Consider the following 72089-nt stretch of genomic DNA (forward strand, 5'->3'; position numbering starts at 1 on the left):
ATCTATCATTGTTAGAGGGAGTGAGGTGGGGATTAATTGAAGGAAAAGAGGGGTATTATCGACATTTATGCTTAATGTCTAAAAATGAGTATTATCAACCCATAAAGTAATTTTTACTATAAATTTTAGAAAATCAAATTGTAGTTATACTTCCTAAATACAAAGAATTTTGTTTTTGACCAATTTTTAATATATTTTTGTCCTTTGAATATATATTTAAAAAATAAAAATAAATTAAAGATGTGTTAAATAAAATGTTAGTGGTATTAATAGGGTGAGAAGAAATTATTACCAAGGGTACATTTATTTTTGTCAAAGTATGAAAATTGACATTCGTAAAATTTAATAGTTATATTTAAATTTTCTTGTAAAGCTCTTTTTTTAAAAAAATTATCTTGAAAAGCAATAAAATAAAATAATAATAAAAAAACTCTTCCTCTTTTAATAATCCGTATGATGTTTTTTAATTCAGTTACTAAAAATGATATTTGGTGAAAGTAGATATTTCGTTCTTCACTAAAATCAACAACTGGTAAATACACTTCCTCCTAAAAACATTCTTATGATATGTTATGAATGACGAAAAACTAATTGAATAGGTATCAGTACTCATCACGTGATAGATCCACAGGAGCTAGTCACGATACTAACAATATTTACAACTTCATAACGTCAGTTACTTATGATATGAGAGTTATTACTGAATGACCACAAGATGATAAAACATACATCCTTTGACAATAGACATCGCACTAGACAATTAGCGGACTTTCAACTATTCCATAAGTCCGACCTATGTTGTCGTCAAAGTATAAGAATAGATGGAAGATGTTTCGTTATTCTATGTCATTTACTTAGGATGACTGCTAGATTTTTCGAAATGGAAGTTATAGATGTTGAGGAGATGGTTGCAATGTTTCTACATATATTAGAACATGATTTGGAGAATTAAATAATTCGGAGAATCAAATAATTCAAAGAGAATTTGTACGGTTTGGTGAGACAATTTCTAGAAATTTCAACATCGTCTTGTTAGCGATTTTACGCTTCCATGACGAGTTGTCGAAAAAATAGCCAATACCAAACCCATGTATGAATCCATGATGGAAATAGTTTAAGGTAAGTACCAATTGTTTGGATGTTAGTTGTCATGTCTACATATGCGTATGAATAATTACAATTTTATTATACTGCATAATCATCTAAGTGCGTTAGATGACACATACATCAAGGTAAATGTCAGTGCAACTGATCGCCCAAGGTATAAGACATGGAAGAGCGAAGTTGCGGCAAATGTACTACGTGTTTACGATACGAAAGACGAGATTTTATATTTTTTTTAGCTGGGTGGGAAAGATCAGTAGCTGATTCTAGAATCTTTCAAGATGCAATATCAAGACCCAACGAACTAAAGGTTCTGAAGGGTGGATAACTAAGCATATTTTCTTTACATACTGTTTATATTCGTAAGATGAGATTTGAAATAGTTAAGTTCTTAATAGAGTATTACTATCTATGTGATGTTAGGTACTCAAACGCTAAGGGTTTCTTGCCCCCATATAGAGGAGAAAGATATCACCTTTCGGTGTGGTGTGGAGCAGGTAATGCACCAAAGACAACATGAGAGTTATTCAACATGAAACATTCTTTTGCACGGAATATCATCGAAACATCCTAAGAGAAAAGTCATACTACCAATACAAATCCAATGTCAAGTATAATGACTTGTTGTTTTCTACACAATCTTATGAATAGAGAGATCACTAACATTGAAATCCCTCGACGATTTGGATGAGGGTGATTCAACCTACGCTATAATTGGAGATGACGACATTAATTACATTGAGACCTCAAACAAATGGAGCCAATGGAGGGATGAATTAGCTTATTAAATGTTCAGTGAATGAGAGTTATGTAATTAGTAGTGTTCTTATGGTTATTTAACTATTGTAAACACATAGTATTTGATGGAAAAATGAGATACGCGCAGCGGAATTACGGATCTATTTTACCCTAATTGCATCTAAACTATTTAGAAATTAACATGTTTTATTCCCCTAAATAAATGAAATTAGGATTTATGGAAAACATACCTCCATAGCTTCCCGTTTCTCGTAATTTCCTCATGAACTCAAATCCAGACCACTACTAGTGTTGACCTGCTATTCTCCGGACTTAGAATCAAGTTGTGGGACCCGTTTAATAAAGGAAAAATGAAAGAGATGAAATTAGAGGAGGAATTTTAGGTTGAGAAATTTGGAAAAGGTAAATTTTTTTAATAATTTTGTAAGTCAAAATTACAAAAAATAGCCAAAAATCTTTTTCAATTTGAAATGAACCTTATTTATAATCTAATTTGAAATTGCATGGAATTAGTTGCCAAAATCTCAATACCTAACATTCCACTAACCATTAATGGAACTTAGTGGGCTAGGTGTCTACATCTTATGTAGTCACATGTCCCACTAAGTGTTGGTGAAATTATCCAATAAAATGGTGAAATTATCCAATAAAATTATCCAATATGGACATTTGTCCATTTAAATAAAGGTCAAACTTTAACCTTTTCGAGTCAAAAGTCAACAATTTGACTTTTAACCATTTTGTCCGTCTTAATTAATTACGACCTCATGAGCATGAATCCGCATTCATTTTTCTGAAATTTAAATCACATTTAAATAAAAAGTCGATTAAAGTTTGACTTTTCAAAAGTCAAAAGTCAACATTTGGCTTTTTACAACTTTGACCATTTCCATCAATTTCGAGATTTCGAATATGAATCTACATTCATATTTTTAATATTTAAATCACATTTAAACATAAAGCTATATCTCAAACTGATAACTGATGGCTATATCATATATGTTCATCTATTTCTCTCTCCTTACCTAATTCAAACAATATTAATTATTTTAACATATTGTTCTAAGTTAATTTTATATGAGCTACCAGAGTAACCTAATGGTCCTATAGATCATGGGCTCCAGAGATCCAAGATTAGCTAGCTAAACTCTTTTAAACTGAGCTAATCACAATTTTTTAAATTACGGGTCATTCCACTAAAGTTCTGTAGTTGCACTCCCCTCACTATAGATATATTTGTGTCCATCTGATATAACCATGATCATTAAGTTAATTCTTCATAGGTTGTTCGTAATCTCGGCTGGGTCAAAATACCGTTTTACCCTTGATACTACATCTTGTTTCTTAAGTCCCACTAATCCACTATTGATCAATTGGTTTATGGTCCAATCTATAAACTGAGTCCCTCTCGGACCAATGAGAGGGTGAGACCCCTTGTTCAAGACTTAGATTCAGTCTTTAAGAGAATAATTTATCTATAATTTTAAAGCGGGTAGGAGTGAATTTCGTATTGCACCCTATGTCCTTAACCATCCACCCAATCTTACCCCTAAAATGAAAGGCTTGTTAGTCCAACACTAATGAGCGACCTTCACCTATGTAGATCTAAGGATAATTTTGTTTGAACAAAAGTTCATAGTTGGCTCAGGATTAAGACTAAGTTACCTAGGTCATCAATAATCGAAATAGTCAGTTTTATACAGTCAACGGTGGTATAACTTAAAATTGGCTATTTCATGGTTATAGTCTTATGTATACTCTGATGCCCCCACTTTCATGTTTCATGAACGATTTAGGATCACATCGTTTGTACTAACTACAAAGCTGGTCGCATCCATAGTGTTTCCAAAATAATGCACCCAACCTTATTCATATATTGTAGACTGTTTGGGCTATATACTCAAACTTGATCCACGTTTATGTCTCTACATAAAGTTTAAGTCTACACTAGATAGCCTCGAGACCTTAGTTTATTGGGTTCAAGATTTTAATATTCAATTTCCACTAATAAGTCCTTAATAACCAATTTATTGAATATAATATAATCTTAAATTACAAACTACGAGTTTTATGACATAAATTTCAACAGTATTTTCTCATTCGTTTTAAATTGCTAATATTTTGTAAATGTTTGCAATAGTAACGCAATTCATGTATGTTCATGTTATTATGTTCATTGAATGATAATAAATTTGACTGTGTACAATTTACTATGTTAGTATCGACACCTCTTGTTTCATTGTATTACACTACAAAAAATCAATGGGGGTTCCTGACACACAAAACAGCGTCAAAAGATGAAATGTTGGAACAAACAGCTATTCTCGATATCGTATTCCATACGTCGGGACACAGTAAAAATATTGTTTTAATATTATCTTTTCCCGATGTTCTCCATGACACATCGAAAAAAAGAAGCTAGTCCTAGCAGTTCTCAACTGGCGTCGAAAATAGAAATATAGTTCTCGACGGGTTGCACGCTACGTCGGGATAAACTCAATAAACATTTATTATGTGTCAAAGCAAGATCCCCAACGCTCCATGCATGACATCGAAAATAGAAATATAGTTCCCGATGGGTTGCATAGGACGTCGGGATAAACTCAAACATTTATTATGTGTTATAACAAGATCTCTAATGCTTCATGCATGGTGTCGGGAATGGTTTAACTATTTTCGATGTCGTTAGCGATTCGTTGGGGCTGTTTCTAACTATTCTCGACGAATCGCTAACGGCTTCGAGAGTTCCCCTATATATTTCGTTTCAGTTTTCTAAAAGACAAAACTGAAATTTTGAAGAGAAAGAGAGGAGAAAAAGAATGATAAGAGGAAAAGATGTTTGTTGCGCCCATCATGCCTTGCCCTCCACGCCATTTGCCTCATCGCCGTCATCTCCCTCGCCACCTTGTCGTCTCATCGCCGTTCTTCCATTTTTTATAAGTTTCAAACAATTTAGATTTTAGTTTCAAACAAATGATAAATCTTTGTAAATAGTCTCTATATTTTATGATTAAGTTTGATCAAATTTCTTTTTATATTCAACAGAACAATGTCGAGTTTAAGATTAGAGATATTGATGCTTTTGAATGATTGTTCTATTATATGTATATTGTATCTTATATTCAACCAATGTATGCTTTTGAATGGTTGTTCTCTTGTGGTGTCGGTTGTATATCGATGGTTATTCTGTTGTATGTATATTGATGGTTGTTATGTTATTTTCTACAAATGTATGTATATTGTATCTTACATTCAACCAATGTATGCTTTTGAATGGTTGTTCAATTGTATTGTCGACTGTATATCGATGGTTGTTCTGTTGTATGTATATTGATGCTTTTGAATATATATTGATGGTTGTTCTGTGATTCTTACAAATGTATATTATGTTCTATGTATATTGTATCTATTTTCGATATCAAACTTGTTGTGTATTTCAGCATTATGTCTAATGGAGGAACTCAAATAGAGGAAAAGAAGCTTAATATTATTTTAGCTAGTATGATCACAGAGACATGAGCAACTTGTGTAAAGAGGGTAGTTGGACATTATTACCAGCCACGTCCGGAGAAATACAAGCTTGCTTGAAATAGAAAGAACCCTAACTCTAGTGGTTCAAAAAATTGATTGGGAAGAGAGGAGCAGAAAATTACAAGATCGAGAACCGAACAGATAAGCATAGAAAGTTTCCCACTTGCAGAAACATGATTGGGTACTAACATCCAAGGATCATCGACTATAGATTTTCTGGTGAAATTTCTAAAAAAAAACTTACCAAGCTATCGCAGAAATGAGAGGACCATCGTGTAGTGGCTTTAGATGGAACAAAGAATATCATTGTATCATCGTAAAACGGGAGTTGTTTGATAGTTGGGTGAAGATATGTATTTTATGTATAACGTTATACATTTATAATCCTAATAATCGACTAATCTATTGAAATGTTTCCATATTATGATGATCAGTCCTATGTGTTCGGCAAAGATCAGGCTACAAGAGCACATTTAGAGACCTTTGTTGATGTGAGGTTTAATGTGCCAAACAATTTCGATGGTGTTCCCCTTGGTGATTCACATGATCCGAAGATCCTGATGATATATATCCAGACAGTGGATATGTTACCAGATGAAATGTTGGGAACACGGGTAGGTCGATCAAGTGAAGGAAAAAAATGTTTCAAGTGGAAGCAAGAGGAAATGAGGTGGCCAATTGTTTGAAACGGTAGAGGTCATTAGGAATGCAATAGAATCTACAAATGTCCAGTTGAAGGCAATTGCAGATTAGCCAAAAGAAAAGCATGCAATAGAGGTCAAACTACATAAGGAAGACTTGAAACAACTGCAAGATATCCTTGAATTAAGTAGCTGAGAGAGGGTGAAGCTTATGCAGATCATATTTCGCAGTGTGGATGACAGAGGGATTTTTGTCGATACTCATGGAGCTGAAATTGGAGTACTGCACCGTTCTGTTGGAAGATAACATTTGACTAGTTATCAATTTTTTTCTTTCTTTTTTGTCTAGGTGTTTGTGTTTTGACTTCACATTATTTTGAACTTTCATCTACCATTGTATTCCTCCCACTTATTTACGGATCTTATCTAACTTAATTTATTTAAATTTGGCTAAGAGCGTATTCAACAATTTTTTGTCTTGTTTTCTTACCTAAATGAATCTATAGTTGATTTGTAGGGATGTATGTGTAACATAATTTCAAACAAAATCACCTAAAGAAATGAGTGAAATTACTTTATGGAGATTAAAGCTAAATTTATTAAATGAACATCATAATTAACAAAATTTAATAAAATCAATTTCGAAAAAAAATGTGTGTTCCATGTACCATATATATGTATGGCAAAAAAAAAAAGAATAGTGAAAAACCTGGATTATAATAATTTGCACTCGAAACATATACTATAATAACTTAGATTATAATAATCTGCACCCAAACACAAATTATAATAACAAATACTATAGTAATCTGCACCCCAAACACATACTATAATACTCTGCACTCCAAATATAAACTATAATAACCTAAATACTATTATAACCTATTCCTTATTCCAAACGCCCTCGTAATATTGAGAGCTTTGAAAAATGAAGTTTAGGGTTTCATTTTTTTATCATGTATTTTTTTTAAAACCATTTTACAAATAATGTGCATGCGTTTCTAGTTAAGTGAACAAAATTATATTTGTAAGTGAATTATCTTTGAAATGTGATTCAACTATAATGACCATATTAATGGTCCTCTTACGTAGTTGGCACAAAAAATATGTACGAAAGGCCATATTCTTCAACTCATTATACGATATAAAGAAAATTATATATGCTATAAGTCAACAAAGGACCAAGTTCACATACACAAAAAATTATGTAAAAATTCATCAAAATCCTCTATCATATAGATATGTTCTACAACTTCATTTTGCTCCGAAACTCCTCCTTCATACTTATCTTTTTGTCACAACCCAAACTTCTTTTTGGATTAACTTGGAATCTTTTTTTCCAAGGGTCCTTTTCAATTAAACATGTTTGGTAAAAATTGTTCAAAATAAAATACTCATTTGTTCAAAAATTCTTTCTCTGAGGTATTTTTTTTATATACAAGTTTATTTGATTTATTACATACTAAAAGTGTTTTTATTGATGTCAATTTATTATAAAAAGTGGCTATAAAATACTATGAATATATAATTTAAAATAATGGTCGTTGGAGTTGGTGGAACTGATTGCGGTAAAAAAATGTTAAAGTTGGCCATGAACGAAAGGAGTGAGCATGGTCGATTTGAATTGGTTTTCCAACCAAACAGACTATGACCACGAGGGAGTACAAATCGATGACTGGTCACTCAATTTAAGCCTTTGAAAATTTTAAAAAATATTGTTGGTTTAAATTTTTTCCAAAACTAACAATAACCAAATCTCTCTTTATCTTTGATTGATTTGCCTTTGGTTCGTTCAGTTGGTTTAATTTCTTAGTCTATCGTGCTCACCTCATCGACAATAGTTGTCGAATGTGAGAGTTGGTTGTAGACAGAAGTCATTGGAGTTAACTGCTAGAGGTGACGGTAGAAGTGACAATGAAGACAAGAATGTTAATGAGAACTAATTGTTGGTGGGCATAAGAGATAACATATCGTTGCCAGGATGACATACAAAGTTTGAGCCCCAAAATGCTATGAAGTCTATAGTCTCAACTCATATTAAGTCACCACACCGAAGCACCCAGTGAATCGAATCCATTCATTTCAAAGCTCGTGTTTAGCATCTCTAATGTTAGTAAAAGCAAGATCTTTAACAAAAAGAAAAACTTTGGTTCAAAGAATTTTTTTTATTTGAATAAATTTCAGCTTTTTTTTTTTTTTGTTGAAAAAGGGTGAATCTTGAATAGGTTAGAAATAAAATTGAAAAATTATAAATGATTAAGATCAATATGTTTAATTTGATTTTAAAATACGAAAAGAAAGCATCTCGGAAAAGAAAAAAGAAACATACAAAAGCAAAAAACTCGAGGAATCGAAATACTGTAAAAAAAAAAAAAAGAATTGTAAAAATAAAAAAAGAAAAGAAAAGAAAAGAAAAGAAAAAGGAAATGATCCGGTAAAACAATTACGTAAGTTAGTCGAATGGATGAAAGCCACGTATACAATGAGGGAGGTAATAGCGCAGAATTTGTACTTTCTCACTACATCCTAATAATTCTCTCCTATTAAAATATCTTCTAGAAACGAACCGCCTTCACTGCCTGCAAATAACGCGAATCTCTCTCTCATCCCAATCGAAAGCGAAATCGAATTGCGAACAAAATTAAAATCATTTCACAAGAAAAAGGGATCCGAAAACAACAAGAATCATACTAATTTCAGACCCCAATTCTGGTTTCCTCTCATCCTTTCCTCATCTATATTCTTCTTGCAAACAAAGAATTGGACTAGAATTTCAGGATTAGGGTTAGGGTTAGGGTTTGTTTTTCTACACACCGAGGTGAGTCTGGATCAGAAAAGCGTAGGTATGTCAGTTTTGGTATTTGGGTAGAGTGGAATTTGGGGATTTGACCATGGGACGCGCCATTGGTGGGTTACTTTTTGGTTATTGTTGGTGATGACTAGAGACCGATGTCACCTGGGAAAGAAGATGATGGGTAGGGGTGCGGATGGAGGTTGTGGTACTGAGGAGAGGCCTTGTCCAGTGGGAAGAGTGCCGAACAGGATAACGTTGACCCAAACTCAAACACACCAGGAGAACCAGAAGCTGTCTACTGTGGACATTGATTATTATGCGCAGGCTCAAAAGGCTCTATGTGAGCGTTCGCCATTTGATGTTGCAGAAGAGAGTTCAGCTCCTTTTGTGCCTACTTTGCCCAGTAGGTTGGGTAGCTTCTTGAGTAGACATACGGGTGGGAAGAAACGGCAGAGGAAATCCAATTCTGGGGCAGACAAGAAGTCTTCTAGGCAAGGTGAAAGGTCGCGTGGTTCCAACATTTGGGTTGAGACAGAGGAATATTTTAGAGATTTGACGCTGTCTGATGTAGACACTTTACGTACAGCGTCTTCCTTTAGCGGTTTAGTGGCTAGGAAATGTTTTTCAATTCCGTCTTTAGGAGATGCTCCAGAAGCAAATGTAGATGGCACTGAGAATGTTATTGGTGAGAATACTGATGGGGCCATTGTTAAAGACGAGGTGGAGGGTGTTCCTTTGTGCTCGGATGTGGGCATGGTTCAAACTAGTGGTTCGCCTCTCGAAGACAGGGATTTGTTGAATTTGGGTTCTTCTTCCGGCTTAGAATGGCTCTTAGGTTGTAGGAATAAGGTGTCTTTAACTTCAGAGCGGCCTTCGAAGAAACGGAAGCTTCTAGGTGGTGATGCAGGATTGGAAAAAGTTCTGATTGTTTCTCCTTGTGATGGAAATCCATTTTTGTGCCACTTTTGCTCTAAGGGCGATACAGACAAAGGGTTAAATCCATTAGTTACTTGCAGTTTTTGTCATGTGGTAGTTCATTATAAGTGCTATGGCATAAGAGAGAAAGTCAATGGATCATGGTCGTGTTCTTGGTGTAAGCAGAAGGATGAAACCAATGATTCCACGAAGCCTTGTTTGCTCTGTCCCAAGCAGGGTGGTGCTGCGAAACCTGTACACAAGAACGTCGACGGTGGATTTTCTGTTGAATTTGCTCATTTATTTTGTAGCCTGTGGATGCCAGAGGTATATATAGAGAACTTGACGCAGATGGAGCCCGTTATGAATCTTGGAGATATAAAAGAAACCCGAAAAAAGTTGGTATGTAACATATGCAAAGTCAAGTATGGAGCCTGTCTTCGGTGCAGCCATGGTATGTTTATTGCCTCATTATTCTATGTCATTCTCCTTTTCTGTTTGGATGATGGATAAGAAGCACGTTCTACGTGGCTACTATGGTCGTTAGATTTTGGCTCTTGTTTTTCTTGTTTTATATTGCTGTAGTACTGGGTATATTATTTTTAAGCTATCTGGGAGAAAAGCATGTTACAAAGTATGTAGAAGTTGGTAGGAATCTGAAATCGGTGAAAAATTATTTTCTACTACTCTTGTGGTTTGATTTTATATTTCTGGTTGCCCTCTCCCTCTCTATCTCTTTCTCAAGTATGCTTTCTGACTCTTTCGGAGGTTAGTTGCTGAATTATAAGAAACGACCCCTCGATTGGTTCATATTTTTATCGTCTCTTTCTCTATTGGTCCTTTCCCCTACAGATTCCACATGACGACAGTAGCACACACCCTTGTCAACTATAAGAAACGACCACCTCTCCCATGGAAGACGGATGGAGGAGGAACTCCCCCATCCTAAAAAAGGTGTATTTAGAAAGATAATAGAGACTTCAATGGGCGTGAATCAAGAACATAAAAGTATGGACGATGCTCAATTAGAGAAATTGGAACAATTAAATCCCATAGCTTCCATTAATTTTTCCTCTGTCAAATAATTTCTATTCAATTTTCAAGAAAATAGTCATTGACAGGCTTGAGATTTTGTCTATCCTTTTCCTTTTTCTAATATACATGAGTGTCTTGGCCAACTCGAGTGCACATCAACTATTCTCTTGAGACAATCGTTTGATCTTACTACATAGAGGTTCAAATTCCTCATTCCACATTTGTAGTAAAAAAGTTAGGTTCGACCTTTTTGATATACATGAGTTTGGCCGACTTGAGTGTATGTTGACTATTCTTTTGAGACAACTGCTTGGCCTACTATATTTTGTTTCCTAAGCAACTCATAGGATGAATTCTAGGTTAGGTGGCTATACTGGCTCAAACCCATTCCATGTTCTCCTCTTATTATTTACCAAGGCATGTTTGACCCCTTGGGCCCAACCGTGGTTGATTTTTTATCATGTTTCTGAAGGTCAAGCTAGTAGAAGGCAGAAGTTCTGAAATCTTTTAGAACCACACGTTGCTTAACGAAGTTTGTGTAGTCTTTGAGAATAGTGGTAGCTTAATATTTAATACATTTACTAGGTTAGAGGTTCAAATTTCTTATCCCCACATTTGTTGTAAACGATAAGTTTGGACCGTTTAGATTCAATCATTAAGAGTATTTTCTAAAATCCTGGGCTCTGTTAAATAGCTATGATTTTGTTGAAAGCTTTTTAAGTATTCTATTTACCAGCTAGCCGGAGGTACTGTAGCTGGATGGAAAGGTTTGAAGAAAAAATTATCGCTAGACACTGCTACACTTAATATCACAGCGGCCAATCTTTTAATGTGGAGATGATCTGATTGTAAAGTTTTTCAATGCACAAGCAAAGGTGGTGGAGATAATAACTGGAGCTGCCATAAGGGCAGATGTGCGACCTAATTTTGAGTTAAACTTTCTTGAATGAGAACACCAGTGATCTTTGGGCTACAGGTTTATTACTTGCAGAAGTTTCAATTAACTTGGATTGTTCTCTGTCATTGATATCCTATGTCATATATGTAGTGTTTAAACTGAACTGAAAGAAATATACTACAATTGGAGGTTTTGGAGATTCCAGTCTTCTTTCTTTTATGTTTGGTTCTCTCTGTATCTAATTTATGAGAAACTGATGTACTATATTAAAGAGCATAAAAAATGGGCGATAAATATCCCCACAAGACCCAAATTTCAGAAGGGGGCCCATTTGTTCTGTACAAGGTTATAGTTACAAAGTTACTAGAATAATAGACAAAGAGCAGTAGATGGAAGCAAAGAGATAGAGTCTCAAAACTCTTTAGGTTAGAGGAATCTCTTTGAAGACCCACAGCTCCAAAGAAGCCATCACCATGTTTGGCCTCAAAACTCTGGCATGGCCTTTTAGCGGGACTGCATTTAAGCTAGCTACCTCAATTTTTTTGAACAAGAAACAACTTCTCTTTGTTGTAATGAAAAGGAATAAAAGTTTTGTTTAGATAAGAAACATTGAATTGGAAGAATGAAATAAAGGGGAGGCCCCCAAACACCAAAAGGTGATTACAAGAGAGATTTCCCATTGGAAACTAAATAAGAAAGACTCGAATGTTTAAATGGTTGCTTAAATTTGCACCAATACAATGTAGTAGAAAGTACCAAATCCCAAAGTGATCAAAATTGGAAGAAGGATATCTAAAAAGACGTTTTGCTCTTGCCCCACAAAGTTGAGGAAAAAGCCCATAAAAAAGCCAGCCAAAGAGTCTTCTTGGTACCATGGAAAGGATGACCAACGAGCAACGAAGCCGGATTATCAAACATATTATGAGAGAAAACCGCTGACCAACCAAAAGCATGGATCAAAATATGCCAAAAGTGCAAAGCAAAAGGAGATGAGCAGTAGATTCGGAATGATCATGACACTTAAGACACCAGAAAGGAGAAATAGTCATATATGACATTGACTTTGCAAACGATCAACGATATTAAAAGCATCAAGGCTTAGTTCCCATGAGAAAATTTTTCTTTGGAAAATGATCTATCCAAATAGCAGAGTAAAAATCCTTGACATAGGGAAAATTAAAGGAATAAAAGTTCTCCCAAAAGGAGAGAAGAAAACCTATGAACAACCAATATTGTTAAATAGATATGAAGTTTCTAACAATTGCAACATGCCTTCAAAAACTGAAAAAATAAAAAACTACTACAAAAAACACCATAGACTCAAGATTCGACCACTGATCGACAAAGATCCAACAAAGAGGAAACTGAAAACTCTTCAAGTTTGCACAGACTAGAAATTTGATAAAGGGAACTTCAAATTTGATAGTCTTTTTGCGTCCAGCTAAGGAGAGTTAGGCAAGCGCCCTGTTTTTGCCTGGTTTAGATTTGTCTTTAGTCTTATGTTCATGATAGGCTACTGATGTAAAGGTCTTATGTTTTGGACCACTTTTACTAGCTCTATGTCATTTCACTTCTCTATTTTTCGGATATGATGAGGACGCTAAGGGGTGTCAACCTAGTTGAAATGTCTAGGTAGGTCTAATGATCTCTAGTTCTTTAATTGGTCATTGTATAACCCTCTTGTACTTTGAGCCCTGCCTCATTTTTATAATAAATGAGATTCGTTTCCTTTTCAAAAAAAAAAAAAAAGATAAAGAGAAAAACCAATGGATCAAACAGATAGAACAATCTGTCGCACCTGGCTCTCTCGAAATCACTGTGAAGGAAAATGTGCCCTTGATTCTTTGAACCTATCTGCACATTGCATACGAATTTGGGGAAATACAATCTTTGAAAGTTGCACTTCCTAAGGTCTTTCGTACGTTGGCACATTCATTTCATTTGAAAAGGACCATATTCGCATTTAGAAGTGGAACTCGTCAATATCATGGAATTTCATCGGTGGTTCTTTGAGAGCAGACATTGTCAAATATTAAGGGGTCGTTTGGGGGAAGGGTTGGGTTATGGAGGGTTAGTGTTATGATAAAACTAGTGTTATGATAAACTTAGTTTTATGATAGTATGTGTTTGAAGGAATGGTTATGTAAGTAGTGCTATTATAATGTTATGATAAGATATGTCTGGGGGAAGGGTTATGATAAAATATATTTGGGGGAAGGGTAAGTAGGTAGTGTTATGAAATTTATTTTTTTGTACATTTTTTAAAAATTCGTATTCTAAATCCAATACACAAGTTTCGTATATTTAATTAACCAAATTGTCCTATTTTTGTAAAATAATTTTCAGTAATTTCTTGAAATGTGACGTCCATTTTCAACATTTTTTTACGCGATCGTTATGTGCGAATAAATTATTAATTTTTTTTCAAAATTGTATTCTAGATCCAATACACAAATTTCGTATATTTAATTTTCCAAAATGTCCTATTTTCATAAAATAATTTCCAATGATTTCTTTAAATACGACGTCCATTTTCAACACTTTTTACGTAATTGTTACGTGGTAATAAATTATTAATTTTTTTAAAAATTCATATTCTAACTCCAATACACAAATTTTGTATATTTAATTTACGAAATCGTCCTAGTTTTTGTAATTGTTACGTACAAACCAATTAAAGAATATATTTTTTAAAAATTCATATTCTAAATACAGTACACGAATTTCGTATATTTAATTTAACAAATCGTCCTAGTTTTCATAAAACAATTTGCCTTTATTTCTTTAAATACGTCTTGAAATTTTCAATTTTTTTAAGTAATTGTTACGGTTGAATAAATTACTGTTTTTCCTTTTAAAATAAAAATTATAATGAAATAATAAAATTAAAAAATAAAAAAAGTTAAATATGAGGACTAAATGTGTAAACTAATCACAATTAATATTTAACTAAAATTAATTTCGTATATAAAATAAATTTAAAAACAATATTCTTTTTAAGATCATTAAATTTATTAAAAACAAATGACATTTGGTAAATAAAAGAAATAATAAAACTAGGGGGAGTTGAAGAGGTAGGGTTATGGAAAGTTCAATAGGGTTTAAGAAGAAGGAGAGAGAGGGAAGAGGGGTTATGATAACCCCTAAAACAAGGATGAGCCCAAAAGAAGTGCGAGAGTTGTTTGATAAATTCCCCAATATCATGAAAGAACCAACAAAATTGCCTCCCTTGTGTGACATTCAACATATCATTGAGCTGGTGCCGGGGCTACACTACCTAATTTGCCACATTACAGGATGAGTCCAAAAGAATATGCTATTTTGCAACAAACAATTGAAGAGTTGCTGAAAAAGGGACATAATCAACCTAGTTTAAGCCCATGTGCAGTTCCTGCCCTATTGACACGAAAGAAGGATGGAAGCTGGAGAATGTGTTGATAGTAGAGCAATTAATAGAATTACAGTGAAGTACAGGTTCCCTATTTCAAGAATCAATGATCTTCTTGACCAACTTGGAGGAGCACTGATTTTTTCCAAAATTGACTTGAGGAGTGGATATCACCAAATCAGAATAAGGTCGGGAGATGAACGGAAGACCGCTTTCAAAACAAATGAAGGCCTCTTTGAATGGCTTGTGATGCCATTTGGACTTTCTAATGCTCCTAGCACCTTTATGAGGCTCATGAACCAAGTACTTCACCCTTTCCTTAATAGATTTGTCATTGTTTATTTTGATGACATTTTGGTTTTCAGCAGAACACTAGATGAACATCATGAGCATCTACAACAATTGTTCGATTTGGCCAAGAATGAATTATATATCAACCTCAAGAAATGCATCTTTTGCGTGGAAGAAATAGCATTCTTGGGATTCGTCACTAGGAAGAATCATACCCTAATGGATGAAAAGAAAGTTGAAGCTATAAAAAACTGGCCTATACCTACTTCAGTAAAAGAAGTTCAAGCATTTGTTGGTTTAGCATCATTCTACAGGAAATTTATTCACGACTTCAGCACCATTGCTGCACCTATTACTGATTGCTTGAAAAAAGGAACCTTCCTATGGGGAAATAAACAACAAGACAGCTTTGAACTATTGAAGGAAAAGTCGAGTAACAATCCAGTTTTGAAGCTCCTGGATTTTTTCCAACCATTTGAGGTTGTTGTAGATGCTTGTGAAACCGGTATTGGAGCTGTCTTATCTCAATCAGGCCATCCTATTGAATATTTCAATGAGAAACTCAGTCCAGCTAGGTAGACATGGAGTACCTATGAACAAGAGATGTATGTCCTCATTCGTGCATTAAAACAGTGGGAGTATTACCTACTGTCTAAAGAGTTTCTCCTAATAACAGACCATTTCTCCCTGAAATATCTCCAAGTCCAAAAATCTATCAACAAAATGCATGCTAGATGGATCGCCTTTTTACAGAGATTCGACTTTGTTATCAAGCACAAAGCTGGAAAAGAAAACAGAGTGGCTGATGCACTAAGTAGAAAACATTCCCTACTTTCCACACTATTAACAGAAGTAATGACATTCAAGCATCTACCAGACTTATAAGAAGATGATGTTGACTTCAATAAATCATGGTATAAATGCATTCATCATTTCGAAGCAGGAGAATTTTATATTGTTGACGGACTTTTATTTAAAGGAGAAAAATTATGCATACCTTACACTTCTCTGAGAGAAGTTTTATTAAAAGAGGCACACTCGGGAGGACTTGCTGGTCACTTTGGGCCAGATAAAACCTTTCAAATACTCTCCTCTAGATATCATTGGCCACAACTACGAAAGGATACAAATAATTTCGTAAAGAGATGCATTATCTGTCAAACAGCTAAAGGCACAAGTACTAATGCTGGATTATACAGCCCTCTACCAATTCCTAGAACTATACCGGAGGATCTTTCAGTAGATTTTGTTTTAGGATTACCTAAAACACAAAGACAACATGATGCTGTAATGGTAGTTGTAGACAGATTCAGCAAAATGACCCATCTCCTATCCTGCAAGAAGACTAATGATGCTGTCTATATTGCTAATCTCTTCTTTAGAGAGATAGTCCGACTCTATGGAATACCTAAATTTATTGTGTATGACAGGGACGTGAAATTCCTAAGCTATTTTTGGTGAGTTCTATGGAAGAAACTAGACACCACTCTTAAATTTAGCACTACAGCTCACCCCAAACAGATGGCCAAACAAAAATCACCAATAAAACTTTGGGAAATCTAATTCGTTGCCTAAGTGGCTCAAAGCCCAAACAACAATGGGACCTAGCACTACCTCAAGCTAAATTCGCCTTCAACAATATGAAAAATAGATCAACCGGGAGATGCCCCTTTGAGATTGTCTATACTAGAAGCCCAAGACTTACATTTGACTTAGCTAATCTACCATCAAATGTTGATATCAGCAATGAAGCAGAAAATATGATTGACAGAATACAAAATCTGCACAAAGAGGTACACGATCATCTAAAAAATCCACTTTATCTTATAAACAAGATAAAGACTAGACAGGAAGTGAGGTGAAATTCAAAGAGGGAGATCTTGCGATGATTCATTTGAAGAAAAATTGGTTCCCAACAGGAACTTACAACAAATTAAAAGACAGACAGTTAAGGTCTTGCAAAATATTAGCTAAATATGGGGATAATGCCTATAGAATTGAGCTACCAGACGACCTACCCATCAACCCTGTTTTTAACATAGCAGATTTGAAGCCCTACTATGCTCCAGACCGATTTCAATTAGCTGAGTAATACAACTCAGGGACGAGTTGGTTTTGAGAGGGGTGGATTTGATGTAAGCCTAAACCGTAAGATTGTGACAGCCAAATAACTGTAAAACTGTTGCAACCAAAAAGCTGTTAACAGTTACATAACTAATTGTAACCTCCAAAACCTATTATAAATAGAACATCTCCACCAATGGGTGATAGAGATAAAATTTCAGAAAAGATATTGGTTATTACACCAAGTTCTAAACACTATTACGATCTTGCTATGGTTTAAAAAAAAGCTTATTCATTTCCAATCATATGACTTAACATAAAGTGAAACTGTAAGCATTTGACGAGCCCACCATTTTTTTATTGGTAAGTAGTAATTCCTCCAAAAATGTCCTTTATTTCCTTCAGATCCCTCTCTGGTATAGGATTGTCCAAGAGTACCTATGGGCTGTTTCAACGGTTTTCTGGAAAATTTGGGGGGGATAGAAATTCAAGAATTTTCCAAGACGTCAAATCTTCCAAGGAAGTCTAGAGTAAGCTACTTTCAGTGCACTCTTTAGGTGAAAATCTACTGGCCATTAAAAGTCGGTAGCCTCTTGAAAACTATACATCTACTTATGAGAACATAATTTATTCTTTGATATATATGCCAATCCTCACTGTGATTTGTTCTTATGGTTTACAGTCCTGTACTTCCTTTGCATGGTGGTGAGAACAGGAGCTTTTTCTGTCTTGTATGTTTTAATTTGCATGATTTTGTTGGTTTGATATGGTTCTTCTTTGGTTTGTTATGATGTTTAATTTTATCTATTTTCTTCATTTGGTGGGAGATGATTTTTAGTACTGGAAGATCTTCCCTCTACTTGTTTTGATTGTTCTGTTTTCATTCCCTCCAACCCAACCCCTTCGAATTCTCCCCTACCCTTTGTTAAAGGTTATCTTGCTGGGTGATTGCTCTCAGGAACCTGCAGAACCTCCTTTCATCCAATTTGTGCAAGGGAGGCTAGACATAGAATGGAAGTGTGGGCCAAGTATGGGTGTGATAATGTAAGTCTGAATTATTCTCTTTTTAAAATTTGACCTGTCTAATAACAATTTTACATGCTACTTCAATCAAAACAACTTAAATGTGACAGTTAAAATGCTACCCAATCACATTTATTTCTTTATTGTTACTTTTAAAGAAGCCCATTGTATTGTCTAGAAAGTGTTCACTTCTCGAAGATCTAAAGGTTTTCTTCTATCAGGTTGAGCTTCGTGCTTTTTGCTCTAAGCACTCAGCAAGTCGAGATAAAAGCAGCGTTCAAGACCCTTCGGAAGCTATTAACAGTAGCTCATATGTGGTCAACCACCTTCCTGTGACATTATCAATTAACCGGCCACAAAAGTTAGTTGGGAGAAGGAACATCGACAGCCTTTTACTCTGTAAGGAAGCATCTGATACCAACTCTGGAAAATTAGATGATGGCGAATTAGAAGATACAGGATCCGCTGATCCCAATTCAAATGCTGCTTGTGTTGATTCCCAGAAGTCTACTGTCCAGGGGGTTGAGGATCTTAACCCACTTGACTCCCTTAAGTTTGCATCAATTATGAAAAAGGCAAGTTTTGTGAACCTATTTTGTTTTTGTTTTTCATTTATATTTTTAATGCATTTTTTCTTTCTTGGACTGTCTTAATTAAACTGTATGTCTACCTTCGTGCAGTTGATTGATCAAGGAAAAGTGAACGTTAAAGATGTAGCCTTAGAAATTGGCATACCCCCTGATTTATTATGCGCAAAACTTACTGTAATGCCTGTGTATCTGTGATTATGATATTTTTATGTTATTGTTGATTTGAACTCTTTCCCATATAACAAAGTTCGTGTCTACTTATGATGTCCATGTTGCAGGCTGAGAACATTGTTCCCGACTTGAAATCCAAAATTGTCCGATGGCTAAGGAATCATGCTTATATTGGTTCCTTGCAGAAAAATTTGAGAGTCAAACTTAAATCGGCTGTATTAGCTAAGGCTGTTGTTGGAGCTGCTGATCGTTCTGAGTCTTTGGCGGTACCTGATTCTGACAATTCAGATCTTATTGCTGATAAGATGGTTGCACCTCGAAGAAAAACCAAAAGCAATGTCAGCCATTTGAAGAATGACGAAATCAAATCTTCATCTGAAGAAACTTTAGGTGGTCATGGTCTACCAACGCAAAGTAATACCTTGGACCAACAAGCTTGTGAAGAGCAAGAAGATTCAAAGGAATGCATCCAAGACGCTGGTGAGAAGGTGAGCACATTATCAATAACTATTTTTCTTGCTATTATTATTTTGGTTTGTTAATCTTGTAACTTTCTTTTAATTTTTTTCTTACCTGTTATATAGTTTCTTTCTATCCTATGGAATCCATATGATCGTTTGTACAGTCAAGTTTGTTCCCCCTTGGCCCTGCCTGGTTGTTTGATTTCTTGATTGGTGGGCTTATAAAGTATCCAGTCATGGGACAACGTCATGAAGAATGCTGTTTGTTTATTGAGATGGTTGAATAATGATCTTTACTTGAACAAGATTTGTTTTTATAGGTTGTACAAATGTGTCCTTGAGTTAAGGAGATGGACTTGATTATGTCCGCAAATAGACTGGCACCTTGTTCTTATCTGTCTTTATCTTTGTTCATTGTTTATTTGTTGCATTTTGAGGTCTGATAAGCTAACATTTGGATGTGCTGGTTTATGGAAAAAGTTCTGTATAATCAAATTTCAATGTTTTCTAGTATCATAGTTCTTATGCTTCATTGTTCCCAAAAGATGTTCGGCTATAATAACCTTGGTAGGTTGATGGAGGCAGTGTGTTAAAGAGGGGAGAATCTCTATGCAATTTGCATATTTTGGTATTTGCTTGAGTTACGGATTTTTTATTGTATTTTCACGATCTTTAAAAATTTGTTTGGAGGGGCTTGATATTGAAGAGAACATGGTACAGGTGTCGGTACAGGGGTTGTGGAAAAGTATCCACCAAGTATTACATGCATATTTGAACTCCCGTTGGTTGTCAAGAGATCAGGGATTCTCTGGGTGCTAAAATTTATAACAATAATTCTACTTGACTAGTTTAAAGATTTGTGTTTCATTCCACGGGATGACATTCTTCACAATGTCAGATCTGCCTATCTTGCATGTTCTGTTTGTTCACTGGTGTTTCTTACTAGTTCTGGATTGATATGAATTGGGAAGGCTAAAGTGATGACGCGTTTCTCATTTTATCCTCTCTCTATAGTGCAAAGTGCTCCCTCTTTTCATATATTTTAGCTACTCCAAACTTTTGTCCTACAAAACTTTTTGCAACTCCTTTCAATTGTGTTAGGAACCAAGATAGCATGGGATGCCTTTGTCCTACATTGGTTAGAATGAGGCCACCAATGTGCTACTTAAGTGGCCTGGTTCTCTTACCTCAATAGCTAGCTTTTGGAGTGTTGTTCTCCAAGGTTCTCAAGTACCCAATAATGTCATAATAGCCAGTTGCCAACGTTTGAAGTGGAACTGGCAGAGGGTTCTGACTTGGTGTGGCTCAGTGAAGTACAATGGAATAACCGTCGGGATGTTGGCTTTTGAGGAATGGGGTATTGTTAGGAACCAAGGTAGCATGGGATGCCTTTGTCCCACATTGGTTAGAATGAGCTAACCAATAATGTACTAAGTGGCTTGGCTCTCCCACCCCAATAGTTGGCTTTTGGAGTGGTTCTTAAAGTTGCTCAAGTACCTAACTGATTGACACTTTTATAACCCCTTGTAATTTCATCCATCAAAAGAACAGAAACAAAGGATCATCTTTCCCTTTCTCTCCTATTGCTATTGTTTTCTTGGCTTCTCTATCCATTGCTTAGCTTGCTGCCATCATTCTCATTGGTTGTAGTTTAGTCTGTTTCTTGTCCCCCACTCTAAACAATTCATCCAATAAGCCATATGGCTCTGAGGTGGAGTGGAGAAACTAAGGCCGTATGTCTACTGCTCACTCTCACGTTGCTTCCTCCATTATCTTAACAACCCATCAGTTTAATACTTCGATCTTCTTCTTCTTGTCTTTTGAGTTGAAGCAACCAACTAAAATGAGAGGAGTGGGGTCATTAGGGAGAGGAATAAGGGAGTCTTTAAAGGACTGGAGAGGGAGAGGGATCTGAGTGATGTTTGGTCCATTACTAGGTTTTATGTTTCTCTATGGGCTTTGATGAACGGCAATGATGTCTTTTAGGTTTTATTTTCCATAGTTGGAGCTCCTTCCTTTGGTGGTGCTTCATTTTGCAGAACTATGTTGAATTTTTTCATTTTTCTGAACGAAATGTTGATTTCACAGAGTATGTTATGTGAAATCTTAAAAGATGTCATTTTACTTAGTTGGACCCCCTTCCTCTAGTTAGGGTGTTTTGGTGGGCTTATTTGATTTATTTATCTTTTTGTATGTCCTTGTATTCTTTCATTTTTTTAATCAATGAAAGTTGTTACTTTTATTTTTAAAGAAACATGAAAGATGTTATGTAGGAATTTTTTTTACCACTGTTGTATAGGAATGTTGATCGTTCAGGTTGTTGGCTTATCTTATGCTTTTACCCCAGACTGATGTTTCTCTTTTTTATGCTCCTTTTATTTTGATCAACTGGTGAACTATGCCATGTTTATGAAGTTGCACATTTCTTTCCAAAAGCCCAGAGTTACTATACTTCACAATCTTATTTCTTTTTAGGTGGTATTTCCCATATCCATTGTTAATGATTTTTGTTTCATCCATGCAGGATGTAAACGAGTGTGATAGTTCTCAAGGTTCTCCTTCAAGAAATTTTCCAAATGGTGTAGGTATGCTATAAAGTTCTATGATTGGTTTCTCTCTTTATGTTTCCAGCTGAATCATATTTATGTTTAAACTACCAAAGGGATTTTGAATGAATATTATTCTGCCTCCCAAAAGGAAGGCGGGGCTTTATTTATAGAAGATTTAATACAAAGTTAGTTACTAAGTAACTAACTAACTGAATTGTTTACACCATAATCCACCCCCTAACACTAGACTTGCCCTCGAGCTGGGTCAGAAAGCTGGAATTCATATGGGCCATGGTATTTCTTTAAGTCAGCCACATTAAAACTGGGTTGATATTCAACTCTACTAATAGTTCAATCTTGCAGGTATTGATCATATCTTGCTAGCACTTTGCAAGGGCCAATATGCTTATCTTTCGACTTTCTGTAATTTCCGGCTGGGAACCTATTTTTTCTTAAATGTGCCATAACAAGGTCTCCCACTTGGAAGCAAACTTCTCTTCTCTTCTTTATAGTATGTGGTATTTTTGATTAAGTGATCGTAGACTTCTTTATGAAGCTTCTGTACACGGTCAGCCATCTCTTCTACTTCATTTTGTATATACTCACCCATAGGTAAGTTAGCTAAATCAAAAGTGGAGTATAGGAGCTTTAGTCTAGACAACATCAAAGGGACATTTGGTGGTGGTTCTGTTCTTCATGTTGTTAAAGGAAAATTCAGCTTGTGTGAGAACTATGTCCCATTGTTTTGGGTGTGTTCCACTCAAGCATCGAATTGAGTTCCTGAATGACCTATTAGTAACTTTGGTCTGTCCATCAGTTTGAGGGTGCGAGGTGGTGCTGAATTTGAGTGTAGTATCAAATTGCTTCCAAAGAGTCCTCCAAAAGTGCTAAGGAATTTAACATCCCCGTATGAAACAATGGTCTTAGGAATTCCGTGAAGTCTCACAATTTCTCTAAAGAAAAGGGTGGCAACATAAACATCATTATTAGACTTTTTGCAAGCTAGGAAATGGGCCATCTTGCTGAATTTGTCCACTACTACCATGACAACATCGATTCCCCTTTGAGTTTTAGGCAAGCCAACAACAAAATGAACTGAGAGATCTTCCCAAATATTCATAGAAATCGGTAGGGCAGAATATAGGCCAACATTAGTTGTAGTTCCTTTAGCTCTTTGGCACACTGAGACATCTCTTCACAAAGTTATAAATGTTCCTTCTTGCTTGTGGCCAACAAGAACTTTCGTTGATTATATGGAAAGTTTTATCCTGACCAAAGTAACCAGCTAAGCTTCCAGCATGAGCTTCTTTGATTATGGCTTCTCTTAGCGATGTATGAGTAGTTGATCTCCTTTGGAGAGGAATTCCTCAATGATATGGAATCTTCCATTTGAAGATGGTTAGTACAGTCGCACCATATTTGATACAATTCTGGGAGATGATTAAGCAAGGATCTCGGCCGAGAGGATGGTTAAAAAGGTGCCTTTTCTACTCAAAGCATCAGATACTTTATCTCTTTCCTGACTTGGTGTTTGATGGAGAACTTGAAACATTGGATGTAAGAATAGGCGTGCATCCGGTTGATATTTTTCTGTGCTTGTAAGTACTTCAAAGGGAAATGATCCATGATTAAGACAAACTCTTTGGATAATAGGTAGTGTACCCATTGCTTCAGAGCCCTCACAAGAGCATAGAATTCTTGCTCATAGGTGTTCCATGACTGTCTAGAAATGCTCGCCTTTTCACTAAAGAACTCCACTAGATGGCCTCCTTGGGATAAAACAGCTCTTATTTTGGCTCCACAAGCATCTACAACAACTTCAAAAGGATTATCAAACTCGGAAAGCTTCAAAACTGGATGGCTGCTGAGCTTCAATTTAATGATGTTAAAAACTGTCTAGTTGGCATCGTCCTCGAGAAAAACATCCTTTCTTCAAGTAGTCTATTATGGGAGCTCTTAGGGAGCTAAAATTCTTTATGAATTTTCTGTAAAAGGATGCCAATCCCATGAATGCTTGCACCTCTTTTATTGACTTTGGAATTGGCCGATTAACAATAGCTTCAACCTTTTCCTCATCCATCTTTACTTGATTGTTGCCGATGATGAAGCCCAAGAATGATATCTCCTTAGCACAAAATGTACATTTCTTCATGTTGATGTATAACTTGTTCTCTTCCAAAGCTTTGAACACTAGCTTTAGGTGCTGATAATGGTCTTCCTCATTTCTGCTATCACCAAAATATTGTCAACAACAAATTTGTTTAAGGAGTGGAGTACTGGGTGCATTAGTGCATAAACGTGCTTGGGGCATTGGAAAGACCAAAAGGTATCACAAGCCATTCAAACAACCCTTCATTTGTCTTAAAGGCAGTCTTTCATTCATCTCTAGGCTGAAGAGGAATTCATCTCTAGGCTGAATAGGAATTTTGTGGTAACTGCTCTTCAAATCCACCTTAAAAAAAATAAGAGCTGCACCCAATTGGTCTAGTAAATCGTTGATTTGTAGGATAGGGAAGTGGTATTTGATCCCTGCTATCAACACACATTCTCTTGCTTCCATCATTCTTTGGAGTTAACAATGTCGGGACTGCGCAAGGGTTCATACTTGGCTGTATTGTTCTGTATGTGGCTTTTTTCCGGAGCTCTTCAATATGTTAGTGTAGATGTCATATTCGTTTAGGCTCATTTTGTAACGAAGAAGATGAGGAAGCGAGGATCCAGGCAAGAGTCAATACTATGTTGAATATCCTGTAAAGGGGAAGCTTTGAAGGCTCATCTTTGGTACCTGGATATTGATCCAATAGATCTTGGATTTTTGGAGGAATATTTCCAGAGGAGTCATTCGAAGTATGGCCTGCAATAACAAGACCCAAAATATCAGTTTCTTTCTCTCTATCAAATTGCTTTCCACTTACTGTGATAAAGAGATGGTTACCCGAATGCTTTGCATTGATGCCATCCTCATTCTTTTTATTGACCAGAAGTAAAACTATTTTCTTGTTCATCCACCGAAACTCGTACATGTTCTCTCTCCCTTTATGTATTGATTCAGTGTCATATTGTCGAGGCCTCCCAAGTAGAATATGCAGACGTCCATATCAAGCACATCACACACACACAATTTGGTTTTCGTAGCTTTCACCAATCGATAATGGAATTGAGCAAATTTTGTTTACTTGTCTGTCTCCTCCCTTCTTGATCCAACCAATTTTATTAGGGATTGGATAGGTTCCATTTTGAGGTTAACTGTAGAAATCAGCTTCTTGGCTACAAAATTCTCACTGCTACCTCTATTAATTGTTATATTACAGACTTTATTCTGAATGGTCTTTTGGTTCGGAATAGGCTATGCCTTTGTTGGTGAGAAGTGTCTCCTCTTGGTTAGGACTCTTTGAAGAACACAAGAAAGTCTCTCCCCATCATTTGGTTCAAGGGACTCTTCTTCTTGCTCAAGAACATCTTCCTGATCATTGTTTGACTCTTCTCCTTCGTTCAAGCATGCTACAGTTCTTTGTTGAGGACAAGAATTGGAGAGGTGCCCTGTTTGCCACATCGAAAACACTTGCTTAAATTGGGCCATTGATGGGGATTCTCCACCTGCTTCTTGGATGCGGTTTCTGCCTTCGTTCCATTCAGATCAAAGGTCTTCTCTTTCTCCTGGTCTTTCTCGGATTGGGGATGAGGAGTATCACCGTTTGCTGCTACAGATCTTCTACTATTCAAGCTGTCCCATGGACTTCGCCTAGTAGTCTTTTTAGAATTTGTCTCAATCAACTCTTCTACTATAGATTCAGATAAGGTCAGAAATGGCTGGAGCTTAACCTTTTCCTTGATGTCAAATCATAGTCCACCAATAAAACGGACATTCACCAATAAAACGGACATTCAGATGTTGCTCATTATCCATCAAATTTGTACAGGCTCCCAAACGTTGGAATTCTTCAATATAACCAGCCATAGCCCATCCTCCCTGTCGACAACTTTGGTATTGATTATAAAGTGTTTGTTCATAGTTTGGAGGGAGAAATCTTGCCTTCATTAGTTTCTTCATTTTCTCCCACGCAATAATAGTTCTTTTACGATTTCTTTTCCGATTCACCTCTACTTGCTCCCACCATGCTGATGACCAGCTTTTAGCTTTAGTGCTACTAAGTGAACCTTCTTTCTTTTGGGTATATTCATAAAAGAAGTTTTCGGTATTCTTTACCCAATCCAGAAAAATCTCAATGTTCCTCTTGCCATCATAGCTAGGTAAATCAATCTTCATTTTATAATCAATGGGTTCTCCTCTCCTTTCACCTTTCGCCATAATGAGCTTGGAATCTTCTCCCATGTCCATTGTTTTCTCTATCTTGCCCCTCATCATTTGAAGAACTCTCTAAGGTTGCGTTCTTGGAATCTTGGAAGCGGTTCTTGATGTTTTTGATTGGGTCTTCTTCGAAGTCCCATATCTTCCTTCTTGATCATTTCGTCCTAATCTTTATCTTCCAGCTCCTCGAACACCACATCGTCCCCATTGATGAACCATCTCTGGTTGCTTCAAGGATTTTTTGAAGAGGAGCTGCCACATCTAACCTTTGCAAGACCTCATCCAATGCTCTCTCAATTCTCTCCACCGAAGCTTCCACGAACAGCAAGCGTCTCGAGGAGGTTCTTGAGATAAGACGGGGTATCTTCCCCCCAGGTTGCTCAGCTGCCACTAGTTGCATTCCACGTTAGATAGCCATAGCTTCCGAGAGCGTAGTTGCTCTGATACCAATTTGGTATAAACTACCAAAGGATTGAATGAATATTATTCTGCCTCCCAAAAGGAGGGCAGGGTTTTATTTATAGAAGATTTAATACAAAGTTAGTTACTAAGTAACTAGGTAACTAACTCTTAACTAACTGAATTGTTTACACCATATTTTTCCCCTCCATTTTTATTGATTGGTTCAATACAATTTTTAATCTTCTATAATGATAAGGTTGCGAGTAACTTATTTTTGTTACTCATTTACGACCACAATGTTTTCTCTAGTAAGTTTTGAAATGGTTTCATATGAATTGTTGAGAAAAATTTTTCAGTTGCTTCTTGACCCCTCTCCCTTTCTTTTCCAGATTTTAAAATTTATTGGGGAGTACAAAATATAGCGGACATATAATCTTGACAATGAGTGAAATCATTAGAAATGTATTTTAATTCCATTTTGATGGCTGTTGAAATTCAGTTATTTTAATATTATTATTGTATGCACACAAATTATTTTAATGAGAAACCAAAAATGAAAGAATATTAAAAGGGTGTAAAAAATATTTGTCCAAACTGGGGAAACTTTTGGTTTTTCAGATTGAAGGTCTTTGCATCATTGTGTTAGATGGTTTTGTGCTGTTTTTTCATTTTATTTTTATTTCCATCTTTAATTTACTTCGATTACTGTATTTTTAGCATTAGATTCTTTTCATTATATCCACCAAAAGTTCTGTTTCTTAAAAAAAAAAAAAAGTGAAAAATAGCCCACCAACAATGCCACTGAAGCGTAAGTAGTGGCATTAGGCCTAACATGAGACCATACTTCCTCTGAAGATGTCTAACAGTGCCTCTAGAAACTCTGATTTCCACTAAAGAGGTACTCTGTTTTATATTCTTAAAAATCTTCTAGGGTTTTATAGTTTTGGTTCAGTTTTCCTATAGGTAGTAGGGCTTATGCAATCCACCTATCAGTGATTTGGAGCTTTTCGTTTGATTCATCAATGAATTCGTTTCTCTTCTTAAAAAAAGATGTCATATTGTTTTTTTTCTTTTGGGAAGGAGATGAATGCTACAACCTATGAAGATAAATTGTCTTTTTATTATTCGTTTTGTAATTTGTTCAATACATGACCTCTTGGTGGATTTCTTTACATACAAAATTATTTTATTATTGTAACCCCCTTCATGATTATTAGCGATTGGAAGATCCTTCTTGTATAGCTTTTAGGAGAGTTCTCTCTACCCTGACCCTTAGGTTGTTTCTTATTTTTTGTGGAATATGCTTCTCTGAAGTTTCTTATAAAAAAAGGTAGATTTGTTTTTCCATAGAAATATATATATTTCAGATGTATGAATTATTCTTAAAAGGGGCATAAGCAGTGTCTTTAAATGCATGCCCAAGGAGCACAAAAAGGCACAGGGTTTTTTTTTTTTTTTTTTTTTTTTTTTTCAGGGGCAAAACGTATAAAAAATATTGTGTTACAAAGAGAAAACATAGCTGAAGTAGAAATATGGAAAAAAAGGCCCTAAATCCAATAAATGTTGCATTTAGGCTTAGTAAACCTGATTCTTTTAGTTAATAAAGAAGGAAAACCCTTTAGTATTATTATTTTTAAAAATAATGAAAAAGCCCCCGGGCTCAGGGCTTTGAGCCTTGGGGCTTCACAAAAGGTGCGTGCCTTATTTTGTTATCCTTGCCTTTCCAAGGCAAGTCACCAGGCCTGCGCCTTGAGCCTAGGTGCATACTCGAGAGGGCTTTTGAAAAACACTGGGCATAAGTAGATGCTTTCATGCACTCAATGACCCTTGCACCCACAGATTCTTCAAATATTTACTTGTGAACTTATTGGCTCCTTGGATTTCCCCCTAGAATATTGTTTTCTCATTTTTCTGTTAAATGTTGTCTAGTAGAAGGCAATCAATTGGAGGGTTCCGTTTCTGGTCATGATTCTTCAATAAGTGCAGTTCATGGGTATGTGAATATTTCATATCGTTGTTTCGGTTTGAAGGCTTTTGACAAGTAACCTAGTTTTATATGTTATCTGCTGATGTCACAAGTTTTCTAAACATTCTAGATGAATATTCTGCAGAAAGGCTGGAGAGTCCCTTGGTTCTTATTTGCATCCATTTGTCCGAGAGAAGATGACATATATGTTGCATGGAAAGCTTCTAAGTAACTATACACTTGGATCTCCTGCTAAAGTTTTTCATGCTACTTGGTATGCATTGAGTTCATTATGACATTATTTACTTCACAGATGTGCCTGGAGGAGAAATTTCACGTTGTCAAGAATCTCCCGATGCTGGCAGTTGCTATGATCACCAACACCAGCATTTAGACTGCAAAGACTTGAGTTGCAATTCTGGTGAATTTAGTCCGAAGCAGCAAGGGAATAAAAAAATAGGTGGAATCATAAAGATGTCTCCAGAAGATGAAATTGAGGGAGAAATTATATTTTATCAGCACAGATTACTTGCAAATGCAGTTTCAAGAAAGCGGTTCACTGGTATTTTAATTCTTCTTTCAAGCTTCATTTTATATGTTGGTTTTTCTACTCATTGTTGTTTATTTGCTCTCCCTCATGAAAATTTGAAAGCATCTAGGCATCTATAGCCATCAATTAGAAGAGAGGGTTTAAATCCGATATTTGATCCTTGACTTGAATTTTTAGGCTTTCCATTTTGGTTGCTCAACATCCCCTTTAATCTTTTTAGATTACTATTTTGGTCTTTATATCAGTGTTCTACCAACCATCAAAGGTTGTCCTACGGTAGAAATGGAGGTAGTCTCTATAACTAAGAGGTCATGGGTTCAATCTATGGTGGCCACCTACCTAGAAACTAATTTCCTACGAGCTTCCTTGACACCCAATTGTTGTAAGGTCATGCAGGTTGTCCTTTGAGATTAGTCGAGATGTGTGTGAGCTGACTCGGACACTCATGAATATAAAGAACTATCATTATTCTACTATAAATTTGCTTTACCTAATTTCTGTATGAGCTAAACTGTAGGACCTTAATGCATGCCATGTTAGCTTTGCTAATTTGTTTGCTAATTTGTGTGTTGAAGTCACATCATTCATCGGTTAAATATTTGACACCAATAAAGTTGTAAGCATCAAATTATTATTTTTTTTTTTCTGAAATTTCATGGACTAAATTAGACATTTGAAACGGCGCTTAAAAAATGTAACCATTGATGGTAAAAATGGCTAAGGAAAATGGTTTTCTATTTAATAGTGTAAAGACTTAAATTGACATTTTATTAGTTCAAAAGTCTGATGGCTGTTCAATTTACCATCAAGTGTCGCAAGAAAGCTCCCTCTAATAACTTTTGACGTACTACACAAATCAATTTTGCAGATCATTTAATTTGTAACGTTGTTAAGAGTCTTCCAAAGGAAATTGATGAAGCAAGAAGTACTAGATGGGATGCTATTCTTATTAATCAGTATTATAGTGGACTCAGAGAAGCAAAGAAACAGGGTAAGAAAGAGAGAAGACATAAGGAAGCACAGGCTGTACTAGCTGCTGCAACAGCTGCTGCTGCTGCCTCTTCTAGGATGTCATCATTCAGAAAAGATGTATACGAAGAATCTACTCACAGAGAGGTTTTTTATGACTTTTTGTTGGGGTTCTTTACTGCACTTAATGTAATATCTGTTGAGAAGTGACTAATGATGAAATGTTCGGCAATTCTTCCCAGTTGATGCCTCGTGCAAAAGAAACGCCTACTAAGGTTGCTCTCCCAAAGACTTCACTAGAATCAGATTTCTGTAAAGAGCACGCTAGATCCTGTGATATCTGCAGGCGGCCAGAGACAATGTTAAAGCCAATTTTAGTCTGCTCAAGCTGCAAGGTTTCCATTCTTTTCTGCTTGTTTTTGTGGAAAAGGAAAAATAAATATTATATTTGATTGCTTGATGGTGTATATATCAGGTTTCTGTACATCTGGATTGCTATCGAACTGTGAAAGAGTCCTCAGGTCCATGGTGCTGTGAATTATGTGAAGAATTGTCACTATCAAGAGGGTCTGGAGCACCAGTAGTCAATTTTTGGGAGAAATCATATTTTGTGGCAGAATGTGGTCTATGTGGTGGCACCACAGGTGCATTCAGGAAATCATCTGATGGTCAGTGGGTTCATGCCTTCTGTGCAGAGGTAAGATGAATTTTCAAAATTGTAAAAAACCTTGTTTTCTGTTGTGGAATATAGTAAGATAGCCTCAGTGCCCTTAAAATTTTAAAGTATCATTATTGTCTCTCTCTCTATAAAAGATACGATAGATCGGACAAAATATTTTATGCATTCCTCTTTAAATATTCACTAAATTTTGTCTACTAAACGTACCATCTTGTAGTGGGTCTTCGAATCGACTTTCAAAAGAGGACAAACGAATCCCGTGGGAGGCATGGTATGTAACATTACCACGTGTTTTACTACTGAATCACTGATTATAGTGTATTTTTAAAAGTTGAAGTTCATCTGTTTGAGCACTGCCACTTATGGTTGTTGAATCTCTCTTAATCTAAATCCAGGAGACAGTTTCTAAAGGGGCTGACTCGTGCTATATTTGTCACCGCAAGCATGGTGTCTGTTTGAAGGTTAGCTAACTTATTTCGCCTCAATATGTGTGTTCTAAAATTATAGTAGTGTGGGATTGTGGGAATTCCCGTTTTTCATTCTCTTTGTTTTCTTGATTATTATGATGTTTAAAGTGTCTTGATTTCTTGGTCTTCAGTGCAATTATGGCCATTGCCAGTCCACTTTTCATCCCTCATGCAGTAGAAGTGCTGGATGTTACATGACCGTAAAGTCTTCTGGTGGTAAGTTGCAGCACAGAGCATACTGTGAAAAACATAGCTCAGAGCAGAGAGCAAAGGTACTCTATCTTGTAATGATTTCTATTCTTGTTTTATACAACTGTGACATCCGACTTTGAATGAACGTGGACAGGCTGAGAACCAAACACATGGGATTGAGGAATTAAATAGAGTGAAGCAAATTAGGGTAACTTTTTCCTTTCTAATAATTTTTTATGAAGTTACTTCTGTCATATTTGCAAAACGATGCTTATCTTATGATTACATTTAGGTGGAACTTATTATTTTTGATAGATTGTATTAGATTACGTCAATAATTTTTTTATTTTTAACAATTAACTATTTTTCGATATTATTTTACATCCATTATGTATTGTTTGTGAATGTAAGAAATGATCTTTAAATTATATTTGAAGAGGTTTCTTGTCATAATCATTTATGACAGTATTTTTAATTACATTGTGAGACCACTTCAATTTGCGTGGTCTGCGGTCTGCCTTGTGTTTTCACTGGTTTGACTTTGACTATATGTGGCTCATATGTGAAATTAGGCTATAATTTTTGTATTGTATTGTTGAATTTTCTGTCTTCTTTTGCAGGTTGAACTTGAGAGACTACGCCTACTCTGCGAGAGAATCATCAAGCGTGAGAAGATCAAGGTGTGTGATTTTAACCAAAAAACCGATTTCTCATAAAGTTTATGGACATATTTGGGTTGACTTCTTAAGTGATTAATTTTTTTTTTATCAACCATTTTTAAATTTATAGAAAGTCAATCCAAATAGGCTTTATATCTTTTCTGTGGGTAGTCCTCTTTCCGTGTTTTTTTTTGAATAGGTAGTTATTCCTCAATCTTTTATTTTTGTTTATTTATTTTGGGGTTGAATCTATTGGGATTAACCGTTTTGTAGCAATGAACTTTCCATTGGGATTTGAAAAGCTACAAACTATCAACTTTCACCAAGAATGTTATGCTACTTACAAAGCGCGAATAGTACACTCAAAACAATAACAAAACAAACGAAAGAATCTTTTCAATTCGAATTGTCTCAGGAATGAATTATTCTTGAATATAATAGTTTGTAAAGAAACACCTGGAAGCCACATAAACTTTAATCATCTCAAAGTTCAACTGTGCTCTCTTGTTATAAGAAAAGTTCAATTGGACTCGACTCTTGATTCAAAGTGTTTGGTACCCATGGACATTCACATTCTGAATATGATTTAAATTAGGGCATAGCCACTCAAGAGCTAGCTTTAGTTAGCATTGGCTCATGAAATTGTGAACTTAATTTGGCTCTCAAAGTGTTGTCGTCTATTGGTTTGGGTGCTTGGGGGTTTTCGGGTATATTGGGCAGATTAGAGTGACGGGGCAATACTATTTTTATTAAAAATGAAAAAGAAATTGAGGACTAAGTGTTAAAATCTATGGACAGGAAAGCAGTTATATGGTATTATTTGGGGAATATAAGTTTGAAATTTCTTCCTTCTTTATGTGTTCCGTAGGGTTTTTCCTCAAAATTAGTCAGAAGACTGCTTTGTATGTTTGCAGAGGGACCTGGTTCTGTGTTCACATGATGTTCTTGCTTTTAAAAGAGACCATGTAGCACGATCAGTACTTGTTCGCTCTCCTTTCTTCCTACCTGAAGTTAGTTCCGAATCAGCTACGACATCACTCAAGGGGCATGTGGAAGATTTAAAATCGTGTAGTGAAGCTGTGCAAAGATCAGATGATGTAACTGTGGACAGCACGGTTTCTATCAAGCACTGGAACAAGGTGCCGTTGTCTTTGGACACTGAGCAAAAGACGGATGAAGATAGTACTACATCCCAGAATCCATTCCCTAGAAAATTTGCGGACAGGGCTCTGTATGCTGGGAAGCAAATACCTCAGAGATCTTCGACTACTACATCACGCAATCTTTTAGATGGAGGATTGAGATTCAAGTCTAGAAAGGTACAGCATTATGGTTCCTCTTTCTTGTTATTGCCTACTGATGTGCATGATCCCTATCCTGACTTCGGATATTTTGAAACGTAGCATGCCGAGACTTTTCAGAAAGAGCTGGTAATGACGTCGGACCAAGCATCAATGAAGAATTCTCTTCTACCTAAGCAGTATCTGTATGTTCCTGCTGATGTCCTTGCCAAGGAGAAGCAGGCCAACCAGGAACCAGGTTCTGCCGAGCCACCAAAATGTGACAGGTAGTTGGAGAAGGCACGAATTTATTGTGTTTCAGATTTCCACGTCAGAGGCCAACCATCCATATGCCTTGGGATGCATATCCTGCTCGGAAACCGAGTCCGAGAACAAGTGATATGGCCAATGGAGAAGAACAGCATGGTGAATGCGGAGATGGCTCCACCGAGAGGCATCGGGTTTTGACTTGGCCAACAAAAGTTTTGGCCTTGCAGATGTATGTTTGACGTCGATTGTAAGTGTACAGGTGGGTAGAGTCGTGTTTGAATGTTGAAATGGGGGCAGATCGAGTTTTCCTCGTTTTTGAGATTGTCTTCCTGGTGGGTAGAGTCAAATTTTTAGAAGTATTAGCCATTGTGTGTCAGGAGGAGTTGGGGGGAGGGGGAAAGGAAAGAGTTGCTGCTGTGAAGCCCATTGTAAAGTTAGTGAGTGTATTACTGATAACGCAATCAATCACTCTGTCCATCCTCTTCAAACCAACTCACTGCCCACTTTTAAATAGTACAATAATTGTCAAGCTCAAAATTTGTTCCTATATTTTAATCCGTTCTATTAATGAGATTAGGAGATTTTTAATTATCATGTACCTCTATTTCTTTGATTGAAGGTTCTTATATGCTTCAACTTTCGACGGTTTGCCAGGAACAAGATGTCAGCTTGCTAGTCAAGTTGAAATGTGACGTAAAAAAAATCGGACAAAGTTCTAACAGCCTTCTCAATTCGTCTTGATATGGTTGTCTTTTTTTTTTTTCCTTCAAATTTTATTTTAAAAATATCAATTTGTTGGTTTGGTAAAGTCTTCATTGGAATCTTGAATCAAAGATGTGTCAACTCTATCATTGTGCTTAAAAAGGAACGAGTGGACTTTTAGCTGGATTCTTAAACATATAGTATTCGATTTTACTTCTAAAGTTGTATCCCTGCATCAATCATCTCCATACGTTCCACTTTTATTGCAATTTGTTTTATGGAAAGTTAAGAATTATGTTTGGGATGTAGTATTTTTTATATTTAAGGAATAAATAATTGTTCTAAAATGTTCATTTCTGGTAATATTAAGATTATAAAATCCAAAGAGATCCATTTGACAAGCTTAAAACCTGGAGATCGTGCTTCGAAGTACTACAAAAGCATAATTTATATTCAATTATTAGATTATTTTTTTAAAAAAACAACACACATTAAACAAAAAAATGTGATTTTTTAAAAATGTTTCATTTATTTGAGGTGAAGTAGAGATTTTCTTAACTTGAGATAATTTCATAAGAAAAAACTCGATTATGCGATTACATAGTTATAAAACTTAATTTCTTGTATATCATGACTTTTTATAATTTTGGATGCAAAAATTGGTTAAAAAAAAGTGTTTATTCTGTAAGGAACGAAAGCTATAATCTCAAACGAAACACAGGAAGAAGGCAATTGGAACTGGCACGAAGTAAAGGGACAAAGAGGTGTTCAATGGAACCACATGACAAGTTGAGCAAGCAATGAAAACACTAAAGGCCAAGTGTGGTTGATAGCCACCAAATTAAGCAAGTTGGTAGTTGACTTTGACCAAAAAATACCGAACCCTATAAACTTGAGACGCGATAATTTGGCACAGCATTACCTAAGTGCAATGTGTCAAGCCATCATTAGAGAGAAGCTCACCTTTTTAACCCCTATAAGAAGCACTCAGGATTAAGGGTGACATAAATAGACTTTTGTACAGAATATTTTTTACCATTCTATCATTTCATCTTCCACCTCTCCAAATTCCTCAGTGAAGATGATAAGCAAATAATTGACATTCATCATCTGAAGAATAGAATGATTAACTTTCAAACTAAATTTTCAATCTTTAATGATGAATTGAAACTTCAAGAGTCACTTGGACAGCCATAGGACATAATAAATCTAGAAATGCATTAAAGATGTGAATGAATATAAATTTCTAGATTCATTATGTCCCATGGGTATCCAAATGACTCTTGAAGTTCTAACTCGTCATTAAAGGCTGGAAATTTAGCTTGAAAGTTAATCATTCTTTCTTTGAGAAGATTCATTTTTGAATCTTAAGTTTGCTTTGTAAAACCATTTTGTAGTCATCGTCTCGAGATCACTCTAATAGTTGAATGATATCCACTTCTTTTGTATAGAATATGAACTTCATGAGTGTTGCATTCAAGTCATTTTGAAGGTCTCCTCTAAACCATCATGATCAAAATAATAATAATAGCAAAAAAATGTAAGAGTGCAAAGTACACTGGCTCTCATGATTTTGGTATTTTCTTTCGCTTCCCCTCTTAATCAAAACTAACTTTCTTTTCTTTTGTCATCAATGTTTCACATTTCTTTGCATTTTGCATCTCTTCTTTCTCATCACACATTTTGCATCTCTTCTTTCTCATCACATTTTTCTAGAGTCTTTATCATGACTCCATTCTTAGATATTTTGTCGCTCTCCATAAGTAATTCGAACTTTGATGATCACCCTCATTTATTTCAAAGAACCCTTCATTGAAACCATCATTTTCAGCGGATGGATCAATTCTCACAGCTTGATTTGGTTGGTCATCTTAAAAAATTGGACAACCTACTTGATTTGTAATAGATTATGTGATATGATTCTTTCTTGTCTGCTCTTGCAACTTCAATTTTTCATTCAATTGAGTTATGCAATTCATAGGTTTACGTAACTCAACTAAATTTTCTTGAATATCCTTCCAAAGATTATCATGGTTGTTGTTACTTCTTTTGTGAAACATAGCGTAAGATTTCTAAATTTCAAACTTATGCAAATTTTGTAGTACTTTTACAAAAATCATGCAAAAACATTTCAACCTAGCTTGCTTAGAATGTGAAAAGTCACAAGATTGCAAAGTTTTCTTTTTTAATAAAAATGAAAAAGAAGATTTTTTTGGGATTTGTTTATAATTTTTTCAGCACAGAATAAGTATGAAAACAAATAGAAGATGAAAAGTCACTTTTTTTTTGAAATTTTCTAGCTAATAATTTGAAAGATGAAGAAACAAAAAGAAGATGAAAGGTCACAAGAAAAGATGGATAGATCGATATTTGGTTAGGAAACAAATATGAAAAAAAAAAAGAAGGAAAATACATAATCTGTTTAAAGCCAAAGCTCTGATATCAAATGATAAACAGAATTACCTCAATCAAGTTTGAGAATTAACTTTATAAAATGGCTTTACAAGGTGAACTTAAGATTTAAGGACAAATCTTCTCGAAGAAGGGGAGAATGCAAATAATTGGCATTAAGCATAGAACGATTAACTTTCAAGCAAAATTTTCAGTCTTTAATGATGAGTTAGAACTTGGAGAATCACTTGGACACCCAAGGGACCCAATGAATCTAGAAATTCAGATTTATTCACATCTTTAATGCATTTTTAGATTCATTCACATCTTTAATATGTACTTATTTAATTTATGTATTTTCATTTATTGAAGTAGTTGAAAGGACATAAAATTAGCTGTTGTATTCTTTCGTATATTTTAAGTAATATAAATAGGGTTGTAGCTACTACACGAAATTAGGGATCTCCTGACACCAACCCACGTCGGCATAGATACCCAAAGACGTCAGGAAAAGATCTCCCGACGTACATGGTGCCGTCGGAAAGGAAGTTGGCAGTAGTGCGTCAGGGGAGGAATTTCTGACGCGCAAATGGGAAGGCTCGAGAATGCCTTTTTCTCGATGCTGCTATTGTCAACAGATAAAGAACGTCAGAAATAGGGCATTGCCAACATTTTCTCTAAGCGTCGGGAGAAAGGCATTCCCAACGTGGCGTTGAGAGAAGGTTTTTCGGTGCGTTGCTCACAATGTCAGGGGAAGGGTATCATTCCCGATGCCTTTTATGCATTGGGAGATATTTTTAATCTATTTTTTCCAATTATTATATTCAATTATTTTTCGTGCGGTACTTTTTTGGGTTCGGATTCAATTTAAATTGAAAAAAATTCTAAAAAATAACTAACACAAAATTAATAAAAAATTATTAAAATATCAAATTGTAATTTATATTAGAAACTAAATGTTATCGTCGAACAATTACAAATTTATTGAAGAAATTACAGAAAATAGAAAAAAAATACATTATCTCCTATCACCACGGACACCATATTCCTTCAAATCCACACCTACAATGACATACAACTAAATTTAGATATATACCACTGATAACAAATTACACAACTTAAAAGTTAAAAAAAAACATCGCAAGTGTTCAAGGTCCTCTCTGTGCCTGACTAATTTCCTCAATCATCCTCTTCATTTCTTCCATTTGTCGGGCATGCAACTTTGACATTATTTGTTGTTCTTCAATTAAACATTTAATTAGCGTTTTCAAGGCTAGCTCTTAGTTTGCTAACCTCTTTAGAGTACTTGCTCATATGAAGACGAAGAACTACTTCCACTCTTTCAGGACTTGGGCTTGGAGCCCCAACCAAGACCTTTTGAGTAGCCCGACCATCTACTTAAAACGGTCTCACATATCTTATCTTCGGAGAGTGATTGAAAACCTTCTGGGGTGGGTTGGGACTGGAGTTCCAACATTTGATTATGTACGAAAAGTTTTAAATTATGAACTCACAATTAAAAGTAGAAAATAAAACAAAAGATTTTCATAAACTTACATGGGCATCCACGACTACCTGTAAAACGAATTGGCCACTCTTAGCGTGTGTTTCTCTAAACAACTCCACACGGTTCACTGGCTGACCTTGTTGTTCAATGAGTTTATGTTGTCGTTGTAGGAACGACTTGGATCCACTGCTATGATTATAAGACTGCTTCTATCTAGCAACCTTGTTGGTCCTTAATTGCTCCTGCATGCAAACATTTTTTAAAATCATACATGCAGAAAAAAATAAGAATGAAGTAATGTGGAGTAACATTACAATATGTAAATCACCTGAAATGTTCGACTAAAATAGTGATCGCATATGAAGTGTCAATCTTTCCGACGATTCACCAATCTGTGCGTTGGGTTGGCACGTGCTTGTTTAGGGTCGCTGTAGTTTTTAAAAGATCTATGACAGTCTCCCCTAAGCTCCTTGAAAGATGTGAGCATTTGATGCTCAACAAATCTATTAAGTGCTTGATCTGTGAAATCAAGCACGAAATAGCGTTATAAAGTAAAGAACACACGTATTAGCTAGGTTTATACTTATGTATGTTTAAAATAAATGCGAATTAATTACTAAAGTTACCTGTAGAGCGCACTTGACCACCTTGATGTATCCTGGTGGAACATCAACCTACTAAAGATAGCGGATTGGAAATATATCTCTTACACAACCATTGATGTTGCTGAATCAAACAACATGTGGAGAGATTTGCTTTTTCGCTCCTAGAGCGATGGTGATCAGAATCTTTCCATTCTTATGGATGTATCTCTTAAACTCCATATTTCGAGAGTGTTGATGTCTCTCTTAGGAAGAGTGGTTTGGGCCCCATCTAAGAAACAAAAGGCTATCAGAAACACAACTTTATATGTTCACAATTATCATCAAAGTAACGAGACTAATATGAAGTGTCACCCACTGAGGATGATCCCACGTTATTATTATTTAGAACGTCATCGAACTCCAGAAATATATCATCTATCTCTTAGAAACCTATAGGAAATGACGACATAGTACGTGTGAATATGAAAACCAAGATTAATTAAATAAATGATAATATTTCAAAGATAATCTAAACAAAAAGAAATATGTGGATATGTGGTCTCCAGACGTTATTCGTGGTTGCTTGATCCGATTTAAGGTGATAATTGTTCATCATCATCGTTTATGAAGTCATCAACGACATGATGCACAACCAGTCTTTCAACAATCGTGAGATCAACATCAAGTCTGCACAGAGTATCATCCTCAATGTGTTCATTCACACGATGTCCGACAACAATTTCAATTCATTCAATTGTTCAGTCTCAACATCTTCAACCTCGGGCACATCCCATATACATTTATTTTGGACTACTTCAACAACTTGCCAATTGGTACCATTTTTTAGGTCATCAAGGTAAAATATTGAAGGGATGAGAGACCTTACACAGCCAAAAAACTAACAGAGACCACAAACTTAATTTAATTGGGAAGTTAAAAATATCAAATACATTGGCAAATAACAGAAACAAATTTCCTAGAGGCTAATCATGCTTTCAAATTAAAAAAAATTAAAGAGAAGAGGAAGAATACTTACGCACATTGACGACTCTGAATCTACTAAACACCAAATTTGGGACACTACTTGGAGACCTCCTTATTCTCTTGGTTAAGATTTTGGTTTGTGGGAACAACAACGGGAGAAGTGGAATTTTTAGAGAGTGAGATTTTCTTTTTGAGAGAATTGTAGTACGCAAAAAGAACTCGCACTTTAGTATTTTTTTCGTACGTATAACTCCCTCTTCTTTATTCGAAAGAAGAGGGAAGTTAAAGAGAATATGGGAACGTGGGAAAACCACCCTCATTTTCTATTAATTTAATAAATTAAATTAATAATATTATATTAAAATAATTAATTTAATTAATATTTCATTCAAATCGTATTTAAATGAATATGTCTCACATAACCTATAGTTTTAATTTAATTAATTTAATTATATCAAATTAAAGTAAACCATTAATTAATTCTCTAATTAATTAATTTCTAAATTAAATATCTTATATTTAATTTAATCCAAATTTAAATCATATTCAAATATAAATTTCTCTTCTAACATATAGTTTTAATGTGTATCATATACACATTAAATTTTAACCTATAATTTTAATATGTATCTAATTCACATTAAATTAATGTTTGAACTCATTCAAATATTTTATTCTCTTATAAATTAATTTTGAATTATAACCAAAATTAAATTTATAAGATAAAGTTTAATTAAAATATAAACTTTATATTATAATGTATCACCAATACATTATATTAATTTCCAAAGTAAAATTGAACATTTCAAATTACAACCAATACAAATAAATCTTATCACCCTTTACGAGCTAAAAATGAGACCTAAATGACCTACAAATCAAAAGCTACAACGATATGAGATTAATTGGCTAAACTCATTAACCATATTAATCAATATTCGTTAACTGTGTGTACACTCCACTAAAGACTCACAACTGAACTCTTCTCACTGTAGATGTATTTCTGTGTCTATGGATATATACCAATTCCAGTAACTTAGTCCTTCACAAGTATTCGTAACACCAGATGGGTCAAATTACTATTTTACCCTTGGGTTGCTTCTAGTCCTTAAATACCAGTGCTACTCTAATAAACAACCTTTCTTTGGTCCAACCACTAAACAGAAACCCCTCTCGTGCCCTATAGAGGGTAGAACCCTTTGTTCAAGTTCCGGGGACATTATTTAAGAGAACACTCATCTACTTATCCTAAAGTCAAGAAGGAGTGAATTCCATCTTGTGTGCTTATGTTTCCAGCTCCCCACTTGGTCTTGTCCCCAAAATGATAAGCATATTGAGTTGACAATCTGGCCACTCTCACCCGTACAAATCGAAATATAATCCCTCGTGAACAGGAGTTCATAATACACTCAAGATTAAGACTATATTACTTAAGTCATTGTAATGAAATAGAAACCTAACTAGTTAACGAAGTTACATCTAGTGGTTACTATTTTGTGATATGGTCTTATGCCAACTCATTGCATAGGATATCCTCATTCGTAGGTTGCCTACACAAACGTGTTAGATCATTGCATTTGTATCAAATACAAAGTGAGTCGTATCCATAGTGTTACTAGGATAAGGTACCCAACCATATCCCTATACTATATACCTTTTAAGCTGATCTCGAACATCGATTCATGTATGTCTCTTCATACTGTTCAAGACTCATCAAACAACTTAGGATGTTAGTTTATTGATTTTAGGTTATTAAGATAAAACTAATAATATAATCAATACCACTTATTGAAATTATAATAATAACACTTTATTAACTACGATCAATGGATTATGTTTACTATCTATGAGTTTTAGGACATAAATTCCAACAAATACTGATGTGTTTGGGTCGTGAGAATGATCGGTTCCTCTGGAACAAAAAATACGACGTGTTGATTGATTTGTAGCCTAATTTCACGTGTATCATATGACTTTTGTTGTTGTCGGTGTCAAACCATCTACACTTGAATAGCTAAACACGTCATCCTAGCATATATTGAACGTCCAATACTTTATCTAAAAAACCATAGAAATTGTTGCCGGTACTTCCATTGTCACTGTTTTAACTGACTACCATGACTCCACTGTTTTGTGTAGTGCATTGGAAATCACACTCTACCGTGTTAAATCGTACCCTACCGACAATGCATCCACTGTAAGACAAACCTTAAATGAAGGTTCCATCGCGAGTGAGAAGAAATCACGAGAAAGGTTTTCTCTTTCATGCATTTTTAGAACTTGAAATTCATGTAAATAATTGTAAGTTCCTTTTATACAATTGAGAAGTGCTTTGAGTTTGACAATGTATCAACCTCAAGTATTTTCTAAAGTAGATAATTATGAGTTTATGTGACGACAATAACAAATATTTAAAATAGTCAATGAAGCCGAAGGTTAGAAATGCGTACTTGTAGTAGTCCACTATTTCATCTACATTGTTGAGAATGTACCAATGTGTGGGCGTTTCTCTTCCTATGATAGGGTTCGTAAACTTGATACCCCTAATGGTTGTACTTTCTGCACGAACACTTCAGACTCAATAATTACCTCGTCATTGGAAATGATATAATCATTTCATTCATCTTTAGTGAATCGAGTCTCAATCCTACTTAGGTATCTCGAACAAAAAGTCCCTCATTCATTCATCATATATGCTTTTGCAATAGACCATTCACGATGTGCTTTGTTTCAAACAAATTTTTTTAACGTGCATAGACTTCTTTCAATAGGATACGTCCAACTATAAGAGACCGGACCAGTAACTTTGTTTTCGTATGGTAGGTGAACGACAAGGTGTATCATTACATCAAAGAAGACAGGTGGGAATATTCTTTCCAATTTGCAAAGCATGATTATGATATTTGATTGCAATTGGTCCAGATCACTTATTCTTATCATTCTTGCGTAAAAGTGACGAAAAAACTATACAATTCAATAACAGCAGAGGACACATTTTTCCGTCTCTATCATTCACACATTGTGAAATATTAGAAGCAAATCCATTGGGAAACTTAACTAATTTTAAATACTCACAAAATGCAACTCGCTCGCCGCTAATCAGCGTGTAACTTGCATGTGGCTTCACAAATCTATTACCGATTCTATTAGGTGTAAATCCTTTCTTATTTTCAAATCCTCTAAGTGCAACCGAGCATTCATGGTATATTTCATTTTTCCTTCAATATTTTCAACAATGCACCAACTAAGTTGTCACCAACATTCTTCTCAATATGCATTACATCAAGTGTTTGACGTAATAGTAGCCTAGACTAGTAAAAAAGTTTGGAAAAGATACTTCTCTTAGTCTAATTGAGAGGTCACTTTCTTTTCTTATCTTTTAGTGAGAGATGTTTACTCATAACTGGAAAGTCTAACAAATCTAGTTGTTCTAAGATTTCATTCCTATTCATTACCACTGGAGGAGCCCTACGCTTTACCTTTCCATCATGTAGCTTACTTCCTCGCCAAATGTGGTTCTTTGGAAGATAATGTCGATGTTCCATGAAAGATATTTTCCCTCTTATCCTGAATGACGATTTATCTCCCATGCATATGGGACATGCCTGATACCTTTATAAGTCACCATACTCTGAGAAGTCATTAATTCTCCAAAACAAGGCTGCATACAATTGAAAGAACTGAATAGTAAAAGAATCATACGTATGAACACCAAAAGTCCATAACGTAACTCTTTCAATTCCTCAGTCAATGGTTGGAGGTAAACATCAATTTTCCTGCTAGGAGATCTTGGACCGGGTATGAGCAATGAAATGAAGAAGTTGGACCCTTTCATGCATTTCCAAGGCTGCAAATTGTAAGGAATTAACACCACATGCCACATATATTCTACGAGGTTCTTATATTCCTAAACGGATTAAACCCATATGAAGCTAATCTCAAATGAACGTTCCTGAATCTGAAGCGAAATCAAGAGATTCACGATCAAAATGCTTTCATCCCTCTACATCAGCTGGATGTCATAACACATCCTCTATTTCAACTCGTTTATCCTTATGCCATCTCATGTTAGAGGAGTCTTCTTACGATACAAACAATCACTGTAATCTCGGTATCAATGGAAAGTGGCGCAACACCTTATGCGAATTCCCCCCTTTGTTAGGACTAACCTTGTACGAGAATCACCTCAAGTTGAACATTGTTGAAAAGCACCAAATTTCTTCCAATATGCAATTATACTTACACGTATAAATGGTCTCGTATCTTAGACTTAAGTCACACAATTTTTGTTTAGCTTCGTAGAATGAACTAGAGATAGTAGTACCCATTAAGAACATTGCTTTTAACAGTTCTAATAACATGTTGAAGGACTTGTTATTCCAACCGTTGAGAACCTTGATATACATCGGCTTAACCAAAAAGTTCAGGGAGGAAAATTTTGAACAATTGGGCTATAGCTCATTACATGCTTCAGTCAATAACTCATGAAATATGTTTGTTGTGTTTTGTTTACCTCAATATTAAACGACATCTCATTCTCCAAACCTTTCTTCGTTTCTTTTTCATGTTCAATCGAAGCTTCTAAATCATTAAGCATACCCAATATTTCATTTTCTTCATGAAAAAGGTTAGTGCTAGCTTCTTCATCAAAGCTTTCTATACCTTTATGCAAGTTGATGAAAAAGGTGTCCAAGATATACCAAATCTATATAGGAGGGGATATTCCAATTGTTAATAGATGTTGCTCCATACTCTCTAATAACTCCCAAATTGATGTCATACATCACTTGCATGGATACCTTGTTCATCTATAATCATTGATGTGAAACTTGACAACCTCTAAAAATTGGGACACTTCCAGTTTATACTCAACCGATAATTTATTTCTAAATTCCATCCAACCCTTGTCCATTTATTTCCTAGCGGAGGGCTTGACTGAATCAATGAATAAAGGCTAAAAGCTAAATGGTAAAGCTTCTTACACTATCCTCTAGAGTCAGCAGCCTACTTGGCACCACAGACTTTCAAGTTGCTATGCTTTCTTTCATCCTTTTATTGAGGTGATTTCATTAGTCACTATTCTTAGAAGTGAGTGGAAGGAAGTTTATAGAGGTTTTGGAATTGGGACTAGACAAGTAGGGATTGAGTTGACTCGATGCTAGGGGTATGAATTAATATACTACCAATTCACTATTACTTCTAGTTAAGTTCTTTCGATCTCCCGGAACCGCTTTCTTGTTTTCATGCAATAAAATACGGTGTTTGAATCTCATGAGACAAAGCTTTTTCTATCGAGAAATTGAGTTCTTCGTTTATGATTTGAGTTAGGATTTTCTTTCATGCTTTGCGAGTTAATGAATTGAGAATGAAAGAGAGGCTCCATTCTCCAGACTCAAGGATTCCATATTACTAGATTCTTTGCATTTGCTAAGAAGAATATGATAAGATGATAAATTACTTTATGAAATAAAGAAAGATAAGATGATTCTAAGACAAAGAAGAAGGAAAGAAAAGAGAAGACAAATCCCATAGAGCAGGAGTAGGGCGAAAAAAAAAGACTAATCGGAGCACCACAAGGGAAAGGTTGATAGATCTCTTATCGAGTGGGCAAATAAAGACTACAGAAGACTCTTAAACCCGCACTCTGATTGGAGTCAAGAGGGCCAAGTACGTGAAAAGATGGGGCTCTTTCCGTTGAACATGAAAAGAGAGTTTGATTGTCTATAAACAATGAAAATAGAGTGAGAGTGTACATGTTGGAAACCCAAGAGCTCATGAAAATGAGTCAAAGAGGTCCTTCATTCACATTTAAAGAAGAAGTATATAAGACTCCTAGTATGCGAATGAGGTCTTTACGATGTAATTAAAGGAGAGGTGTCAGAGAGGCCACCTCTTGCAATTAGATGGAGTGGTAAGTTTCATTGCTCCTTTTCTACTTCTTTTTTGTGGGTAAGAAATACGTCCTATTAGTGGAATGAATGAGGACTGAGGGCTTGACTGAAAGGAGAGAGAAGGTCTCAACTGAAATGAGAGAGGTCCGAAGTCAAATATTAGTTGTTTTTTAGTGGCCTAATTAAGCTACTCCAAACGAGTTAGAAATCCATATGAATCTGAATCAATGAACAATGCAATCTTCCACTTAATCTAATGTAAAAAAGGCTTGGAAAAACAAAGGTCTAGGTGACTAGTCTTATAGTGAAATTGGAGAAGCGACTGAAAGTTCGCTTTTCAATGAGTAAAGAATTTGTAAAAGGAGTCCAAGATTCAAGCTGAATCAATGAACAAGGGCTTAACTGAATCAATGAGCAATGACTCAAAGACTAGGACTTCAAACATGTCTGAAGGCTCAAAGAATTTGAGATGAGACTGAATCAATGAACAAGGGTTGAGACATGAGCGCAAAAAAAGAGTCATTAGATTTAGATGATTTTAACGTAAATAGCCGATTCAAAAGGTAATTTGATTTTTTTCTCTAAACGGGTGATTTTCATCATTCCATCTCACCATACCCAACGTAGTGGGAAATTGTGCATTTAAACTAATCAATGGCTTCCAACTTCCATCCAAAGGGAATCAGTCATTCATCATAGGCTGAGTTAGAATTCCCATATTCAGTCTCATAGGTATGTTAGAAAGAATATAATCCTTTTAATCCGGTACCTCAACTTAACACCCTCTAAAGGAGCTTGACCCGAGGGAATGCGGCTTGACGCAGTAGGCTGAGTCAGAATTCCCATATTCAGTCTCATAGGTCGTTTAGAAAGAATATAATCCTTTTGATCCGGTTCCTCAACTTAACACCCTCTAAAGGAGCTTGACCCGAGGGAATGAAGCTTATTGTATTCCTAGAACTCAGAATCATAGGGGAGGAGCCCTTGCTGTGTAACTGAAAGAGGATGAAATGTGATACGAAGCTGATGTTGGGGTTGTTCCTTCCTCTTCAGTCTTAGTTTATGGGTATGAGGCAATAGGTATACGAGACTGGTAGAGAATAACTCCTCCACTTAGAGGGCATGCTTCCTATTTTAGTTGAATTTTTTCTTCTCCTTTCAGTCGAGCCTTTGCTTTCTAAGTTAAAGAGGAAAGAATCAAGCAGAGAAAGACTTTACCAACCAGTAGCTCTTGTTAATCAAGGCGGTGAGAGGTTCAGGTGTTCGATTAGAAACTGAAAGTAGAATAGCAAGGCCTTCATTCTTTACTTAGAGGATGCCCACATCTCTACCGATAGAAGAAGATTGACCAGTTTTGGAAGAATTGCTCACCCAATAGCATGCTGTAGAGGATAGTCGGTCACAGTCATTAGTTCTTGCAGACCTTTCTCCTGTCCAAAAATAGATCGCCTTGTTCGACCATAGACTTTCTCTTTTTGGGAGTCCATAGGACGTAGGAGGTGTAGGACCATAAATCAGAGATTAAGACTTTTCTATCTTTCCGCTCCATCTTCTCGGAGGCTTTCTTATTTCAGTATCTCCTCTTTCTCCCTGTAGGAGGAACATAAGTTTGAGTGGAATTTATGATCCTAGGCTTTCTATTCCATATTTAGGATAGGTCGGACTCATTCATTCTAAAACTTCTATCCGACTGCTAAGTGGGGATATATAGAATGAAATGAGGCTTAAAGAATTTTAGTTCTTTTTCTTTTTATTCCATTTCAGATTGTCGAACTTCTTCTTTTCCCTTGTGAATTGATAGTAGAATAATCGAATATTTGAAGAGAAGTCAATGATCATGGGAGCTCACCTTACTAGTTAGAGGATCAATGAAATATGATTGATGTGTCCTATGGAGCTTAATATACTTGCTCCGTCCAAAGATTTCATTCCATAAATCAGTCCTCCAGATGGGCGAAGCATGAATAGAAAATTAGCAGAATCATGGTAATGAACAAAGGGTTAAAGAATTTGAGAGGAGTGCAAGCCAATTTAGCTTGTTTTCATGTACAAAATACAGTTAAAATGGAGATTTGAGTCCAAGGATTCGAGTGGGGTAGTAGGGAAGACTTAGGCAGATTGACCTTGCAGTTAGGTCGGCTAAAGCTCAAGAAAAGACTACGCGTCTGGGGGCTTGGCGGGTGGCACTAGTCATTATGCCTCTTTGTTCTTCATCTTTCTCTTTTAGTGGCACAACTTATCATACTGAGCCTAATATCTAATTTATGGGATTATGGTTCTCACTCTGGTCTAGCCTATTCTCTTTCTATTCTCGTCTATCAACCTTGTTCCACTCTTTTTAGGGGGTAAACTCTTCAAGCTCTTCCACTTTGACCAAAGCGCTGGGAGAAGATATCTGCATTGGTCTCCTTGCTTCTTTTTTATTCATTCTATTAGTTGACCCATTCGTGATTCGATTGGGGAGTTTTTCCTTCGTTTATGAATTCTATCTTGTCTAGATATTTCATCCTCCTTTCCTCGTTCATCGTATATATACAATATTAGAAATGAGAGCCATTTCATGACTAGTTTCGAAACTAATACGACTGGCAGAAGAAGGCAAACTACTTCCCTTGAAACATGGACAACTGCTACTGCCCTTAGATGCACTTAGATCCTTCCCTTCTACCTATCTGGTTGGTTAATCTGGGTTCCTCCTCATCACCTTTAATCTCTTTTTGGTATGATCTTGCCCTTTCTAACCTGTATGCCTCTGTCCCTGTTCTCAAATTCTTTAACCCTTGTGTGAGATTCCTTTCTTATGGACTTAAGAGGAAGAAAGGTCAGACTCCTTTGTAGCGATTGAACAGAGAGATGAGCTAGTAGAACAATTTACATAAAGAAATTCAGAACCATGGGATAGGCCGCTCCTTGGGGATCCCTAGCTTACCGAGTGATCGAGCTAAGAATTGAACCTGGAGAAAGAAGATCTTGTTCCTAACCATTTCTTTAGCTATTTGAAGCCCTTGCTCATCGAGGCTTCAAATTTAGTTCCACTTTCATGCTCATCTTCTCTCAACCTACTTCAAGTCAGGGTCACAACTATTGGTAAGTATTCATACTTCCTTCACCTAAAGTAGAACTAAATTTAGTGGCTCTTTCCATATGAATGCAAAGGGTTAATATGTCTTGATCAATGAGAGTGAAAGCGGCTTAACTTACAGGAGAGGAGCCTCTATTAGAAGTCCGAAGTCCTCTGGACCTAATCAGAATTTCGAAAGATGGAACTACTGTAGGTGGTCTTCGTAAAAGAAAGAGAGATTTTTCGATAAGCTTGTGCTTGTTTGGAGGGATCATCATAAATGATTTCAGTGTGTTGTTTTCTGTACATCAAATATGAAGCCAAAGCTTTTTCTGTATAAGGGACACGATATTGTAATGTAGCTGACAAATCCTTAGTTTCAGCTACTATAATAGTGTATTCCATTACGCCCCTTTCCTGTAAAGTAGTCACTACTTGAGCCATAGAAGATGTTTTTTCTGTACCAGAAGTCGTCGTTGAAGACAGAGAAGTTCTGACTCAATTTCCTTTTTTGGAATGATAGCTCCGTGGGAGGAAATTCTTGTTATCACCGCTAAAGAAAGGGTCAACTTAGTTAATGGTGGTTGTGCTTGGAGAGAGAAGGAAGAATTGATCTCGGAAAGGCCTCATTCTCACTATTTTGTATCTGACTCATAATTCTCTTTCAAAGAAGCGGACTTCGAAAAATAGAGAAAAGACATCCATGAAAGTTGTAGTGAATCAGTCCAAGGAAAATAAACTATCTTTCCTCCCCTTTCCTTCGACCAACGAGTCCTCGAACCAACTTGTCCTCCCTTTCTATTCGTAAGCGCTTTGTTTTCATTCATTGATTGAAGTAGCTCCAGCTTGGTTCCAAGTCCAAGGGGTAGAAGTTAATCACTAGAAGCTCACTTCTGGGCCGGAGTTTGGCTCTTCCTTCTTATTCCGATTGCTTCTTCTATTTTAACATCCAAGACATGAACAAAGGAAGGGAAAAGAGTTCTATTCTTCTCATCTACTTTATAGAAAGATAAATTCAATGTGAGAGTGGAGTTTAGAAAAGAATCAATCAACTTACCAGACAGAACCCACGACCCGAGTCTATGGAAAGTTCAACGCTGGCCTTTTGCCTTTTCAAAAGATAGGCTTGATGAGAAATAGTAGGTTTAGAAGTCCAACGCCTCAATGAATAAGGGAAGGGTCTCATATGAATTTTGAGGGTCCAGAGTGATTTCTAGAATATATCATCTCGGAACTCTTTTGACAGAGGAAAGCTAGAACTCGTAATTTTGAGTAGTAGATATAGATTGAATGCAGCTAACCCTAGTAGGGGATAGGTATTCATTCGACCAAGTGGGAAAGGCGACTCCCAACTTGACCTACGGTATAGGTCAGATAAAAGGATAAAGAGTTTCCTCATTCACTGACTGAGAGAATGAGATCTTTTTGAAGTGGACATAATATCTAAAGAGGAATATGCTTGACCTACGAAATTGAAGGAAGTAGACGATATGGATCCCTCGACTTAGAGGGGAAGGTTTCAGTATCTCGGAAAGGAAGCATAACGGCCATGGATAGGTTAATCCATCGTCCTTTCATGATCAATTTCCTCAGAGGTTGAGTCATTATCTCTAGTGTGTAAGAGAAAGTATAGGTGCAATTCAAGAAAACAAAGCCATCCTCCAAACTAGCTTTCCATTTGATCCACAAGTTCAAGAGGACCAAGAGCAAATTCTTTGCTCCAAACTACAGCTCCTCTTTTGTAAGTCGAGCCGCTTTCGCTTATCTTGACCTTGATTTTCCATATTCATATTCTACTTCAAACCTATTCCAAAAACAAAGGTCTAGGTGACAGGTATCGTCTTCACTTTTTAGCCTTTATTCGTAACTTCTTTACGCCTTTGATTGAATTTCTTCTTTAGGCTTACACTAAAAACAGATCATATTCTATTTTGATGGAACCTCTTTATTTCTTTGTGGTAGAGTCAAGGCTTTGGAGTAGGGATAAAGGTGATGGGAAAAACAACAAAGAGCATGCAACAATGGAAGAAAAGATCATTTTTTACTCTATATGCATCTAAACGATTTAGAAATTAACACGCACCTACTAAACGATAGGCCTAGACGATGAGTGAAAAAGGTAAACGATGAACTTACCTTTGTAGTTCTCAACTTCTTCTTTGCCTGAAGATCACGAGCAAATGACAACCACTAAGTTGACCTACTAATCTCAGGACTAAGAACTGAGTTGTGGGACTCGTTTCTATGAAGGAAAACTTAGAGAGATGGAAGGAAGAAGGTGCATCGTTTAGAGATTTTTATGAGAATCATCATCTTTTTTCTCATTCTGAAATGAGAAGTTTATATAGAAAAATTACATGCAAAATGCATGCAATTTATTTCATATAATCTCAACACCTAATTAATCCATTAATTATTAATGGAATTAGTGGCTTCTAATTGCATTACAATCTGCCACATTTCCCACTAACATTTAGTAGTAAGTATATTAGTCAAAGGACAATTTGGTCATTTTACCAATTTAAGTCAAAGTCAAACTTTGACTTTTCTTAGTCAAAAGTCAACTTTTTGATTTTTTGCTATTTTATCCATTTTGACTAATTTCAACCTCCCGAGTATGAATCCACATTCATTTTGCTAAAATTCAAACCATATTTGAATATAAAGCTTAAAGTTTATAATTACTTGTCGGTTTCTATCTCTTTACCTAATTCGAACAATTCGAATTTTTTCAACATATTGTTCATAGTTGAATCCATATGAGCTAGTAGGGGAACCTAATGAACCTATAGATCATGGGCTCCAACGATTCAAGATTTAACTGGTTAAACTCGTTAACTAAAGAGTCATTCCACTAAAGACTCTTAGTTGCACTCCCCTCACTATAGATATATTTTTGTCGACCTAATATAAACATGATGAGTAAGTTGATCCTTCACAGGTTGTTCGTAATCATGGCTGGGTCAAAATACCGTTTTACCCCTAAGACCCACTGATCCACTATTGAACAATTGGTTTAAGGTCCAACCTATAAACCTGAATCCTTCTCGGGCCAATGAGAAGGTGGGGCCCCTTGTTCAAGATTTGGAATCAGTTCTTAAGGGAACACCCTATCTACTATCCCAGAAGTGGGTAGGAGTGAATTCCGTCTTGCACCCTATGTCTCTAGCTATCCACTCGGTCTTACCCCTGAAATGGGAGGCTTATTGGGCCAGCGACGATGAGCTGCCCTCACCTGTGCAGATCTAAGGATACTACCGAATGAATAGAAGTTCATAGTTAGCTTAGGATTAAGATCAAGTTACTTAGGCCATCATAATTGAAATAGTCAGTTTATAGTTTACGGTGTTATAACTAAAAGTGACTATTTCAGGGTTCCAATCTTATGCAAACCATTTACATAGGATGCCCCCACTCCCATGTCTCTACATGAACGATTCAAGATTACATTGTTTGTACTAACTACGGAGCAGGCCGCATCCATAGTGTTTTTCCAGAATAAGACGCCCAACCTTATTCATATTTTATAGACTATTTGGCTATTAACTCGAACTTAATCGATGTTCATGTCTCTACATAAAGTTAAAGTGTAACGAAAAACTTTGTAAAATAGCCTCGGGATCTTAATTTATTGGTTTTAAGATTATAGCATTCAATAATAAACTTTATTGAATCAAATAACAAAGTATGAGTTTTAGGACATAAATTCCAATAAAAGGTATACTTTAAGGTAGCGTGGGACGAAAGGACAATTGCATTCGCGAGCTAAAATACAGTTAGTTTCATTAGATCCATTCTCTCACTTAGTTACCCATTTCAGAGTCAATGTGTTAAGGATAAGTGGCCTCTATCTAACTCTCTGAGTGGAGCTGGAGTTAAAGAGCTAGGAAAGGAATAAGATGTCTAAGAAGGCTAGAAGGGAAGGGACTTCAGAGGAGTACAAAGGCCTCTTTTCTTTCTCAACTAGATTATTAGAAAGCAGAGGTCGGGTACATCAAAGGAAAGGCACTGGACACGTCCCTCCTCCTATCTTATTTGAGCAGTAGCCCTCGTTCCGTTCGATCAGAGGCTTTTCTTTGATATCAATATCGTACCTTCTCTGGAGCAAGCCTAGAACTGCTACCATCTTGCCTTACAAGATAACTTTCCTTTTTGGGCAGGGGAAGACTGAGTAGAGACACATCCAAACTTTGCTGTCGATTTTTCATAGGCAATTTCATATTCCCTCTATCTTTATGGCGGTTGGAGAAGGAGTTGGTCGAGAAGAAATGCAAGAGAGTGAAGGAGGAAAGGCCGGATCTTAGCCTAAATTTTCTTCTTTCTTTATTCCTTTGATTTAGGTCTCATTAACCAAAAATGCCTTGTGATAAGGGAAGGAAAGGCCGCACTATTTCTCTTTCTGAAAGAACCCCCTTTGCTAGCTAAGAAGGTATCAGTCTAAGGTGGATATTAGGCAACCTATAAGTTGTCAGCGTCAAAGTTGCTTTGGCAGGGGTCGGCTTCCCTATCTAGCGCGTGTATGACAATTCTGAATCTGGGGATTGTAATCCGCTGCACTTCTCGTATGCTTTGTTCTTGCTTCAATTATAAGGTGTACAAATTCCTCATTTTAGTGGTTTTTCGCAAATTCTTTGCTCTTAGCGGAGGTTCCGAAGGAGCATGGATAAACAAGGGTTCGGACGATCGTCTCATTGATAAAGAAGGGATTCATGTGTTAAGCAAATGGTCAGAGATCCTTTTTTCCTTTTTCACTTTGAAATTTATTTACATTACTTTTTTCCTTTTAAATGTTAATACGGATTTCTATTGTTGCACTCCTTAATAGTCATTTGGCTTCATGCCTTCAGACCGATAAAAGATTTTTTTGACTGATTTTTCATTCTTTATTTTTTATTGAGGGATTCGAGTTGCACTCCTTAACAATCGCTTCACTTTGCATATTTACTAACATTTTCTAAATTTTAGCTAAGAAACTAGTTATCACCTTTGATATGAGGGCATGTATGAAAAGGAAAGAAGACGATTCAGAAAGTTTCAGATAACATATAAGGAAGAACTCTTTCATTCAAAGTTGAATATTCATATGTCCTTATCAATGAGACCACTAAAAAGCTAGGTTCGAAATACCGCTCCGTGGGTTAGCTGTAAACATAGGTTATTTAATATAGACTACAAAAATGGAAGATCAAAAGAGCGTGACCCTTCTTCATTAAGGGAAGAGAGGAAAATTAGGTCTTCAATTAATAGTTCATCGAGCCCATGAAACCTCTCTTCCTATGAAAGTGGGTATGAAAGATTTTTAGCTATATCTCATGCCCTTGCTTTATGCTTCCTCTGTCGATTCCTCCAACTTAGCTACTTTCAGAGACCTTTGGTGCTAGGTAGTAGGTCTAAAGGATAAACGGATTCCTGTTATGTTATTGTAACTACTCTTGCTTCAGTCGATCTACCAGAATTAATACCCTTGCTTATATATGCCCCATGTGCCGTTCCCAAGGGAAGACAACTCACTATTCACTACTCCCCTATCTTTTATGGCGGTTAGAAGTTGACTCGGTTAGAACTCCACCTATAGCCTTTGGAGATCTTTTGGAGGTGTAAGAGAGAGATCAAGCTTCGTCATAAGCACAATCTCTGTTCTAGAGAGAATGAACCAATAAGATCAGATTTCAGGGTGTTATCCTTGTACTTAATCACATTATTTGCAAATTCTTTGCACCTTTTTTTTGCTTCTATGTTTGAAGACCGGTCCGAAGGGCTGTTCAATATTCTTTGACCCTTCTTATGGGCTCCACTCCATAAACAAGTCGGCTAATATATAAGATGAAAGTTGAGCCTCATCCACGTGGTCTTACCTTTCTCTATCCTCGTATTGCACAACTGGAACCAACTCAATAGGGCAACTCCCCTGTGAGAGAGAAGCTGCTCCCTCTACATGGGCTTAATCGTCCCTCTCCAACTCGGTAAAGCTATTCTACCCCGATCCTCTCCAGCCAGCCCTTGTTCATTGACTCCTCTTCCTCTCTTTCTCCGCTGCTGAGTATTAAGAAATCCCCCTTGTCTAACCAGCTAAGTCAATGCCAAACCTTTCTATCTCTTTGGCTTTAGATGATCGACTCCTACGAAGCCTTGTTCATTGACTTTCCCTCTCCTTCCTAGTCTCATTTTGTACTCTTCACTTCACATATTAATCTTTGGAAGACTCTTGAAATAAGCCCACGTAGCGATCCTTCTCAATTGAATCGAGCTTGAACCCCTTTAGGAATGCGACTGAGTTTTGGCCATTTTCATCAATATTCAAATGACTGGTCATATGGGACTTTTCACCTCGATTGGGGCATGAAAGCTCTATATATGCAGATAAGAGATTGATGACTTTCTAAAACGAGTTTCCATCTTGATGAAATTGTGGAAGAGTGGAGCTTTGCCTTTACTTAAGATGGGGAATTTGGTATATGGCCTACCTATGCCCGCCCCTAAACCCATACTTTTGGAGAAAGCCTACTTCGGAAAACGCAATCCCCTACTTCTTTAGAACTAGGAAATTGAAATCCTTGAATCCACTAGGTCTGTCTTGTAAAGGAGGAAATGAGAGAGAGGACTTTCCCTCTTTATAGGATGCCCCGTCTTGTGGGCTTTCTTCTCTTGAAGAAGTAGAGACAAGTAGCCCTTTTTTCTCTTTAGAATGAAAGGAAGAAAGATTACTGTCTCTGTGGTGAAACCACTAGTAGCTCCAGCTTTTGCTGAAGTAGACCTTCTTCATTCTATTAGATAATGGAGAATATGAAAAGAGTAAGCATAATTCGAAGGAGAAATATCAAGAGGCGGGAAGGGTCACTTGCGAATTCAACCTTTCTCTTGCGCCACTACACTGTGGAATTTATCACGATCTTGCTTCTTGACTGTATTCACTATTCATTTCCTGAATAGGCTTTTTTCGGATTGCTCTTTCGTATGGTCAGCTCAACCGTCCCCAGGGCTAGAACGAGGGGTTGATTCCATTTATCTTAGAATCTTTGGATTTCTTCTAGTCCAAGATTTCATTTAGGCCAGATCATATTCTGTTTTGAAGAAGACAAAGATCGAGAGAGAATTTTCTTCTTTAACCAGAACTTGTAACACCGCCTAGTGGACCTGTTTTCCTAGGCAGGTCATGGAGAAGATTAAGGCGGCTATGCCAAAGCTCTTGCAGTTTTAGAAGCCAGGTAATTGTAGAAAGCATGAGAAGAGGAGATCAAAATTCCCTAAATTTCTACCAGGACCTGACCAATATTCCAAGGAAATCCCGATCTGTGAAGGTAGAGATTTTCTACCTTGTGTAAGGGAGGAGTTGTCCCATCTCAGTCTCTAGCTCTTTTTCTCGAAAGTAGTGGATAATCTAGCAAATATCCTTCATGATAGAGGATTCTCCATTCTCTATCCTTTACGAAGTGAGAACTCAACTAAAGTGGACAAGGCAGATGAGGCTCCGTAGGAGGTAATATTATTAGGAGAGGGGTGACCAAGAGGCGAAAGGAAGTACCCAATCATACTCGACCCTAATTTCACCCAGTCTTTCTCGCTTCGTCTTTCAGTGGTTTAGGGTGGCTTGTGATTTAGTGAGCTCTATGCACTCCGCTCATAATCAGAGAAGATAAACCCCTCATTTTCTTTTTTCACCCACCACTCTCTTATTCTTTTCTTTGGAATACTCTTTCTAAAAAAGAAAAACCGTGGGCCTCGCTTTTCGTGGAAACTATCTTTCCATCATTGATGAACGAGTAAGAACAATGGATGAAATGGACTAAGATTTTGCAATCCTTTGGTGATTAATCTTAAGACTATTATAGGTCTTAAGAGGAATAAATGAAGGAGAGGAATTGAGACGTGGTCTAAGGCCAGACTCCATCTTCAAATCCCTCCGTCCCAAGGACGAAATATAGGGTATTCCCTTGTTCCAGAAGAAAAGACCTAGTTCCTGAGGTTCTTATATCTGACTTGATGGAAATCATACAATCGCAGTGGAAACAGGATCGAAAAATTACTCTATATGCAACTAAACACCTTAGTGATTAACATGCTTGAGACTACCCTAATTACACTAATTAAGGTTAGAAGAAATTCTTTACCTTCGAAGCTGCCGATGCTCTAAATCTATTCACAATCACGAACCCGGGACCACCACTAGAGTTGACTCGCTATACTCCAGACTAAGAACCGAGTTGTGGGACTCGTTAATTGAAGGAAGTAGAGAAAGAGATGGAAATAGAAGGTGAAGGATAAAGCAAATTTGAGATTTGAGAGCATAAGTTTATTTGTAATTCAAAATTACAAAAATTGCAAAAATCTTTTTTCAAGTTGAAAAAAATGCCCCTTAAATAGACTAATTACATGCAAAATGCATGTAATTAGTTTATTAAAACTCAACGCATTCCACTAATAATTAGTGGAATTAATCACCATTCTATTATCTCTTAGTGGGCTTGGTGTCATTACCATATGCTTCTACATAGCCCACTAAGAGTTAGTGGGATTATCCAACAAACTTTGGTCAATGGGAAGAATGATCATTTGACCATTAAAATCAAAGTTAAACTTTGACTTTTCAATTCAAAAGTCAACTTTTTTACTTTTTACCATTTTTTCCGTCTTGACTAAATTTGACCTCCTGAGCATGAATCCACATTCATTTTTCTAAAATTCAAATCACATTTGAATATAAAGCCGGTCAAAGTTTGACTCTCAAGGTCAAAAGTCAACACATTGACTTTTTACAACTTTGACCTTTTCCATTAATTCCGGCTTCCAAATATGAATTCATATTTATATATTTAAATCACATTTAAACTATAAAGGTCTATAACCGATGGTTATGTCATATATATTCGTCGACTTTTCTCTCTCTACTTAATTCTAATAATGCGAATTATTCTAACAAGTTGTTCTAAGTTAATTCCATATGAGCTAGTAGGGGTACCTAATAGACCTATAGATCATGGGCTCCAACGTCGAGATTAACTGGTTAAACTCTTTTAGACCAAGCTAATCAATATTCGTTAACTAACGAGTCATTCCACTAAAGTCTCGTAGCTGCACATCCCTCACCATAGATATATTTTTGTCCATTTGATATAACTATGATCAGTAAATTAATCCTTCACATGTTGTTCGTAACCTCGCTGGGTCAAAATATCGTTTTACCCCGAGACTACTTCTTGTTTCTTAAGTCCCACTGATCCACTATTGAACATTTAGTTTAAGGTCCAACCTATAAACAGAATCCCTCTCGGACCAATGAGAGGGCAGGATCCCTTGTTCAAGACTTGTATTCAGTCCTTAAGGGAACAACTTATTTACTAACCCTAAAGTGAGTAGGTGGAATTCCATCTTGCACCCTTTGATTTTAGCCATCCAATCGGTCTTACCTCTGAAATAAGAGGCTTATTGGGCCAACACCATTGAGCTGCCCTCACCTATGCAGATCTAAGGATAATATCGGTTGAACAGAAGTTCATAGTTAGCTCAGGATTAAGATTAAGTTACCTAGGTCATCATAATCGAAATAGTCAGTTTATATAGTCAATGGTATTACAACTGAAATGTGACTATGTCATGGTTCCAGTCTTATGCAAACTCTTAACTTAGGATGCCCCCACTCTCATGTCTCTACATGAATGATTCATGATCACATCGTTTGTACTAACTACAGAGCGGGCCACATCCATATGTTTCCGAAATAAAGTGCCCAACCTTATTCATACACTATAAACCGTTTGGGCTATAAACTCGAACTTGATCCACATTTATGTTTGTACATAAAATTCTAGTCTACACTAGATAGCCTCGGGACATTAGTTATTTGATTCAAGATTATTGTATTCTATTTTCACTAATAAGTTCTCAATAACTACTTTATTGAATAAAATATAATTTTAACTACAAACTACGAGTTTTAGGACATAAATTCCAACATGACTGAACCCTTAAGTTGAGGTAAGCAAAGTGGAAGATAATAAGCTTAGAGTAAAGGCAAAAGGCTCAAGTAGGAGGGGACAAAGTAAGGAAAACTCCTACAATATCTCACAAATACCCTGTCTTAAGGAGCCTTTGTTTTTGTTCCATAAAACTTTGTTCAGTTCTATAAGACATTTGTTTTTGTTCTATAAGACAATCGACATGCAACTAAGCGTATTCTGAATAAGTAAAGAAATTTCCCGTGGAGAAATCTCTTGTCTTTCTTCCCTCTCAAAAACCAGAGTTAGGATAGTCCACCTTTTGAATCAAAGTAGTAAAAATCCAATACTACAAGGGAAGTAAAGCTTCGTAGACAGAAAAGCTTCTTAGTCGCTTTTTTTCTAGCGACTAGCTTCTCAAGTGGGTGGCTTGGTAAGCAAGAAGCTACCTTTTTTCCCTATAAAAAAAGAATCGGCTTGAATGGTAGGGAAGAAGGCCCTTCTTACTGAAATGAAAAAGGGGAATCGCCCTATAACAACCCCTCCTCTACAACTACCTTTTGCCCATGGGACATCGTCGGAGAACAATGCCGGAAACAGGGCCTTCCATTGTTACGCCCTTGCAATCTTGGTTCTTCTAAGATATGGAGATAGATCCAGAGATAGAGATCCATATCTTGAAATAGCTATATATTGAGAAATGGATATAGATCTGCCTATTTAGAAAAGAGATCCCTAAATATCCATTTGAAAAAAAAGGAGATGAAAAAAGAGATAGAAAGAGATACGACGGAGCCAACTGATGAAAGATCGCATGAGCACCCCTTCAATCTTTCTAAGCGATAAGCTAAAGAGAAGCCTTCTATTATGATTCTATTCTAATATTAGTAAAGGCACATTAGCCTATCTACGGTCATAAGGTAGGGGTATCATATTACTTCTTGTAGGCTGATCCCTCGTTCGGGTAAGTAATCAGTCTTATATTGATTTCTGAGAACTGCTCTACTCTTTGAAATCAGTATTCTCAAGAAGTGACAGAGCTAGGAAGAAGAGCTATTAAGAAAGAATCCCTATTCAGAAATGTTGAACCCATATAAGAGCATACATTAAGATACTTGTCTACTCTGATTGAATGAGATTCCATAGGGCTTTATTATCTCATTATTTCTATTTCATCAAGGGATCGACTTTATCTAACATCTGAAAGAGTCTATTGAAGCACGAGAGGAAGGAGTAAGCCAGAGTCAAGGTCGATCAAAAGGGATCGATCTCAAAAGGTAGTTCACCCAGTTGCTCTTCTTGCTTTTCTTCTTTTTGCTAGAAGACTAGCTTGATTCTAATGAAAAAGGACTATGGTAGATGAACAAGTAAACTTATAGGATGAGGAAGAAATCCTATCATGCAGGGTGAAGGGACACTCCCAAGATCAGACTGAAAGAGGAAAATCCCCACCAAGAAACTCCTCAAGCACGAGGAGGGAAAAAGTCTGGATCTATAAGGCTCGGGGAAAGGTCTCAGTCACTCTTCTCGCTATTCTAGCTCTTTCAGTGCTTTCATTCCTTCCTTTCATTCCCAAAAAAAAAATAGACCTTCAATCCTGAGATGGTGCTTAAAACGTCAATCTTAAGGGGATAGGTTTTGGAGTTTCATCCCAACAATCGAATTACGCTGTTTTGGGTTGATGCTTTGAACGTCAAATAAGTAGAAAAGGAGAAGCGAGCCTCAACTTTATCAAAAGTCCCATCGAAACAGCACGCAGATGGAATATCCTTCTATGGTCTCAATCTTGAAGCATAATTCTTTAACCTCAAAGGCATACTACTCGCTTGTTTGAAAGCTGATGCTTCCTTTAGTACTTCAAAAAAGAGGGGGAAGCAACTCAAGACGCCCCGAAGTACACTAAAAAGAAAGAGGTGTCAAAAGCAAATATTTGGGGAACTTCCTTTTCATCCTCTCGTTCTGAAACATCTTTTGACTTTACCACTTGATCCTTGGCACTCCTTAATAGTCCCTTCTCATATTGAATTGAGCCTTGCACGCAACTCTTGGGGACTAAACAGAAGACGATTAGCTTTCTCGAGTCTTTGGGCCACCCTTCAATGCTACATCCACTCTACCGCATTGACTCAATTCCTTCTGCTAGCTACCTGACCGCTTCTAACATTCCTACTTCCAAGCAGCCTAAAGCGTGACAGTTGCCCCCAAAGCAAGCTACTCGATAAGGGCCCAAGAAGATAGTTCTTGACTCGTTCAGAAAAAGCTTCTTCATTATAGCACTGCCCTTTCAATAAATACCTCTTTCTGTCCGAACATTGATGGGAAACTTCTGCTTCTCCTTCTTTCCCATCCAAGGATTGACTAAACCAGTTTGTATGCGAGGATAGGGCAAAGGGGAAGTAACTTGACCTTTAGTAAGTCATTCCTTCTTGTTTTGATTCACCAATCGTGCTAGTCGGCGTGACTACTTTTCATTCCTTATGCAAGGTAAAGAGCCATCTAGAGGAGTGAATGTAGTGCTCTTCTAGCCTTCAGAACAAGTATTCTCTTTCAGTCTCTTTCACAGCCAGAGGACTGACTAATAAGAGTGACTATGAGAGTTGCGAGTACTTTCTAGTGGTTGTTAGTAGTGGAAAACTAGCGGTGGCAATAGTTGTTGCAGTAGTAATCGTAGTAGGTATGTTAGCGGTGAGCTAGTAATGAGCGAATGAAATGATGGGTCGTAGTAGGTATCTGAGCAAGGATTGTTGAAAGACTTTGGCCTGGTCAAACTGCACTTGTTCCTTAAATCGTTAGTGCACTTGAAGCAAAGCATGCAATTATACCTCCTTTTCGAGTAAGCTCTAGTGTCTTGTTTTGCTCTTCTAGTTCAACAAGGATCTTAGCCTACACCAATTACTGACCTCGTAGGACTTTTGGGTTGTGGGGTGTGTGTATCGATGCCTTTCTTTACAAGAAGAGTCGTGAAAGGTGAAAAGAAGACCACTGATCAACATCTCCTTTGTACGACCATACCCTTGGGATTCAAACCTTTCAATCTGGTCTCGAGTGAATCGACTGGGGAACCTTTCCTTATCAAAACTCCATTAGCCATGTTAGGCACACACCTAGGGCTAGTATTGGTGGTGAAGTCAGTTAAGAAGAGACAAGATGAGATCGAAATCTCTCTATGTGAATGTGGTTCCAAGCCTACAGGGAAGGTGAAGACTAATAGCCCTTCCAGAGGATGAGCCAATATGCCAATAGAGAGTATACTCAAATATCAGAGCAATTGCAGGAGTTGGACATATCAGGTCTGTAGGAAAATTCAAGCATCTTTACTTGTGCCTATTGTCCTTCTTGCTTGCAGAAGACTCAATCGAAGAGGCCCTTTCTTACTAAGTAAAGATTGACAACTAAGCAACTCCTAAGAGAAAAGGAAAAGTTCTTGCAACTGTGCTTTTAGTCTTGCACTAGTACATGGAAGTGATTACAACTTTGATGAAAATGAAAGAGAAGCAGAGAGGGTAAAGCACCTAGGATTCATTGAAGAGCTTTGAAGTCCTGATCCTTCCACTTGGAATGGAAGAGAAGATCTTCTTTATGATAGGCAGAAATAAAAAGAAGATAACCTAGCTCAACCTCTTTTTGAATCTATATTCTGGGTTTGTACTGATTTATATTACCACCAGAAATCAAGCTTGCTTACTGGAGGGAAAGGACATAGTTTCATTCCCCACCCAGTGATAAGATAGGGACAACCCTGCCAACGAGTACGAGTTATTTTGTGCATCACCTACGACCCTTGGAAGGCTTTTTTTCCTTGGCTTCAACCTTATGAAACTAGTTATAAGACTGGATCAACCTCTGCTCGATTGGGATGTTTATAGAAGTTTCTTAAGTGGATAGGTCGACAAATAGCAAAGGAGTTGGGATCCCACCTAGAAGGGTAAAAGCTTGCCCTACTACTGCAGGCCAAGATCTTCTTTCATGAACTACTAGTACTACATCTCGAGGTAGGAATCCTATCGATTGCTACTACTTTCAGAAGCTAATTTAGTTTCTATTATAAGCAAGGATAGAAGCCAACCCTTACTAGCTACTTCTTTGATGCTCATAGAGCCTCAAATTCTTTGACCCTTCTTTCCTTGATTTGGTGCTAGCGTATATAAAGTAGTAGACCTCGACTCCTTTTAGCTTTTTGTGGTATGGCTTTAATAATTCTAAGTAGCAGTCCTATCCTTTTATTTGTGGATTCCTTCTTTCTTATCCTTAAGGAATTGGATAGAACTGTTAGAAGTAGGAGCGTTCGTTAACAGAGATGGATTGACTTCGATTGACCTTCTGACTCTGGGAATGCTTGGAAAAATATCTGATTCCAATAAGCTTGTGACCACTACGTAGCTGGGAAAAAAGCAATAAGTGCTCAAAGTTATGGTTAGATGCTATTGGACTTCTTTCTTTGGCGGTAGGAAAGGAAAACTTGTTGATTTTTGTAAAGGACCAGTAGGCTTGCTTCATGTAGGCTACACAAACAGGGTCTAGTGCTTTTGTTTTATGGGAATACCCGCCTGGATATCAATGAAAAAATATGTTCCGACCTAAAATCAAGAGAGAGTTAGAGTGAATTAGAGACATAATCTCACAAATTTAAGAAAAGAGAGTGAATTGTTTAAGTCAAGCAACCATAAGGACTGAGGAGAGTTTGCAATGGAAATTCTCCCTCGTAAAGCCTCTTAAAGGCAAAACCAAAGAGAAGGGGGAAAAGAGTTCAAACACGACTCAAGGCCTAGTAGATCTATTCCTGTTACCGCTCCATAGGCTACTTTCCTAGGGGGAGTTGAAGAAGCTGTGACAGAATTAGTAGCTATTGAACTCCTGTCTGTTGGAGGAAGGCACTACCTATTAGTGGGAAATGATTTGTCTTATCTTACTAGTATTAGTTAGTGGTAAGAAGACTAGCTCTGGCTTGAAAGCCTGAACCTAGCTTGTGTAGTCTATGCAAGCAACTCGTCATTGGTTTGGGAATTTGTAAGAGGTCTTCATTAAGGCATTGCTTTGGTTTACCTTGACTTTGGTTCGGTTGACATAACCGTTCTTAGTGAATTAGGCATTAGGAGTAGATTCCATGGGATTTGGTAATCTAACTAGGGTTAGTCAAGTTGCTAGAGTCTTCTTTGAGTGAAAGAAGGTGCCACTTAGTCTTCTCGATTCCTCTTGATTTGATGTCTTGTTGGCCAAAGTGAGGAGTGGTCTTTAAGCGGCAAAAGGCTTCAAAGAATGAATACCATTCTGCATAGTACATAAAAAAAAGAAGGTGAACTTAGCTGTAGGAATTCTTTTTTCATCGAGCCTGACTTTAGACACAGAGTGATTTTCGACCGCGTAGTGGGGGCTTTCACTCTTTGTCTAAAGTTTTCTAGGGAAGGAGGAGGGGGTGCATTGACCTTGTCAATTCATAACCATTCCTTGGCCAAAGGGAGACTTGAGCATTAGATCTGGTCCGACCTTTCCACTTAAAGATCACTCCTCAATGCAGCCTCTCTCTTATATATGATACCACCAATAGTCGAAAAGTTTTGATAAGATAACTAACTGTTGGATCTATGTAGCTAATAGAGAGTTACCGCATCAAGGACATGCAATTTTTTATCCCAATAGTGCATCTATTGTTCAAGAACCGGAAGTCTCTGTATTACTTTGTAGTCAAAGGAGAAGTCTGCTTTCTTTGCTACATCTTATATAATTCATATTCAAGCATCGAGAAAGAATAAAAAATGGTCAGACTTTTTCACTTAGCTCGTGTTGCACCTTGAAGTGAATCAGTCTTTAAAAATCCTTACGAGGAGTATTTGTGCATAGATTCCCAACGATGGAGGTGAATTTTTAAGTTACCTTACAACTGCTCTTAGAAGAAGTATGTTTTTTATTGGGGGGGGGGGGGGGGTAGGGATTTCCACTAATCCAATCATGAAAAGGTCCTTAAAGGTTGATAGAAAGCGAGTTATCGATAGTGCTATCGAGGTCTAGTTAACCACCTCGGAACGAAATAAAGACATAAAAAAGCACAGGATACCACTTACACAACACAACTTTCACTACAGAAAAAAAGGTCTACGATAGCTAACAAAAAATGCTATCATAGACATTTTATTGCGTTCAACAAAAAGTCATGTCAACCCACGTTATTAAATGTCATGATTTTTAATAGCGTTTTTCCAAAGGTATAAAATGTGCATTTTTATAGCGTTTATGTAGGTTATGAAAACAACTTTGTAATAGGGATTTTCTATTTGTATCATTTATGATATCATTTTCTTGAAGCTATGAAAACATTTTTATAGTGTCTTGTGAAAGCTATGAAAAGTGTGCATTTTGATAGCATTTTAGAACGACTATAAAAACATCTTTTTAATAGCATTTTTTGTATGTATATTATTTATGATAGAATCTGGTTAGAGCTATGAAAAACTTTTTATAGCAAGTATAAATTGTTATTTATTGTTTATAATAGCATTTTTAGCAAGTTTAAACATTTAATCATACCTTTAGATAAAAGCTTTAATAAAGTAGGATTTTCACATAGTTTATCTATAATAAACTTTTTTAAATATCAATATTCCATTCTCAACATCAAAATATAAAATATATTTCAAATGCTATGGTTCACGACTCATACATAAAAAGTCAAGTAACAAAAAATATCCTTACATATTGCCCTGCACAAAATACGACTTAAAAGACTTATAATGCCCTACACAAAATGTTATTTCTATGGTTAAGTATTCACACAAAAGATAGTCACTAATATATTATCTAATCTAGCACGATTATCAACCTATACTATCCATTAGTTACAAAATGGTAATAGGGCTTTGTACAATTCTTGATCATGACATTCTTGGGCTTTGTACAATTGTTCTTTCATCAACCTACAAAAAATATTATGAACAAAACTAAATGACTAATTAACTAATTTTATACACAAAGATTTTAGTTGAAAAAGCGAGCTAGAAGTTAATAGTTAAAGAATGTACATACTTAAAATAACTTTGTCAATAGGCCATGGTATTGTGCTTCCAACAACATCCTCAATGTATGTCATCTCTGAGTTAGATCTTCATAAAATGCATCCGACTTCTTTGGCAAATCCACCAAAACTCTAACAGCATGAGGACTGAGAGGAACATGGTGAACAGTAAATTTAGGATCATTTGAGGACCATCGACCTTCAGCAACCACCTCTCCTGTACCACCTCAATCTTGCAATGTGCACTTGTGAAGAGTATTATTGTTATTAATACTCTACACCAGCGAGGCAATATAAAATGCAATATTAAGCATAATGAGCAAGTTATAAAAATTAGAAATAAAATATTAGAAATTAACGATTAAAGACCTTACCGTAGGTGAAGTTCCAATCGGGTTAGTAGCAACATTGTTAACCACTTGATCATTTGTAGCATCAGAAAGTTGGTCACTTCCATTACACTAAAGTTAGAAAATAGAAAAATAATGTATACAATAAGTTCAACAATTAGAAATAAAGTTAGACAATTAGAAATAAAGAATATAAACCTATATTAAAGTATGCAATGAAACTTCATACTTGTGATTTAAGAAAGTGAGATATTAAAGATCTCATTTGAGTCATTTCAACCTCCATCTTCCCACACTTTTGTTCAAGTTTGGCATAATGGTCATCTTTTTGAGACAATAAATTTTTTTTTGATGTAGTGACTCCAAATCCAAATGCTCTAATATGACCTCGATCAGGACCAAAAACCTTACTTATGATGGAAAGCATACGAGCGCAGCGAAATTAAGGATTGGATTTTTACCCTAATTGCAACTAAACTTAAATTGGTGATTAACATGCATAAGACAAAAAGCCCTAATTACACTAAATTAGGGTTAAAAGAAATAGTTATCTTTGTAGCTTCTCGAAGCTCAAAATCTTCTCCGAAACTCAAACCGGACCACAACTAGAATTGACCCACTATTCTCTAGACTTGGAATCGGGTTGTGGGACCCGATTGAGTGGAAAAAATAGAGAAAGAGATGGAAATTGGATGAGGAAATTAGGGTTTGAGATTTGGGAGAAAGACTTATTTGTAATTCAAAATTACAAATTGGAAAAAACCATCTTCCATTTGAAAATTGCCCCTTAAATAGACAAATTACATGCAAAATTTGCATGTAATAGGACCACCAAAGCCCAACACCTCACAATCCACTAACCATTAGTAGTGGATTGATTCACCATTGCATTTTCTCTTAGTAGGCTTGGTGTCATCACCATAAGCTTCCATATAGCCCACTAGGAGTTAGTGGAATTATCCAACAAAATGTTGGATTTTTCCACTAACTTTGGTCAAGGGGCATTTGGTCATTTGACCATTCTAATCAAAGTCAAACTTTGACTTTTTTTAAGTTAAAAGTCAACATTTTGACTTTTTACCATTTTGTTCATCTTGACTAATTTTGACCTCCTGAGCATGAATCCACATTCATTTTCTTGAAATTCAAATCACATTTGAATATAAAGCAGGTCAAAGTTTGACTTTTCAAAATCAAAAGTCAACATTTGACTTTTCACAACTTTGACCATTTCCAACAATTTTGAGCTTCCGAATATGAATCCATATTTATATTTTTAACATTTAAATCACATTTAAACATAAAGCCCTACAACCGACGACTATATCACATATATTTGTCGATTTCTCTCTCTTTACTTAATTTGAACAATTTGAATTATTCCAATGTTCTAAGTTAATTCCGTATGAGCTAGCAGGGGAACCTAATGGACCTATAGATCATGGGCTCCAGCGATCCGAGAGTAATTGGCTAAACTCTTTTAGACCGAGCTAATCAACATTCATTAACTAACGGGTCATTCCACTAAAGTCCCGTAGTTGGACTCCTCTCACTATAGATATATTTGTGTCCATTTGATATAACCATGATCAGTAAGTTAATCCTTCACAGGTTGTTCGTAACCTCGACTAGGTCAAAATACCGTTTAACCCCCAAGACTACATCTTATTCCTTAAGTTCCACTGATCCACTATTGAACATTTGGTTTAAGGTCCAACCTATAAACCGAGTCCCTCTCGGGCCAATGAGAGGGCGGGATCCCTTATTCAAGACTTGGATTCAGTCCTTAAGAGAATAACCTATCTACTAACCTTAAACCGGGTAGAGGTGAATTACGTCTTGCACCCTATGTCCCTAGCCATTCATTCGATCTTACCCCTGAAATGGAAGGCTTATTGGGTCAATGCCATTGAGCTGCCCTCACCTATGCAGATCTAAGAATAATACCGTTTGAACAGAAGTTCATAGTTAGCTCAGGATTAAGATTAAGTTACCTAGGTCATCATAAATGAATAGTCAGTTTATATAGTCAACGGTGTTATAACTTAAACGTGACTATTTCATGATTCCAGTCTTATGTAAACTCTTTACATAGGATGCCCCTACTTCCATGTCTCTACATAAACGATTTAGGATCACTTCGTTTGTACTAACTACAAAGTGAGCTGCACCCATAGCGATTCCGGAATAAGGTGCCCAACCTTATTCATTCATTATAGACCATCTGTGCTATATTCTCGAACTTGATCCTAGTTTATGTCTCTACATAAAGTTCAAGTCTACACTAGATAACCTCTAGACCTTAGTTTATTGGCTTCAAGATTATAATATTCTATTTTCACTAATAAGTCCTCAATAACCACTTTATTGAGTAGAATATAGTTTAAACTACAAACTACGAGTTCTAGGACATAAATTCCAACAACTTATTGTATCGTTTGCCACATCTTTTAAAGAAGTGTTTATCCCTTCATTTCAATTTCATTGATATGCTCCTAAATTACATAAATGCGTAAATAAAAAAATGTAGTCAATTATTTTTACATTGTCAACTACTAATGTTTCTAAAAAATCATAATAAACATTAACACATCGTAAACTAACAACTAACGAAAACATCTTTAAATGTTTCATTCCCCCCCCCCCCCCCACATCTTTAAAGGTCTCTAAATTGTTCATACTTCCTTAATTCTGTTTTTTTTTTCTTTCTAAATTCAAATCCCAGGATATTCTTCTAAACTGTTTTTTCTTTAAATAATGCTTTAAAGTACCAGCAAATAGAATACTGAGAAAGATTAAGAAAATAACGCATAAGAATGAAATGCAAGACTACAAAGAATGGATGACATATATACACAACATCACATTCAACTCATAATCACAGCAACTCATTCTCTTTATATACATAGCAACACATTCTCCCTATATACACAGTAATACATTCAACACTGCTAGTAACATAAGGGTATTACACAATATTTGAGAATAGTGTATACAACAATTGGTCATGTACCAGCAAATATGATACTAAGAAAGACTAGGAAAATAGTTCATAAGAAGCATAAGAAGACTATTAAGAATGGATGACATATATATACAGCAACACATTCAACTCATATACATAGCAACACATTCAGCTCATATACATAACAACACATTCAATATTTCAGACATCCTCTCTATATACACAGCAACACATTCATATCAGAGAAGAATGGCTCCTACATATCCTACACACTTATTTCTTTTCTTTTTCAAGTCCCATAGCTGAATGGTTCTAACATGCTGCAAAAATCGAGAAATAAAATGCTATATGTAAAATACAAGGTAGAAAATAAGAAGTGGTTTGCATCTTAAAGGAGATTCATAACAGAGAAGAAAATTGATTATTGACGCCTAAAGACAGACATGGAAGAATTGAAGCCAAATAAAATAGGAAGAGGTGCTTCTTACCAAGTTTATCTTCCAATTTTATTTGCCTTCAAATGAAACACTTGACTAAACCAGTTGGACCGTCTAACTCATCTATCATGAGTTAAAGAAAGTATGATAAGCTTGTCTCTATTCATATTTTTGGCCAAGATATTGTTAATATAGAAATAAGTGAAAGAAAGGGACACAAATTGGTGAATAAAAAGAATAATTGCTTTAACATTTAGCAACACATTCATAAATACATTCAGCTTTAACATCCAAAATTTTGAAAGGATGGCATATCATTCATTTCCATTCACAACAATGCTTTAAATAATGCTTTAACATCATAAAGCAACACATTCAGTTAAAAAATCATCATAAAGCAACACATTCAGCTAAAAAATCACCATAAAGCAACACATTCAGCTAAAAAAACATCAATACATTCAACTAAAAAATTATCACAAAGCATATGAAGCATACTCTAAGTTAATTGAATAAAACAGTATTTGCAACTTTACCAATGTTTCTGCAACTTCTGAATTAACAGGAGTTCAACCTTTCTTCCTATGTGCTTAATCCATAATGTGACCCTTGTCACTGATGATGAGTTCATAATTTTTTTTCTAAATTGCAATGTAGTTAGATATAGTATTAGATTTAAGAACATCATTATATTTTTACTTTAAAATAATGAATACTATATCTTCCACTAGTTGAGCATAACCTTTACGGCTATATGTATGTGGAAGTTGCCACTTCTTCATTGATTTGAACTTTGCACTTTCAGCCTAATCAAACACAAATGATTAATCATTGATTTTAAAACAAATGGCCACATTAACTTATCTTGAACTGTGCACTCTTCTTTTCTTTCAAAAAGTCCATCCAATCTTGCGTAGATTGTATATTGGACGATTTCATTTTACTAAGCTTTTCATTGTTGGAGGTTGATTGAATTTGTTTCACCATTCGTGATTTTCCAACTCTCCACAATCTTACCATCTTTTGGAAAAAATATCTTCTTTGTCAATCTTCTTTCACATTTTATCTTAACTACAATATTCCAAATAATTCCAAGTATGTATGATTAATAAAACATACTATAATCAATCAAATTATGCAAAATTAAGAAAAAAAAAAGGTACTTACTTGAATTGATGTCTATAAGATTTCCTTGTATCTTGTTGACAATTTTCTCCAATCATTTAAAGTCATAGGAACTACCTCTCTCACAAGTGGACCTAGAAATGAAGACAATCCAACTGAAGTTTCACCAATTGGTTGTCCAAATCGATTAAAGGTTATATTCACTTTATCGCACTCCTTAGTTGCAAGGGTTTTCATCTTTATAGGACCTCTACGCTTTTTTAGGAGTTGTGTGGGACAGGTGAACTCAGAGTTGTGTGGTTTGGTTCAACTTCATTTATATCCTCACATTCTTCCTGTGATACCTCTACAATTGGTGAAACTTGACCCTTAGAAGCTAACCTTTGAAGAGCTCCTCTTGTACAAGATGCTGGTGAATCAAATGGTATAGGTGAACTCGGAGTTGTGTGGGTACCATCAAGATTGTCTCCATCATTCGGTGGCTTCGTTTCAGGTTTTGTGAGGGTAGCTCCTTCTTTTTCACTCGCTTTGACATAATCGTCATTCTCACCCGTTTGTAACCCTCTTGAAGGAGATTTTAAGCCCTTCTTAGAAAGCCTCTTTCTTGGTGCCTTCGAATCAAAATGAAGACATCTTTTGGCAACCATATTGCTTTCTTCCTTATCCATTGTCTACAAAGAAATTACTAATGTAAGTTAGTGTAGGATTATCAAACAAATTTAGATATAGCAATCATGTAGGGGACATATAAATAAGAACTTGTTAGTTTCTTACCATTTGAGAGGACGTAGATGAACAAAAATTACTGCTAAAGATATAAAGTATTGTGCATGCGTAAAATTTCTACAAATTACACATGATATAAATAAAAAAGATTTTATAGCCAACATGAAAGTACCACCCAAAATTTAGTGGAATTTCAAATATATAAATTTCAAATCAAGAGTCCTTCACAATCATCTCTTACATGACTACATTCTTTATTATATTCATCAACGTTCTTGAATGGAGTAGAATTAATTTCACTAATAAATGCATCATACTCACTATCATAAATCTCCAAATCATGAAATCTTCTAGGTGGCACCTTCAATACAACATACCAATTGGATGTCTCATTTTCTCTTGAGTAAAATACTTTCTTAGCTTGTGATGCAAGTATAAATGGCTCCTTACTAAATTGATATTGGCTTTGAT

General features: G+C 36.1%; 1 protein-coding gene and 1 long non-coding RNA gene across 8 annotated transcripts; one reads left to right on the forward strand and one right to left on the reverse strand.

Moving 5' to 3' along the window:
• The first annotated feature begins 8581 nt into the window (after window positions 1-8581).
• LOC103499277 (uncharacterized) lies at window positions 8582-34548 on the forward strand. Of its 6 annotated transcripts, none has more exons than XM_008462252.3 (19): window positions 8603-10198; window positions 18379-18464; window positions 18665-19018; window positions 19124-19207; window positions 19312-19692; window positions 22190-22250; window positions 28858-28918; window positions 29037-29119; window positions 29205-29453; window positions 30310-30557; window positions 30653-30805; window positions 30886-31107; window positions 31307-31360; window positions 31485-31550; window positions 31688-31828; window positions 31903-31956; window positions 32369-32428; window positions 33322-33726; window positions 33811-34548. In XM_008462252.3, exons 1-19 carry the CDS (start codon window positions 8971-8973, stop codon window positions 33976-33978), a joined length of 4158 nt encoding a protein of 1385 aa, XP_008460474.1. In that variant the 5' UTR covers window positions 8603-8970; the 3' UTR covers window positions 33979-34548. The 6 variants fall into 6 exon arrangements, with proteins under 6 accessions (XP_050945416.1, XP_050945417.1, XP_008460474.1 ...); XM_008462251.3 differs by having other exon boundaries at window positions 8604-10198; window positions 28855-28918; XM_008462253.2 differs by having other exon boundaries at window positions 10056-10198; window positions 18352-18464; window positions 28855-28918.
• Window positions 34549-38022: 3474 nt separating this feature from the next.
• Window positions 38023-39645, reverse strand: LOC107991721 (uncharacterized). Of its 2 annotated transcripts, XR_007823399.1 has the most exons (4): window positions 39184-39645; window positions 38886-39076; window positions 38626-38799; window positions 38023-38512 (listed from the first exon to the last, which is right to left on the reverse strand). It is a non-coding gene; the product is annotated as an uncharacterized LOC107991721 (long non-coding RNA). The 2 variants fall into 2 exon arrangements; XR_007823398.1 differs by having other exon boundaries at window positions 38023-38799.
• Between the last annotated feature and the right edge of the window lie 32444 nt (window positions 39646-72089).

Source organism: Cucumis melo, chromosome 9, assembly GCF_025177605.1.
Source record: "Cucumis melo cultivar AY chromosome 9, USDA_Cmelo_AY_1.0, whole genome shotgun sequence".
Taxonomy (NCBI): Eukaryota; Viridiplantae; Streptophyta; class Magnoliopsida; order Cucurbitales; family Cucurbitaceae; genus Cucumis; species Cucumis melo.

Bases quoted from the DNA above. Each gene is read 5' to 3' on its own strand.
- LOC103499277 (XM_008462251.3), top strand. From the start codon at position 8,971: ATGACTAGAGACCGATGTCACCTGGGAAAGAAGATGATGGGTAGGGGT. The intron at 19,693-22,189 runs GTGAGCACATTA...TCATCCATGCAG, and splicing joins TCCAAGACGCTGGTGAGAAG to GATGTAAACGAGTGTGATAG. The intron at 28,919-29,036 runs GTATGTGAATAT...AATATTCTGCAG, and splicing joins TCAATAAGTGCAGTTCATGG to AAAGGCTGGAGAGTCCCTTG.